At 33.9% G+C, this 72089-nt stretch overlaps 1 protein-coding gene across 1 annotated transcript; it reads left to right on the top strand.

The window, feature by feature from the left end:
* The first annotated feature begins 27418 nt into the window (after positions 1-27418).
* On the top strand, positions 27419-32593 carry LOC142231053 (uncharacterized). The gene has a single exon (XM_075301673.1). It carries the CDS (start codon positions 27419-27421, stop codon positions 32591-32593), a length of 5175 nt encoding a protein of 1724 aa, XP_075157788.1.
* The last annotated feature ends 39496 nt before the right edge of the window (positions 32594-72089 follow it).

Here is a 72089-nt window from a genome sequence, read left to right as displayed (position 1 = left end):
GAAAAAAATCGGTTCAGATTTAGATATAACTGCCACATATATTTATCACCGATCTGGTCACAAATGACGTATTTATCAACGTATTTTCCTAAAATTTCGTACAGCCATGTGTTTTGGAGCTCCCGTAAAATATGCAAAATATCAGCCAAATCGGTTCAGATTTAGATATAGCTCCCATATCTTTCGTCCGGTTTGCGCTTCTATTACCTCAAACACCAGAGTTTTGCCCTAAATTGCTTTAAATTTTGCACAAGGAGTACGTTTAATAGTATCATTAAGTGTGCCAAATTTGGCTAAAATCAGTTCAGATTTAGATATAGCTCCCATATATATCTTTCGTCCGATTTGCTCTTATATGGCCCCAAAAGCCAGTTTTTCCATGATTTGCTTCAAATTTTGCACAAGGAGTACGTTTAATAGTATCGTTAATTGTACCAAATTTAGTTGAAATCGGTTCAGATTTAGATATAGCTCCCATATATATCTTTCATCCGACTTAGGTTAGGTTAGGTGGCAGCCCCATGTATCAGGCTCACTTAGACTAGTCCATTGTGATGGACCCAGCAGCCAGAGTTTTATACCGATTTGCTTGAAATTTTGTACAACCATAACACTTAGTCGTATAGTCAAGTGTGCGAAATTTGATTGAAATCGGTTCAGATTTAGATATAGCTCCCATCATTAGCGTAGCTAGACAATTTTCCTAGGGGGGGGGGGGGGCTGTAGCCCCCCTAGCTAAAAATTTATAGACTGAACTTATAGGTTCAATTATTATTTTATTTCATAAAAAAGAATACAAAAATAGACATCAAAATAATATATAATAAAGCAACTAAAAGTAGTTCCTCACTTTTCCCAGCAAAAAAATTGGGATTTGTTTTAAAGGCACAACTTTAAAAGCACTTCCAAAAATGTCCTCACAAAGAAGTTAATTATATTAACTACACAGGAAGTTTTTTACTGCAGTTTTTTTCATATTTTAATGCGTAATTTTTGTTTTCTTTTTTCAAATAGAGTAAAAAGAGTAAGAATAAATAAAATGGTAAAAATTATTCAAATTTTGCCACAAAAATGTTAAATCCATTATAGAAAAATCGATCATTTTTGAAAATATTCAAACAAGCGTTAGAATGCATTAAACATCATAAAAAAATATAAAAATTATTATATATTAATGTTTCTTGAAGCTAGAGGTCTTTATAAATATTTATATAATTCTAACAAAAGTTCGACCAAAAATCAAATAAAAATTATTTATTTGGAAATATATCACACAACGATATGGATCACACCGTAAGAAGTGATGCAAATTTATTGCAACGGCTGTTGAAACGGTGGACATTCGTTCTATGACGAGTTCATATTACATTCATCGCTTCTCCGCCAATTTTGCAATACTTCCGGACCCAAAAAGAACATTTTCACTTCTTTTTTGGCGACGCTTTTTTGCAGCATTATTAAGATATTAATTTATGAAAGAATAGTTGTAATACCAATTACTATTTTTTAATTAAGATGACTAAACCAGACTAAACAATATAATAAAGGAGCTTTATGTCGAACGAGCTCTGTGGATCGACTAAAATGGAAACAAACAGCTGAATTTATAACCAAAAAACAGCTGTTTCTATGTATTTCAGTCGATCGATAGTTATTCAACTAAACCATAAGTTCAATCACAGCTCTATTTCATAAATATCAGACTTCAAACATTGCCATCGGCAAATGCTACCACAACCCAAGTAATTCGATTGTGCATGGAAGTCTTTAGAGGAACTTTGTGCGGTTGTATATACTTAATTTTTATAAAAACGTAAATAGGTTTTCAAATTCTGGGGTGGGGCTAAATTTTTTCTGGGGGGTCTAAGCCCCCTCCCCAGAGGCCTTCCTACGCTTATGGCTCCCATATATATCTTTCGCCCGATATGGACTTATATGGTCCTAAAAGCCAGAGTTTTGGCCCAATTTGGTTGAAATTTTGCACAGGGAGTAGATTTAGCAGTATAACTTTGCGTGCCAAATTTGGTTGAAATCGATTCAGATTTAGATATAGCTCCCATATATATATATTTCGCCCGATATGGTCTAATATGGTCCTAAGAGCCAGAGTTTTGGCCCAATTTGGTTAAAATATTGCACAGGGAGTAGATTTAGCATTGTAGCTTTGCGTGCCAAATTTGGTTGAAATCGATTCAGATTTTGATATAACTCCCATATATATATATATATATATATATATATATATATATATATATATATATATATATATATATATATATATATATATATATATATATATATATATATATATATATATATATATATATATATATATATATATATATATATATGGGAGTTATATCAAAATCTGAATCGATTTCAACCAAATTTGGCACGCAAAGCTACAATGCTAAATCTACTCCCTGTGCAATATTTTAACCAAATTGGGCCAAAACTCTGGCTCTTAGGACCATATTAGACCATATCGGGCGAAATATATATATGGGAGCTATATCTAAATCTGAATCGATTTCAACCAAATTTGGCACGCAAAGTTATACTGCTAAATCTACTCCCTGTGCAAAATTTCAACCAAATTGGGCCAAAACTCTGGCTTTTAGGACCATATAAGTCCATATCGGGCGAAAGATATATATGGGAGCCATAAGCGTAGGAAGGCCTCTGGGGAGGGGGCTTAGACCCCCCAGAAAAAATTTAGCCCCACCCCAGAATTTGAAAACCTATTTACGTTTTTATAAAAATTAAGTATATACAACCGCACAAAGTTCCTCTAAAGACTTCCATGCACAATCGAATTACTTGGGTTGTGGTAGCATTTGCCGATGGCAATGTTTGAAGTCTGATATTTATGAAATAGAGCTGTGATTGAACTTATGGTTTAGTTGAATAACTATCGATCGACTGAAATACATAGAAACAGCTGTTTTTTGGTTATAAATTCAGCTGTTTGTTTCCATTTTAGTCGATCCACAGAGCTCGTTCGACATAAAGCTCCTTTATTATATTGTTTAGTCTGGTTTAGTCATCTTAATTAAAAAATAGTAATTGGTATTACAACTATTCTTTCATAAATTAATATCTTAATAATGCTGCAAAAAAGCGTCGCCAAAAAAGAAGTGAAAATGTTCTTTTTGGGTCCGGAAGTATTGCAAAATTGGCGGAGAAGCGATGAATGTAATATGAACTCGTCATAGAACGAATGTCCACCGTTTCAACAGCCGTTGCAATAAATTTGCATCACTTCTTACGGTGTGATCCATATCGTTGTGTGATATATTTCCAAATAAATAATTTTTATTTGATTTTTGGTCGAACTTTTGTTAGAATTATATAAATATTTATAAAGACCTCTAGCTTCAAGAAACATTAATATATAATAATTTTTATATTTTTTTATGATGTTTAATGCATTCTAACGCTTGTTTGAATATTTTCAAAAATGATCGATTTTTCTATAATGGATTTAACATTTTTGTGGCAAAATTTGAATAATTTTTACCATTTTATTTATTCTTACTCTTTTTACTCTATTTGAAAAAAGAAAACAAAAATTACGCATTAAAATATGAAAAAAACTGCAGTAAAAAACTTCCTGTGTAGTTAATATAATTAACTTCTTTGTGAGGACATTTTTGGAAGTGCTTTTAAAGTTGTGCCTTTAAAACAAATCCCAATTTTTTTGCTGGGAAAAGTGAGGAACTACTTTTAGTTGCTTTATTATATATTATTTTGATGTCTATTTTTGTATTCTTTTTTATGAAATAAAATAATAATTGAACCTATAAGTTCAGTCTATAAATTTTTAGCTAGGGGGGCTACAGCCCCCCCCCCCCTAGGAAAATTGTCTAGCTACGCTAATGATGGGAGCTATATCTAAATCTGAACCGATTTCAATCAAATTTCGCACACTTGACTATACGACTAAGTGTTATGGTTGTACAAAATTTCAAGCAAATCGGTATAAAACTCTGGCTGCTGGGTCCATCACAATGGACTAGTCTAAGTGAGCCTGATACATGGGGCTGCCACCTAACCTAACCTAAGTCGGATGAAAGATATATATGGGAGCTATATCTAAATCTGAACCGATTTCAACTAAATTTGGTACAATTAACGATACTATTAAACGTACTCCTTGTGCAAAATTTGAAGCAAATCATGGAAAAACTGGCTTTTGGGGCCATATAAGAGCAAATCGGACGAAAGATATATATGGGAGCTATATCTAAATCTGAACTGATTTTAGCCAAATTTGGCACACTTAATGATACTATTAAACGTACTCCTTGTGCAAAATTTAAAGCAATTTAGGGCAAAACTCTGGTGTTTGAGGTAATAGAAGCGCAAACCGGACGAAAGATATGGGAGCTATATCTAAATCTGAACCGATTTGGCTGATATTTTGCATATTTTACGGGAGCTCCAAAACACATGGCTGTACGAAATTTTAGGAAAATACGTTGATAAATACGTCATTTGTGACCAGATCGGTGATAAATATATGTGGCAGTTATATCTAAATCTGAACCGATTTTTTTCAAAATCAATAGCGATCGTTTTTGGCTCAAAGACTATCTCTGTGCCAAATTTGAGGACGATCGGACTTAAACTGCGAATTGTACTTTGCACACAAAATTACATATACAGACAGAGGGACAGACGAACATCGCTAAATCGACTATGAATTTAATTCTAAGACGATCGGTGGCTCTCAGACTTTTCCTTCTGGGCGTTGCATTCAAATGCACAAAGTTATTATACCGTGTACCACAAAATTAAAAAAAAAAGTAAGGAAAGTATAAAGTCGGGCGGGGCCGACTATATTATACCCTGCACGACTTTGTAGATCTAAATTTTCGATACCATATCACATCCGTCAAATGTGTTGGGTGTTATATATAAAGGTTTGTTCCAAATACATACATTTAAATATCCGTCGATTTGGACAGAATTTGATAGACTTTTATAAAATCTATAGACTCAACATTTAAGTTGGCTAATGCACTAGGGTGGAACACAATTTTAGTAAAAAAATATGGGAAACCTTTAAATCTGAAGCAATTTTAAGGAAACTTCGCAAAAGTTTATTTATGATTTATTGCTCGATATATATGTATTAGAAGTTTAGGAAAATTAGAGTCATTCTTACAACTTTTCGACTCTGGCTTCTGGGGCTATATAAGTCCATATCGGGCGAAAAATATATATGGAAGCTATATCTAAATCTGAACCGATTTCAATCAAATTTGGCACACATGACTACATTACAAATTGTACTCCTTGTGCAAAATTTCAAGCTAATCGGGATAAAACTCTGGCTTCTGGGTCCATATAAGTGCATATCAGGCGAAAGATATATATGGGAGCTATATCTAAATCTGAATCGATTTCAACCAAATTTGGCACACTTGGCAATACTACTAATTGTACTCCTAGTGCAAAATTTCAACCAAATTCGGCCAAAAATCTGGCTTCTGGGGCCATATTAGTCCATATCGGGCGAAAGATATACATGGGAGCTATATCTAAATCTGAACCCATTTCAATCAAATTTTGCACACTTGACTATACGACTAAGTGTTATGTTGGCACAAAATTTCAAGCAAATCGGTATAAAACTTTGGTTGCTGGGTCCATATTGGTGCATGTCGTCGAAAGATATATATGGGAGCTATATCTAAATCTGAACCGATTTCTTCCAAAATCAATAGGGTTCTATTCTAACCCATAATTAGGAACATGTGCAAAATTTGAAGGCGATTGGACTTAAATTGCGACCTAGACTTTGATCACAAAAATGTGTTCACAGACAGACGGACGGACGGATGGATGGACGGACGGACGGATGGATGGACGGACAGACGGACAGACGGACATGGTTATATCGACTCAGGGACCCACCCTGAGCATTATTGCCAAAGACATCATGTGTCTATCTCGTTTCCTTCTGGGTGTTACAAACATATGCACTAACTTATAATACCCTGTTCCACAGTGTGGCGCAGGGTATAAAAAGCAAACATTGCCATCGGCAAATGCTACCACAACCCAAGTAATTCGATTGTGCATGGAAGTCTTTAGAGGAACTTTGTGCGGTTGTATATACTTAATTTTTATAAAAACGTAAATAGGTTTTCAAATTCTGGGGTGGGGCTAAATTTTTTCTGGGGGGTCTAAGCCCCCTCCCCAGAGGCCTTCCTACGCTTATGGCTCCCATATATATCTTTCGCCCGATATGGACTTATATGGTCCTAAAAGCCAGAGTTTTGGCCCAATTTGGTTGAAATTTTGCACAGGGAGTAGATTTAGCAGTATAACTTTGCGTGCCAAATTTGGTTGAAATCGATTCAGATTTAGATATAGCTCCCATATATATATTTCGCCCGATATGGTCTAATATGGTCCTAAGAGCCAGAGTTTTGGCCCAATTTGGTTAAAATATTGCACAGGGAGTAGATTTAGCATTGTAGCTTTGCGTGCCAAATTTGGTTGAAATCGATTCAGATTTTGATATAACTCCCATATATATATATATATATATATATATATATATATATATATATATATATATATATATATATATATATATATATATATATATATATATATATATATATATATATATATATATATATATATATATATATATATATATATATATATATATATATATATATATATATATATATATATATATATATATATATATATATATATATATATATATATATATATATATATATATATATATATATATATATATATCTTTCGCCCGATATGGACTAATATGGTCCTAGAAGCCAGAGTTTTGGCCCAATTTGTTTGAAATTTTGTACTAGGAGTAAAATTAGTAGTGCAGTTAAGTGTGCAAAATTTTCTTGAAATCGGTTCAGATTTAGATATAGCTCCCATATATATCTTTCGCCCGATATGGACTAATATGGTTCTAATAGCCAGAGTTTTGGCCCAATTTGGTTGAAATTTTGCACAGGGAGTAGATTTAGCATTGTAGCTATGCGTGCCATATTTGGTTGAAATCGGTTCAGATTTAGATATACCTCCCATATATATGTTTTTCAGATTTATTTCGACAAAAATGGTCAAAATACCAACATTTTCCTTGTAAAATCGCCACTGCTTAGTCGAAAAGTTGTAAAAATGACCCTAATTTTCCTAAACTTCTAATACATGTATATCGAGCGATAAATCATAAATAAACTTTTGTGAAGTTTCCTTAAAATTGCTTCAGATTTAAATGTTTCCCATATTTTTTTTACTAACCCTAGTGCATTAGCCGACTTAAAATTTGAGTCTATAGATTTTGTAGAAGTCTATCAAATTCTTTCCAAATCGAGTGATATTTAAATGTATGTATTTGGGACAAACCCAACACATTTGACGGATGTGATATGGTATCGAAAATTTAGATCTACAAAGTGGTGCAGGGTATAATATAGTCGGCCCCGCCCGACTTTAGACTTTCCTTACTTGTTTTTTTTTTATAAAAATAAAATTTTGACAATTTTTTCAATAGAAAAAAAAGTTTGGACAAATTTTTCTACAGAAATAAAATTTTGACAAAATTTTCTATAGAAATAACATTTTGACAATATTTTCTTTAGAAATAACATTTTCTATAAAAATAAAATTTTGACAAAATTTTTTTTTGAAATAAAATTTTGACAAAATAAGATTTTTGTTTGGTGGTTTCTTGGTACAATTTTCTCAAAATTTTGGTAGATTTTTTTTTGGCTCGAGTGGCAACCGCACCCTTGAGTCGATCTAGCCTTTAATGTCCGTCCGTTCATCCGTCCATGTCTTTGTTTTTTGAAGAATTATTGTCGCAATTATTAACCGATTGTGATGAAATCTAGTTCACAGTGTATGTTTGCCACATGGACGAAAGCTATTGAATATGGGAAACATCGGATCACACTTACATATAGCTCCCATACATATGTATCGCTCGATTTCCCCACATTTGGTCATAGTATCCATAATATATTCAATATATTATCCTTCCGATCTTTCTCAAAGTTGGCTAAATCTAAACTTCTATAGTATAAATTAAGCCTGCAACAAATAATAAAAATGGGTTCTGACTTCGATATAGCCATCATATATATGTATCGACCGATTTTCCCACACTATGTTATAATACTCTTAATTATTAACCAATGTTACTCAGATTTCAAATTGGCATGTTAAGGCCGGTCTTATTCAGACTTTACATATAGCTCTTGAATAAATATATTGCCAAATTTTCACTAATTGAGCGATTTGCACAAGAATTCTGTAGATGCTTCCATTAACATGTACCCTTTAAGACAATTAAATATGAAAATATTTTTTTTGTATCACGAACCTATTTCAATGACACCTCACAAATTGTTTTGTCTACTAATTCAATAGGGGAGGTTAAGAGCATGAAATAGTCGGGCTGGCCGACTTTCTACTGTACTTACTTGTTCTAAATTGAAAGTAAGATTTATTTTTATGTATATAAGATTTATATTATTTATGGGATATGGCAAATTGTAGTTGGAAAATTAATAGTAAAAGAGCTGCCCTGAAAAGAGCTGCAAGGATTTTTATCCGCTTGCTTAGTTTAGAAGACGCATTTTTCTCAAACAAGTAAATACGAAAGTTCGGCCAGGCTCAATCCTATGTACGCGCCATTATGGATTGTGCATAATGTTCCACAAAAGGCTTGGGCTGCGGTAACACTTGCCAATTGTAAGCTATTTTAAATCTTCTTAATATTGTCCTCTAAATTGTATGTTAGTCCATATGGAGTCTATGTTAGATAAAAACAAGTGAGTAAAGTGAAAGTCGGGCGGGGCCGACTATATCATACCCTAAACCACCCCTACTGAATTAGTAAATATTGTTTGTGGGGTATCAATGGTATAGATTTGGGGAAAACCCACATTTAAGAACATTAAGGGATACATGGGAGTTTTATCACAATCTGAAGAGAAATGTTTGATATTAGAAGCTGAACTTACAGAGTTAGTATGCCACTAATATTGAGTCCATTATTAAACAAGTAAGTAAAGTAGAAAGTCGGGCAGGGCCGACTATATCATACCCTAAACCACCATTACAGAATTAGTAATCCGCAGTTGCATATTTAAGAAAATTAAGGGGTACATGTCTATGAGTGCTTTGTGTCAATCTCACTATACCTCATAGTCAACGTTGCCAGGGAAAATGTTCGGTTTACCCTACAAGGACAAAAAAAGTTCCCTAATTTCCTATATATTCCCAAACAATTTTCCCTACTATATTTTTCGTTAAATTTAAAAAAATTTACAAAACAAAAATGGTTCTAAGTACTTTATTATCATAAAACATGAATATGCAACGTATATAACTTAGAATATAAATTTGTATTACGACCACGGTTGCCACAGTTGGTAGAATTCTACCCAAATTAGTAATATTTTTTGTTAAATCTTTATAAAAATAAAATTTTGGAAAAAGTTTCTATAAACAAATTTTTGTGAGAAATTTTTCTAAATTTTTCTAAAATTTTGACAATAAATTCCATAGAAATAAAGTTTTGAGACAAAATTCCACAGAAATAAAATTTTGAGAAAATTTTTTTTAGAAATAATATTTTGAAAAAATTTTCTATAGAAATACAATTTTGACAAAATTTTCTATAGAAATAAAATGTTGACAAAATTTTCTACAGGAATAAAGTTTACCACACAGTGTTAAAGATCAAGCCTTGCCGGCTTCTAATTTCCTCCACTAGAGCCACCAAAATGTAAAAATTATTACAAATTGTGTTGAGTGAAAATGTCCTACATTGTGGCCCTACGTCCCTACAAGACGCTAAATATTAGAAAAACCCTACATATAGGGAATTTCCCCTACTTCTAGCCGTGTTGATATTGCACCTACGGAGTTAGTATGCCACTAATATTGAGCCCATTATTAAAAAAGAGAAAATCGTTAAATTAGTGTGGGTAATAAATACAAATTTGTAAAAATCGAGCACAATTCTTATGTAAAAACTACAAGTACGTATATACACGATCGGTAAGTATATCAAAATTTGAAATTTGAGTAACATTGGTTGATAAATAAGAGTACTATGGCCAAATTTGGGAAACTCGAGCGATGCATATATATGGAAGCTATATCTAAATCTGAACCAATTTGCATAATATTTTGCGGGTTTGATTAATACCACAAAAGGTTACTTTGTGCAAGATTTGAGTAAGATCAGTTAAGAAATGAGGCCTGGATGGTCAAACATAAGGTTATTATGTTTTTCATATTTTCCGATATAAACAAAATGTTTTCGGACACAATTTTTAAACACAATATACGTAAGTGCAAACATGTAATGTTCCAAAACTAACACTAAATGTTTGGGACACATATGTTAATATATTAGAATATATTATTTTTGGGGCATGAATGTTTCATAAAAATAATACATATGTGTGAATGTTAACACATATAAATTTACAAATTACGAGTAAACATATATATGTTGTAATATTTTATTAAGAGAGCGACATAGAGAGAGAGAGAGAGAGTATAGAGAATGAAAAAGACATGGAAACCGGGAGGGTTGACGAAAGATACCAACATAACACAGCGAGAGAATCAAAAGAGAGCCATTTCTGTGAAACCGCTTGTATGTTGTTTCGGCAAACTGTTTTATGAAAAGGCCAAAAATTTAATATGCTTAAGTCTAAATATTATTTAATTTGAATATTAGAATGAGTATTCGGTGTAAAGAGAATAGACATTCGGAACCAAGAGTTTTTTTGCCTTGAGAGCAGCATTTTATGTATGTGTGGACATGTGTTTTGTTTATCATTTTGGCATTATGGGCACAATTTTTTTCGTGGTTCGTTAAAACAAATCGGAAAGTATGAGGAGTAAGTAAAAATATTCAGTCAAAGGAAACCTTCAAATATAAAAGCGGGCATTAAGTTCGAGTTTTGCAGCTAAAACAATTGAAAAAGTTTATTTCTTTTAAAATGAATTGTTAAAGAAAAGTAAAAGGTAAAATATTTTAGAGCGATAATGCCAACTTAATGGCGGCCTTAAAGGTAAAAATTAAATTAAGTACAAAACATAAGTTTTAAATGCATTTAAAATGGTGTTAAATGCTAGTAAAAAACTGTTCACGCCTAAATAAATTTATGTGTATATTATAAAATTATTTATGTATGTCTATACTCGACTCCACGTTGTTCTTTTGTTAGAGTTTTTGAATTCCTTCCAAAATGTTAAATAATTTTTTATCCAAAAGCTCAGTCCATTTCGTTAATATCAAGCACTGTTTCTGACTGTAAATCTTTAATAGGCCACATTTCGAAGTTTCATTATAAAAATTTAATATAATATAAATATAAATGAGTAAATTAAAAAAAAACAAGTATAAACGGCCGTAAGTTCGGCCAGGCCGAATCTTATGTACCCTCCACCATGGATTGCGTAGAAACTTCTACGAAAGACTGTCATCCACAATCGAATTACTTGGATTGTGGTATCTTAAATCGTTTTCTAAATGGTGAGTTATTCCATACGTCGTATATATTAGACAAAAAAGGTATGTGTAGGTAAGTCTACAAATAATTACTTATTAAATATGGGGCTCGCTTATATGGGGGCTATATACAATTATGAACTTGATATGGACCAATTTTTGTGTGATTGGGGATCGATTTATCTAAGGGCTATATATAACTATAGACCGATATGGACCTAGTTAGGCATGGTTGTTAACGGGCATATACTAGCACAATGTACCAAATTTCAACTGACTCGGATGAAATTTGCTCCTCCAAGAGGCTCCAAAACCAAATCTCGGGATCGGTTTATATGGGGGCTATATATGATTATGGACTGATATGGACCACTTTTGGTATGGCTGTTAAATATCATATACTACCACCACGTACAAAATTTCAACCAGATCGGATGAATTTTGCTTCTCCAAAAGGCACCGGAGGTCAAATCTGGGGATCGGTTTATATGGGTGCTATATATAATTATGGACTGATATGAACCAATTCCTGCATGGTTGTTGGATACCATATACTAACATCACGTACCAAATTTCAACCGAATCGGATGAATTTTGCTCTTCCAAGGGGCTCCGGAGTAGTGTTGTAAATTTTGATTACTTTTGACTACTCGTTACTACTCGTTACTTTTGAATTAAGTACTCGTTACTACTCGTTACTTTTATAAAAAAAAAAATTAAAAAAGACATTGTGGGCACTTTTTAATAATATCTTCCTTTTTTTAAATTTAAAAACAGTATAGAAAAGCAAATTACATTATCCAGTTTTATTCTAGTGTTATAAAATGTGGTGTTGTAGATATATGGGTCTCGTTAGAAAAAGATTTTCACCATTCATTCAAATTTTTAGAGCCAATTTCGTATTCACTATTTGGTATTTTTTCGTCAGGGTATGTCTAAATGACATTGTGTATTACTGATGCTTGCAATTTGCCAACTTTTTAAATCCACCATTGACAGTGGATGAAAATATTAAGCGATCATTTTTATCGTGAGACCCAATGTTGAAATTTTCCAAGGGGTTTTGAATAAGCTTGGGTACCTTCTCTGAAAACAATTGGATTGAACCAGCTGAAGTCAACGACATTATTATTCATACTATTCGCATGAGACGTGATCTATGTGATGCTTTCAAATGCAAACGTTTTTAAGAAATCAGATAAATTTTTCACTTTCTTCAAAGGAAGAAGCCATATATTCTTTTCGTGTTATTTTAACTGATAAAACGATTTTCGAAAACTTCAATTAATATTTTCCAAGAAGTCAAGAATTTTACTTCCAAACCGCCAACTTACTTACCGTCAGAAGCAAAAAACTGGCATTGAGTACTCTTTTACTAGTAACGAGTACTCAAAAAATTAGTCAGTAACGAGTACTTGTAATCAAATACTCGTTACTTTCCCAACACTACTCCGGAGGTCAAATCTGGGGATCGGTTTATATGGGGGCTATATATAATTATGGACCGATTTCGACCAATTTTTGCATGGGAGTTTGAGGCCATATATTAACACCACGTACCAAATTTCAACTGAATCAGATGAATTTTGGTCGTCCAAGAGGCTCCGGAGGTCAAATCTGGTGATCGGTTTATATGGGGGCTATATATAATTATGGACCGATGTGGACCAATTTTCGCATGGTTGTTAGAGACCACATACTAACACCATGTACCAAATTTCAGCCGGATCGGATGAAATTTGCTTCTCTTAGAGGACTCGCAAGCCAAATCGGGGGATCGGTTTATATGGGGGCTATATATAATTATGGACCGATGTGGACCAATTTTTGCATGATTGTTAGAGACCACATACTAACACCATGTACCAAATTTCAGCTGGATCGGATGAAATTTGCTTCTCTTAGAGGCCTCGCAAGCCAAATCGGGGGATCGGTTTATATGGGGGCTATATATAATTATGGACCGATGTGGACCAATTTTTGCATGGATGTTAGAGATGATATACTAACACCATGTGCCAAATTTCAGCCGGATCCGATGAAATTTGCCTCTCCTAGAGGCCTCGCAAGCCAAATTTGGGGGTCCGTTTATATGGGGGCTATACGTAAAAGTGGACCGATATGGCCCATTTGCAATACCATCCGACCTACATCAATAACAACTACTTGTGCCAAGTTTCAAGTCGATAGCTTGTTTCGTTCGGAAGTTAGCGTGATTTCAACAGACGGACGGACGGACGGACGGACGGACGGACGGACGGACGGACGGACGGACGGACATGCTCAGATCGACTCAGAATTTCACCACGACCCTGAATATATATACTTTATGGGGTCTTAGAGCAATATTTCGATGTGTTACAAACGGAATGACAAAGTTAATATACCCCCCATCCTATGGTGGAGGGTATAAAAAAAACAAGTATATACGGCCGTAAGTTCGGCCAGGCCGGAGCGTATGTACCCTCCACCATAGATTGCGTAGAAACTTCTACTGAAAACTGTCATTCTTAATCGAATACTTGAGTTGCGGTAACACTTGCCGATGGCAAGGTATCTTAAATCTTCCTAACACCGTAATATATATCACATAATCCATAGTTGGTATACATTAAACTTAAAAAGACCGATTAAATACGTATATAATTAAGTTTAAAGTTTCTATAGAAATAAAATTTTGACAAAATTTTCTAAAGAAATAAAATTTTGACAAATTTTTCTATAGAAATAACATTTTGACAATGTTTTCTATAAAAATAAAATTTTGGTAGATTATTTTTGGCTCGAGTGGCAACCATGATTATGAATCGATATGGACCAATTTTTGTGTGATTGGGGATCGGCTATATATAACTATAGATCGATACGGACCAATTTTGGCATGGTTATTAGAGGCCTTATACTAACACCACGTTGCAAATTTCAACCGGATCGGAAGAATTTTGCTTCTCCAAGAGGCTCCGGAGATCAAATCTAATTAAACGGTTTATATGGGGGATATATATAATTATGGACCGATATGGACCAATTCTTGCGTGTTTGTTAGAGACCACATTCTAACACCATGTTCCAAATTTCAACCGGATCGGATGAATTTTGCTCCTCCAAGAGGCTCCGAAGGACAAATCTGGTGATCGATTTATAGGGGGGCTATATATAATTATAGACCGATATGGACCAATTCTTGCATGGTTGTTAGAGACCATATACTAACACCCCATACCAAATTTCAACCGGATCGGATGAATTTTGCTCCTCTAAGAGGCTCCGGAGGTCAAATCTGGGTATCGGCTTATATAGGGGCTATATATAATTATGGACCGATATGGACCAATTTTGGCATGGTTCTTAGAGACAATATACTAACACCACGTGCCAAATTTCACTCGGATCGGATGACGTTTGCTCCTCTAAGAGGCTCTGGAGGTCAAATCTGGGGATCGATTTATATGGGGGCTATATATAATTATGGGCCGATGTTGACCAATTTTTGTATGGTCATTAGAGAACATATACCAACACCATGTACCAAATTTCAGCCGGATCGGATGAAATTTGCTTCTCTTAGAGGCTCCGCAAGCCAAATCGGGGGATCGGTTTATATAGGGGCTATATGTAATTATATACCGATATCGACCAATTTCTGCATGGTTGTTAGAGACCATATACTAACTCCACGTACCAAATTTCAACCGGATCGGATGAAATTTGCTTCTCTTAGGGCAATCGCAAGCCAAATTTGGGGGTCCGTTTATATGGGGGCTATACGTAAAGGTGGACCGATGTGGACCAATTTTTGCATGGTTGTTAGAGACCATATACTAACACCATGTATCAAATTTCGGCCGAATCCGATGAAATTTGCTTCTCTTAGAGCAATCGCAAGCCAAATTTGGGGGTCCGTTTATATGGGGACTATACGTAAGAGTGGACCGATATGGCCCATTTGCAATACCATCCGACCTACATCAATAACAACTACTTGTGCCAAGTTTCAATTCGATAGCTTGTTTCGTTCGGAAGTTAGCGTGATTTCAACAGACGGACCGACATGCTCAGATCGACTCAGAATTTCACCACGACCCAGAATATATATACTTTATGGGGTCTTAGAGCAATATTTCGATGTGTTACAAACGGAATGACAAAGTTAATATACCCCCATCCTATGGTGGACCATCCGACCTACATCAATAACAACTACTTGTGCCAAGTTTCAATTCGATAGCTTGTTTCGTTCGGAAGTTAGCGTGATTTTAACCGACGGACCGACATGCTCAGATCGACTCAGAACTTCACCACGACCCAGAATATATATACTTTATGGGGTCTTAAAGCAATATTTCGATGTGTTACAAACGGAATGACAAAGTTAATATACCCCCATCCTATGGTGGAGGGTATAAAAATTGGTGTTCGGTCGGAGCTGGGATTGAACCCACGACCCTTTGCATGCAGGGCAGACATGCTAACCACTGCTCCACGTGGCAAACAAATGCTAATTAGAAAATTAGATTTGGCCAACTTTGAGTCAGTTCGGTTGATAAACAAGGGACCGGAATCCTGCGAACAACAAATACATGGACTGACGGACAGACGGACACCAAGCGCTAGATCGACTCAGGAGGTGATTCTGAGTCGATCGGTGTATATTTTATGGGGTGTAAAATCAATATTTCTAGTAGGCACATTTTTTGTCAGATCAAAGTTATTATACCCTGACTACTATGTGGTTTAGGGTATAATAAGGCAGAATAAATACCTATATAAGCCTCTTTGGTTCAATATGGCAAAATTTCAACGGCCGTTAAAGGACATATAGTAACACCACGTACCAACTTTCAGCCGGATGTAACTTGTATACCCACACGTTGAAGCTAATTCCGATCTATGCCAAAACAATTTTCACAGTTTCAACGAATTGAAAAAGTGTTGCGTTCAGTTTTTTTTTTTTTTTAATTTATTGCGCTTTTACGTTCACTACAGGTATATGACGTTTTCATTATTTACAACTTTTCGAAAATTTTGCTACTCGTACAATCTCCGTTGGAGGCTACATATTAATTATATGTAGCCTCCACCCGTTATGGACCATTTTTTTGCAAGATAATTAGAGGGCATACCGAATTCCAACCGGATTGGATGCCATTTAATCCTCCAATTGATATAGATTAACAAAAATTGTGCCTTAATATGGGTGAAGCTATTTTAAGATCTCTCAAGTTACACCACTGGGAAATTCAAAGAGACATATAAATATGCACATACTTACACTCATACAAGATATTTGAATGACTCTTGATATTAATTAATTGCTTCCTTCCTACGTTGATTGCGTCGATGAAGGGAATATATGAAAGTATATGAACTTCATTATTACTGACGAAATTCTATATCGATCTAATACACAGTCGTCTGTGAGAATGAAACTTTCTTTAGTCTGGAATTTAATAATAAATTTCAAGTTCGATTATTTTCATATATTAATGAACACTAATTTATTATATGACTTTAAAATAGGTAATATATCAATACATGAAAATGTATTTTAAAGATCTATTTAATATCATATCAAATTGCAAAATTTAGCAAGTCGGATTGAAAGGACTTAAATCCATTGAGTACACGGACGTAAAGGACTGTTTTCCATATATTTCGGTGTAAAAATTATATATTTGAATCTCAAATCTTTGGCATATTATTTTCACGTGCAAGCATATAATGTTCATAAACTAGTTTAACATGTTTGGGACATACGAGTATATGTTACAACATATCATATTTGGAACATTACATTTTCTTTAATATAAAGGGTGATACGGTCAAAATTTGGTCAATATAAACTTGACGTATTTCTTTCAATTTTGCATTTAAAAAAACCTGAACACCGCTCATTTTGAAGGTGTGTGTGTGTAGAATGTTGCTCCTATTTTGATGTTGGAATTCACTCTTCAGTTGTCAAAATGCCGTCCAAGCAAGAAGAGCAGCGTATCAAAATTTTGCTCGCGCATTGCGAAAATCCGAGCTACTCGCACGCAAAGCTGGCAAAATCGCTAAAAGTTGCCAAATCAACCGTTACAAATGTAATTAAAGTGTTTGGGGAACCTTTTGGGTGTATCGTCTACAACCGTGCATCGAGCCAAAAAACGAGCCGGACTATCGACTTACAAGAAGGTAGTGACTCCAAATCGCGATGACAAACAAAATATGACGGCAAAGCGCGATCCCGGAGGCTGTACACGACGATGCTGACGAAGTTTGACTGAGTGGTAATGGACGACGAAACCTACGTCAAAGCCGACTACAAGCAGCTTCCGGGACAGGAGTTTTATCCGGCAAAAGGAAGGGAAAGGTAGCAGATATTTTCAAGCACATAAAACTGTCAAAGTTCGCAAAGAAATATCTGGTTTGGCAAGCCATCTGTACCTGTGGCTTGAAAAGCAGCATTTTCATAGCTTCCGGGACTGTCAACCAAGAAATTTACGTGAAAGAGTGTTTGAATAAATCTCTGCTGACTTTCCTGAAGAAACACGGTTGTTCCGTACTGTTTTGGCCGGATTTGGCATCTTGCCATTACGGTAAAAAGGCCATGGAGTGGTACGCCGCCAACAACGTGCAGGTGGTTCCCAAGGACAAGAACCCTCCCAACACGCCAGAGCTCCGCCCAATTCAGAAATACTGGGCTATTGTCAAGCGGAACCTAAAGAAGACCAAAAAAACTGCTAAGGACGAGCAGCAGTTCAAGACAAACTTTTCCGAACATATCTAGAATATATGTAAAAAAGAAAAAGTTCGGTCGAAGCAGGGCTCGAACCCACGACCCTTGGCATGCAAGGCGGACGTAGCAACCAATGTTTCACGGTAAATGTTTGTTTCTGTTAAATAAAGTTTGTTTAATCGGCTCGTGGGCGCAGCATAGCTTACCGCATATGGATAATTATGGATAATTATCTATTGATGACAATAACAGCTACGTAGCTCAGTGGATAGTGTGCTGGCTTACAAATTGCATGGTCCGCGATTCGATTCTCCATCCATAAGAAAAGGTAAATTTAAAAAAAAAAAAATGTATAAAATCGAATAATTTCTTCTACATTGTTTGTATTAGATAAATAGGTGCTAAGAAATAAAAAACCTCATGGAAGTGAGAAAAATGTGCGGAAAATGCAATTAACCAGAAAAGATTGTTTTTTGAGTTAGCCTTTATGAAATTGTTTCTACATCCTGGAAAAGAATAAACGTTTATCACAAAAAGTTTATACTTTTCTCCCAAAGCAATTTCCTTACAGCGAAAAGCAAATGAGGAACGAACTTTATTGTTTTGCGTGCATCTACGCCTTAATGTTCTTAAATATGGAAATGCTTATGCTTAGTAATTTCGTAGGGATGGTTTAGGGTATAGGTTAGGTTAGGTTATGTGGCAGCCCGATGTATCAGGCTCACTTAGACTATTCAGTCCATTGTGATACCACATTGGTGAACTTCTCTCTTATCACTGAGTGCTGCCCGATTTCATGTTAAGCTCAATGACAAGGGACCTCCTTTTAATAGCCGAGTCCGAACGGCGTTCCACATTGCAGTGAAACCACTTAGAGAAACTTTGAAACCCTCAGAAATATCACCAGCATTACAGAGGTGGGATAATCCACCGCTGAAAAACTTTTTGGTGTTCGGTCGAAGCAGGAATCGAACCCACGACCTTGTGTATACAAGGCGTGCATGCTAACCATTGCACCACGGTGGCTCCCGCCTGATTTTCTACTTTACCAACATCTTTTATTTTAAATCTGACCTTTTGTGCTTCTTTTTAGAAATTCTCCAGGAAGGCAATACCAATTAGGAAAACCTGTGAAATGAAAGAGTTTTGTAAAACCCTGAGTATGTATCGGCATACCTAAGTCTCAAAAAGGCCACAAGTCAACCCCCTCCTTCATCGATCTTCCGCATCACAAATACCATGTCTGTGTAGTTCGTTCATTCGTTTACTCAGTTGGAGGGCAACCACTAAGGCCACTACTATTGCAATGGTGGCCATGTAAAAGTGTTGTATTAGTCATTAATTTTGATTACGTTAACTAATTAATTGACTTTAGTGTGTAACTATCCTCAACTCTTCGATGCTACGGGCGCATAAGGACAACACCTACAAACGGCCATAATTCGAAACGGTGTTTGCTGGTGGTTGCTTGTCCAAAGAAAATAGACGTTACCTTCTACTTAACGCCGTTTTAGAGACCTTAGATGGTGGTTGTGGTGGTGGTTTCCACCCCGGGTACTAGGGAAATTATTATTGCAAAAGCATTTGCAAAATTCTGGGTTGGCCGCTAGCTGAGTAATTCAATGACTGAGAGGGGGAGCACATTGCTGCTAGTGTATGACATTCGTGTATGTTGTGTATGTGTTTGTGTTGGCATAAGAGTATGGGTAATTGGAAATTATTGGCGTATTGACCTGTAATTTAAAACACCTTCATTTATAATTCAACTTTAGTGCAACTCACTGAAGAGCGATATAAATTCAGTGAATTTGATTACAAAGCAAGCCGTGGTGAGGGGTGGGAAAGGTTGACCGACAACTCATAATTGGTTTGTGGAAGATTATGACTTTGTCTTCATTTATTTATCAATGCAATACCTACTAATTGGTTTTGTTATTATTGATTGGTTTTTCTAGTTATTGCAATTATTATATTTTTACACTTATAGCTTGAACAGAACAAATTTAAAGAACTGAATACCATCGCTCTTCAGAAATTGCACTTATGGTTGCGTAATGAATTAAATATTGAACTGTATATACTAATTTTTATAAGCTGAATATACAGGCTAGCTGCCACGAAGCGTTGTCATACAGTCATAGAAATGATCGTAATGGTTCACGTTGAAACAAGTATATACGGCTGTAAGTTTGGCCAGGCCGAATCTTATGTACCCCCCAGGGATTGCGTAGAAAGTTGTACTAAAGACTGTCATCCACAATCGAATTACTTGGGTTGTGGTAATACTTACACTGAAAAAACAGCATGCCCGGTTCCAAAGATTTTGTCTTTACTTTAACAATTTTGGTATTGATTCCGAGCAAAAGAAGCAAGAATACAAGTAAGTGTGTACTTGCTTCTAGGAACCAAATTTTAATTTTTCGTTTTTTCAGCTTTTTTTCTTCATATTCTTTCAATGTCCTTTAAAAACGAATTAATGACAACTTTATTTTCCAAATTAAGACTCGACTTCCAGTAGAAATTATGGTATGTTTCAAGTAAAAGAGTAACGATTTTTTGCTTTGTAGTCAAGATGCAAAAAGACAACAAATTTAAAGACAATTTCTTTCATTTTAAAGACTTTTTCTGAATTATTAAAGTCAAGTTGACCTTAGGCCAAAATTTTTTTGTTTCACGTTATGATACCCATTTTTAAGTCAAATCACTTAATTATAAGGACAATACGACTTCATTGAAAAATTTATCGGCTTTTCGACAAGGAAAAAAATTATATTAGAGAAATGCATCTTCTATGCTAAGCAAAATTTGCATTCGTATTTTAAGGGAATGAAATCTTTGGCCTCGCGACAATATTTTTTCAGTGTACCGATGGCAAAGTATCTTAAAACTTCTTAACATCGTCTTCCATACGTGGTATGTATTAGACAAAAAAAAATAAATACGTATATAATTCAGGGAATTCGACAAATAAATACGAACCGATATGAACTTTTGCGCGGTAATTAGAGTTCCAGAATTCAAATATGGGGGTCGCTGGTTTACAGAATTTCACCACAACCCCGAATATACATACGTTACGGGGTCTTAGAGCAATATATCGATGTGTTACAAACGGTATGACAAAGTTAATATATCCCCATCCTATGGTGGAAGGTACAAAAATGGAACCAGCTGTGATCAAAATAACAACCAGCGTTCATGTTTTGATAGCTTAATAGTTACGAATTTATTACCAGGTGTGCGCCCATGTTCGATTACCGCATGGGGCAATATTTCTTATATTTTTAGTAAATTTGTCATTCCGTTTGTAAGACAACGAAATATCGATTTCCGACTACATATATCAGCGTGAAATTCTAAGACGATATAACCATGACCGTTTGTCTGTCCACTGCAATCACACTACAGTCTTCAATAATGAAGCTATCGTACTGCGTTAACTCGTATTTTTCTGCAGCCAGATCAAGTTCGAAGATGGGCTATATCGGTCCAGCGATTGATATAGCCCCCATACTAACTAACCGACAACCCGATATGATCGTCTAGACATCTCAATTTTTATATGAGGCCCTTTTGATCCATAAATAGATGTGGGTAGGTTCAGTTTTTGGTGTAGCTTCCATATAGACCGATCTGTGGATTTGACTTCTTGAGCTTCTAGAAATCGCAATTTTTCAAGAAACCCTCTACACTCAAAAAAAAAAAAGTTTATTGGGATCCAAAGATTTTGACCTTCCCTTAATGATTTTGGTATTGATTCCGAGCCAAAGATGCGGCTTCTTTAAAATAAAGAACATTTTTAGCGACCTATCTGGCTTTGAATCTGGTCCTAGATTACAATTAAAATTAGGATACAGATCTCATTTATCAAATTATCATTCTCTTTTCGCGGTTTATTAATAAAGGTACTCAGGTACAAACAAATGCTAGTTTAAAAATCCAAATTATAACGGATACTTCAAAGTAACAAATGTTTTCTTAATTTCAAAGAAACTTTAAATCAAAGACGCTAAATCCTCAAAATAAGTCTTAGCCTATATTTGAAGCGTTTTTATCTTAAATCTAAAAATCCAATGTTTCAGTTAATTTAAGGACAATTTCTTTAAATCAAAAATGTGTTTCTTTACTTTAAGGAAAATTAGCCTTAGTTCAAAGACATGGGACTTTAACGGAGGGACGTAAATTTACAAAATTTGTGTCCTAAATTTAATGAAAAAATTTTTTGAAGCAAAGATTATAAACTTTATTTTAATTAAAATTTCATTATTTTAAAGAAATTTGTCCTTAATATTTTGTAAATTTCGCATCCTAAAATTTAGGTTGCGTAATCTTTAATATCACGTAAATATTTTTTTCAGTGTACGGCGAAGACTTTTGAAAGGAAAGTATGGTCGTACACACATACTTTTTTCAATTTTATTGTTCAAAAACAGAAATTGTTGGAAATAGAATCAAATTTTAGAATCTGTTATTTTGGGTGCATAAGTAAGAGTGCCGAAGAGAGAATGAAGCCGACCAATTTTTGTCGGTGGCGGCAAAATGTTTACCTCCGCCGAGGGCGGCTTGAGGGCTTAGTCGATATAAAATTGTCTATTCGTCTATTGTCTTCTTTATTTGTCTTCTTGAGCGGCTACTAATTTTTATTCAATTTGCCTGAAATTCAAAATCTGGATGTATTTTGGTTCTACACGTCGAATATGGAGCGTATCGGCCCACGTTTTGATATAGCACCCATATAGAATTGACTTCTTGAGCGTCTAGATAACTGAATTTTTATCCGATTTCTCTGATATTTAAAATCTAGAGGTTTTTTGGATCCATAAATAAGTGTGCCGAATATGGTATGTACCGGTCCATGGTTTGGATTATCCCCCAATAGCCCGATCACCTGATTTGATTTCTTGGGCTTTTAAAAACGGCAATGTAGAGGTATTTTAGGTCGACATCATAAGTGCGCCAAAGATGGTGTATACCGGTCCATGTGCTGGTATTTCCCTCATATAGACCGGTCTCCCGATTCGACCTCTTGAGAGTCTACACTCAAAAAAAAAAAAGTTTACTTGGATCCAAAGATTTTGACCTTCCTTTAAGAATTTTGGTATTGATTCCGAGCCAAAGATGCGGGTTCTTTAAAATAAGGAAATTTTTTGCGACCTATCTGGCTTTAAATCTAGGATCTATAAAAGTAAAATTAGGATACATATCTCAATTATCGAATTTTCATTCTATTTTTCCTATATATGAATAAAGCTATTCACGTACAAACAAATGCCAGTTTAAATATCCAAACTATGACGTATACTTCGTAGTAAAAAATATTTTGTTAATTTCAAAAAAGCTTTAAACCAAAGATGCCAAATCCTCCAAATAAGTCTTAGCCTATTGAAGCGTTTTAATCTTCAATCTAAAGATTCAATAATTTCAGTTTATTTAAGGATGATTTCTTTAAATCAAAATTGTGTTTCTTTATTGTAAGGGAAATTTGCCTTAGTTTAAAGCCATGCAACTTTAACAAATTTTCAAAATGTGTGTTCTAAATTTAATTAAAATTTTTTTTTTGAAGCAAAAATTATATACTTTCTTTAATTTAAAATTTAATTATTTTAAAAAAATTTGTACTTAATAGTGTGTAAATTGCGCATCCTAAGATTGAGGTTGTGTAATCTTTAATATCACCTAAATATTTTTTTCAGTGTAGACATCCCAATTTTTATCCGATTTGCCTGAAATTCAAACTCTAAAGGTATTTAGGGTCCACACACAATTAAACCGAATATGGTTATACCCAACATGATCTTCCGATTTGACTTCTTGGACTCCGAAATTTTTATCCGATTTGCCTATAATTCAAAATTTAGGGGAATTTTAGGTCCGCAAATAGGTGTAGCGGAAATGGTGTGGATCAGTCCATGTTTTGTTATATATGTCCATGTTGGTATATATGTTTGCTTGGCTGAGTATCGGTTATCAAATCTACCAGAAATTCCACTTATTTTCAAGTAACCTTACAATGATTTTTCAAAGAAAATAATTATATTATTTTATTTATGTTAATGGGTATTAAAGTTTCCGCCCGGCCGAACTTAAGTCCGCATTCACTTGTTTTATTGTTATTTCTTTTTCCTCATCAGACCATAATTGGATAAAGTCCCCATGTCAATTCTGCATTCTGATGTCGATTTCGACTGTGTCATGGCCTTTATGGAAAATTGATGCAAATTGCCACTGACGCACCCATAACAGGACTGGTACCGGTGCTCCAGTGAGTCGAAATTTTTAAATTTTCATAAAATTTATTGATTTCTATACTCTCCTGATCAGATAATGAAGTCGCCGAGTTGCGTCGCAGATTTTTTCCCAGTCGACGGCGCCGCCGAATATGTCAACTCATCTCGACTTAAATTTAGGCGGCATTTAACGAAAAATATTCATTTAAATTAAAAAAAAAATAATTTACACTTGTTTTCATTTCTGTTAAAATGTTGAACCATTCACTCACAGTAAATTATTCAGCAACAAAGCTCATTTTTGTCTTAATGTATGTATACGTTTAGCTAAAAATGAGCTCTGTCGCTGAATACAGGAAGAGCGCGATGAACTTTCTTTGGAAAGAGCACGCATTTTGATAATAAAATTCAATAATTTGCAAGCGTTGTTTGTTTGTAAGACGATTTATGGTTAAGCTATAGGCCAAATTGAAGATGTTTGACAGTGAAACCCTAATAATCATGCAAATATCGGTCCATAATAAATATATATGGCCTCCAAGCAAAAAAACAAAAAAAGAAGTCGCCAAATTTCAACACCCATTTGAAAAAAAAAATGAGTATGCATCACTTTTTTAGGTGATGGATGTGAAATAAAAATGTTGTGATATTTTGGTAAATAAATAATTTCTAATTTTTTTTTAAATTTTTAATGCATTCTAACGCTTGTCTGAAACGTTTGACCTCTAATACTTTAAAAGAAAACTCACAATTTTTATAGATTGAATTTAGCATTTTTTTGACAACATTTATTTATTTGTACTATTTTGTTAATCTCCGTTTTTAACCTATTTAAAACAAAACAAGTAAGTAAAGTCTAAAGTCGGGCGGGCCGACTATATAATACCCTTCACCACTATGTAGGCCAAAATTTGTGTTACCATCTCAACTAGTTCACATTTGCTGGAAGCTATATAAAGGAGACAATTTTTTTACTTCTACAAAATCTCTAGAATTAAAGTTTAAATCTAACGCTAACGCTATCCAGTTAATTGGAGGAAACTTCCATTGAAAATGGGTCTAAAATGTGTAACAGTCTACCATATTTCCCCAACTCTGGTGTACGTATATATGGGAGCTATATATAATCTGAACAGATTTTGACTAAATTTGACATGTATAGTTAGAATAATAATTCTGCAATCTCTGCAGAATTTCACGTAAATGGGTCATATGAGTGCAAATCGGACGGATGATATATATGGGAGACATATCTAAATCTGAACCGATTTCAACCAAATTTGGCACAATTACCGATACTACTAAACGTACTCCTTGTGCGAAATTTGAAGCAAATCACGGCAAAACCCTGGATTTTGAGGCCATTTAAGTTTAAATCTGACGAAAGATATATAGGGGAGCTATATCTAAATCTGAATCGATTTAGATCATATTTGGCACATACAATAGTATCGTTAAAAGTACCGCTTGGGCAAAATTGGAAGTAAGTCAGGGCAAAACTCTGGCTTTTGAGACCATATATTTAAGTCCAAATCGGGCGAAATATATATGTGAGCTATATCTAAATATGAACCGATTTTAACAACATTTGACACACTTAACTATACTATTAAACGTTTCCCTTGTGCAAAATTTGAAGCAAATCACGGCAAAACTCTGGCTTTTGTGGCCAGATAAGTTCAAATCGGACGAAAGATATATATGGGAGCTATATCTAAATTTGAACCGATTTCAATCAAATTTACCAAGCATTGGTAGTGTTGGGGCAGATCGTATTTTATGTCATTTATATTACTTTAATTTATATATTTATTAATTTATTGTTTTTATTTTATTTATTCTTCACTATTTATTTTATTAGTCGTTTAATTTTTCTTTATTTAAATTTTATTTACATCCCTTTAATGTTTCCCCACCCTAATATTTACTTTCAAATTCATTTCGTTTATTTACTTTACTCTCTTTTAGTTCTATGACCTATATTCGTTTTTCGTTGGTTGTCGATCATTTAATGTTACATTAGTTATTATAGTTTGTTTTGGTTTGATCGATCTCTTCCCACTGCTTATGTTGGTCGTGGGTATAGTTGAAGAAAACAACAACAACAAAGCATAAATATCGTTTATGCTTTCGCTTGTTATTTGATGCATTGGTTGAATGCATGTATGTATGTACATACATACATATCAATAACTGTCATCTTTTGGTTTTTTCGTGGTTCAGTGGGAAGAGATGATCAAGGTTAAAGTTAGTTGTCGATTATTGTTTGTCACCAACGCGTTGCTTGAATAAAGGAAAACAATGTTTAAACTTTTTATATTAAAACAAATAGAATATTAACTCTTGTTGTTCGGCACATTACATTGAAAAATTATAATTGCAATAAAACATGTTATATAAACAGAATTTTTACTCGGTCGTTGTGTTTTATAAGGCAATGTTTGAACGGGTAAAAATATAATACAAAATCTAAGTTGTTCTACGGGCGACATATCAACTTTGTGGTTCTGTGCAAACATTTTGGCGACCGTGACAGGACGGTCAGTGTTTAAAGTTGAAAATAATTTGTTGTGGAAAAAGGTTTTCGTACATTTGAAGTGGTGTGGGGTATTTCATCATTGTTGTGTTATTCGTGCTTTCGTTGCCCCTACTGCTGATGTTAAATCCTGTTAGTTTTGTACCTTTGGACACCAACTTTAATTGCTGCCGTCGTAATTATTTTGAAAGAAATTCAACTCGGAGTTTCTTAGCAGAATCAAAGTGAATTGTTGTTAGGTAACAATTATAAAGCTTGGCTTGGTGATACATAAAATTCCAATTTAGTGGAAATTAGCGCCATATTTATTGGAAAGCGCTAATTGCAAAATTGTTGTTCCTGAAATATAAGAAACGCAATTTTCTCTTTCGTCGTTGACGTTCTCTTAAGTTTGCAAAATGACGAGAGACGATAATGATGCTTCTGAAGAAGCAAGTGGTGCTGATTTGTCTTCTCTTAAACAGCAACGTAGCTCTATGAAGAGGAATATCAGCAACATGCATAAAAAGGTAGAAAAAGATGGTGCAAAAGTAGATTCCACTATTTTAGAGTGTCGTTTGCAAATTTTGGAATCATACTTCAAACAGTTGTGCCACATCCAAACTCAAATAGAAACACTTAGTCCGGCTGACACATCGAGGAGTGATTTGGAAGAACTTTTCATAACAGCAAAGGCAAAAATATTGGGCCTTCTGAACAAAAGTCGTAGTTCTATACCTGGTGATACTACTTTGATGAATGCTTCAATTGCCGGAATTTCAACACAATCTCGTTTGCCTTCGTTGAAATTGCCTCGTTTTGATGGAAAATATGGCGAGTATAAAAGATTTATTTCGACATTTAACAACATGGTCCATGAAAATCAAACTATTACCCCAGTTGATAAATTCAATTATTTATTGAACTGTCTCAGTGGTCCCGCTTTGGCAGTTGTTGAAGCTTTTCAAGTGTCAGAGGAAAACTACCCGAAAGCACTAACACGGCTCCAGGAACGTTATGACAATAAGGTATTGATTTTTTTGGAACATATCAACACTCTTTTCGATATTCCGAAAATGGCAAAAGGTGATAGCTCATCATTGCGGAATATTATTGACACTGTTTCGGCTGTTCGTGGTTCTTTGTTGTCGCTTGGGTCTGAAGCAGATGTTATGAACGCAATTTTAGTACATTTGGTTTTGAATAAAGTGGATGCAGATACGAAACAGAATTATGATGAAAAACAAGAATATAAATCGTTGCCCTCTTGGGATTGTTGCTATGATGTTTTGAGTCTTCGTTGTCAATTTCTCGAAAGTCATGGAAAAAGGACAGAATTTGGTGAAAAAGCAAAACTTGTCAAGCCCAAGCAAAATTTTAATCGCACTGCCCATACTTTCGTCAATTCAAATCCAAATTGTGTATATTGTAATTCAACTGATCATTATCTGCAAACTTGTTCTTCGTTTTCGGCAATAGCAGTTCCCGATCGTTTTAATTTTGTAAAACGCGGTGGCCTGTGCATTAATTGTCTGCGAAAGGGGCATATGGTTTCAAAATGTCCATCAAAATCACGTTGCAGATTTTGTAATTCAACTCACCACTCAGTGTTGCACATTTTTAGTCCAGACAACTCGGGACAGTCAACCATTTCGAATACTACTACAGTGCAACCTTCAACTAGTAATCAAAATCCAGTTTCGCTTGTGGCTCGCTCATGTAAAAGGGCAATCATTCCGACTGCTGTGGTTCTCATCAAAGATTATTGTGGAACTTTTCAACCGGTAAGAGCTTTACTTGATTCCGGCTCCGAACTCAATTTCATTTCAGAAGAAACTGCAAAAAGGCTTCGGCTTAAATTTCGACCATATTCACAAGAAGTTTCGGGAATTGGAGAAGTTAGAACCAGAATTAAATTTACCGTGTCCGCTACAATAAAATCAAGAATTAGTTCGTTCCAGTGGTCCTCAACTTTTGCTGTTACCCCAACAATTGCATCTGTACAGCCCGGTGAGTACATATATACTTCAAATTGGAAAATTCCCACCGATATACCGTTAGCTGACCCATTGTTTTTCAAACCGCAACATATTGACATTCTTTTGAGTGCTGAAGTATTTTTTGATTTATTACTTGATGGTCGAATTTCTCTTGGATATGGTATGCCAAACCTTACCAATACTGTTTTTGGATACATTGTTGGTGGTATCGCAAGTACTGGTCAAGCGAGATCTAATTTTACATGCAATTTGATGGTCAATTCTTTAGAAGTGGATCTTGATAAAACTCTAAAAAAATTTTGGGAAGTAGAAGAATACGAAAAGAATCCCAATATGTTGTCCGAAGAAGAAGCAGCATGTGAAAATCACTTTGTTGAAAATGTTAAATTAGATTTTGATGGAAGAGTTGTGGTCCGCTTGCCATTTAAAGAAAATCCCAAATGTCTCGGCGATTCGTTCGAAGCTGCTCGAAAACGTTTTTTGTCCCTGGAAAGACGTTTAGATCGTGATCTACAATTGAAGTCAATGTATAAAGAATTCATGGATGAGTATTTGTCCCTGGGTCACATGTCGCTCTATAATCAACCGTTATGTGGTACCTATTACATAATACCACATCATTGTGTTTTGAGACCACAAAGTACTACAACAAAAATTAGAGTTGTATTTGATGCATCTTCTCGTAGTTCGTCAAATAAATCATTGAACGATATTTTGATGGTTGGACCAACAATACAACAAGACCTGATCACCACACTATTTTCGTTTCGTTTACACAAGTATGCTTTTACTGCTGATATTTCTAAAATGTATCGACAATTTCGAATAGATGAAAATGATAGAAAATATCAACTCATATTGTGGAGAAATCAAAAAGATGAACATTTAAAGGTATATCAACTGAATACTGTTACCTACGGTTTATCTGCCGCCCCATTTTTGGCGATTCGTAGTTTGTTTTTCATTGCAGATAAATATTCGCACTCGCATCCTTGTGGTTCTGAAGTTTTGCGCAACGATTTATACGTGGATGATGTACTCACCGGCGCTGACGACCTTGCAACGCTGGCTCAAAAGAAAAACGAGCTAGTAAAAATATTAAGTTTCCATGGCCTTGAGTTAGCAAAATGGAACAGCAATAACATCATGTTCGGTTCAAATCAAGATGCAGAAATCACCATTAAAACAAGTGAAGATGAAGTTGCAAAAGCCTTGGGTATGTCTTGGAAACCCAAGGAGGACGTTTTTACTTACCGATTCGAGTTACCAGATGTGATGAATCCTACAAAAAGATCTGTTTTGTCAATTGTATCAAAAATCTATGACTTGCTTGGACTATTGAGCCCCATTGTCATTCGATGCAAAATACTTCTTCAAGAAATGTGGGTGCAAAACATTGGATGGGATGACCCATTAACTGAACATCTTAAATCATTATGGCTCCAAATTAAATCGGATTTAAATTACATACATAAAGTTGAAGTCCCCAGGTATGTTTTAACCTCAAATGATACTCTTGGAGAAATTCACGGATTTGCTGACGCCTCGCAACGAGCATATGGTTGTTGTATTTACTATCGAGTTTGTCTTAAGGGAGAATACAAAACGACCCTTTTAATTGCAAAATCCAAAGTGGCCCCAATTAAGGCACAATCACTACCACGGCTCGAATTGTGCGCAGCAGTATTGCTGAATAACACATGGCTCAAAATACAACCAAAAATTTCAAGTTTTGTCTCATCGATATATTTTTGGACTGATTCCAAAATCGTACTACAATGGCTTAAATTACATTCGTCGACGTTGAATTGTTTTGTGGCAAATCGTATTTCTGAACTACAGGAGAAAACAAGAAATGTTAGCTGGAGACACGTCCCTTCGAAGAGTAACCCTGCTGATGTGGTTTCGCGTGGATGTAGCGCGGAGGAAATTTCTAATACCATTTGGTTTAGTGGCCCTTCGTTTTTGGAAGAAGATATTACAAAATGGCCCGGAACTGAAGAACAATTGAACATCGAAATTCTCGAACGTAGAAAGGCAGCTGTTTTTGTGGCAAATTCATCAGAAGTCAACATCATAGATGACCTTCTCGATAAGCATTCTTCCTATATTAAATTTATTAGAATAATTGCTTATATTTTTCGTATATTCAACAGATGTCCTGCTAAGAAAGATGTGAATATTTCTGATGTAATTCATTTGTCCCCAGATGAATTAGAAGAAGGTTTTTGGAGAATTGTGGCTCACATCCAGATGTGGTGTTTTGGTGCCGATATCAAATCACTGAGTAATGGTGGTCTGGTAAACCCATCGCTTCAAAAACTTTCACCATTTGTACATGAGATGACACTTGGAGCAACCACAGTCAAAATTCTTCGTGTTGGTGGTCGTTTGTCCCAAGCGCCCATTCCTTATGATGCAAGATTTCCAGCACTATTACCAAAAGACCATCGCTTCGTTAAAATGTATATTGAGCATGTTCATCGCTCACATTTACACGCTGGAGCAAAAGTGTTGTTGGGACTATTGCGCCAGAAGATATGGATTGTAAACGCCAGAGATGTTGTACGCAAAGTTGTTCGCAATTGCGTTCATTGTTTTCACTACAAACCGAAAATGATGGAACAGCTGATGGGAAACTTGCCATCAGATCGACTTCGAGCTCAACGACCATTTTTGATTGCTGGTGTTGATTTTTGTGGTCCATTCATGACGTCGTACCGTATCCGAGGAAAAGTGCCTTATAAAACATACATAGCTGTATTTGTGTGTTTCACTTCCAAGGCAGTTCATTTAGAACTAGTTTCGGACCTATCGACAAACAATTTCATCTTGTGTCTGAAAAGATTTGTTGGAAGACGTGGCATACCCCAAAAGTTGTATTGCGACAACGCCACTAATTTCGTTGGAGCACGTAACCAAATCAAAGAATTAAAAGAAAGTCTTTTTCGAGATGATGTGGTCCACGACATGAAATCACTTTGTTGTCAACTTGGTTTCGAATTTTGTTTTATACCTCCCCGTGCCCCACATTTTGGCGGACTGTGGGAAGCAGCCGTCGAATCTACAAAAACGCTACTTATAAAGAACGTTGGCAAAGCATATCTTACTTTCGAAGAGCTACAAACAGTCATAATTGACGTTGAGGCAATTTTAAATTCGCGCCCCATCGCTCCAATATCAAACGATCCCAATGATGGTGAAGCCCTAACGCCTGGTCATCTGCTTATTGGCTCTTCATTGGTTGCAGTTCCCGATAAACATATCGATTCATCCCAATCATCATTATTGTCTCGGTGGCAAAGGGTCTCATTTTTGAAACAACAATTTTGGCAAATGTGGTCCCGAGATTATATGCTATCTTTACAACAAAAGTCAAAGTGGTTCAAAGACAATAACAACATAAAAGAAGGGCAACTAGTTCTAATACATGAAGACAACACTCCGCCACAACAATGGTTACTAGCTCGTGTTACAAAACCTATTCTAGGCCGTGATGGAAAGGTTCGTGTGGTTGAACTGAAAACTAAATCTGGCATTTGTTCTCGGCCAATTCACAAAGTGGCTCCCCTACCAAATAATGAAGAGGTTTGAAACATGGAGGTTTCAACGGCGGGAGAATGTTGGGGCAGATCGTATTTTATGTCATTTATATTACTTTAATTTATATATTTATTAATTTATTGTTTTTATTTTATTTATTCTTCACTATTTATTTTATTAGTCGTTTAATTTTTCTTTATTTAAATTTTATTTACATCCCTTTAATGTTTCCCCACCCTAATATTTACTTTCAAATTCATTTCGTTTATTTACTTTACTCTCTTTTAGTTCTATGACCTATATTCGTTTTTCGTTGGTTGTCGATCATTTAATGTTACATTAGTTATTATAGTTTGTTTTGGTTTGATCGATCTCTTCCCACTGCTTATGTTGGTCGTGGGTATAGTTGAAGAAAACAACAACAACAAAGCATAAATATCGTTTATGCTTTCGCTTGTTATTTGATGCATTGGTTGAATGCATGTATGTATGTACATACATACATATCAATAACTGTCATCTTTTGGTTTTTTCGTGGTTCAGTGGGAAGAGATGATCAAGGTTAAAGTTAGTTGTCGATTATTGTTTGTCACCAACGCGTTGCTTGAATAAAGGAAAACAATGTTTAAACTTTTTATATTAAAACAAATAGAATATTAACTCTTGTTGTTCGGCACATTACATTGAAAAATTATAATTGCAATAAAACATGTTATATAAACAGAATTTTTACTCGGTCGTTGTGTTTTATAAGGCAATGTTTGAACGGGTAAAAATATAATACAAAATCTAAGTTGTTCTACGGGCGACATATCAACTTTGTGGTTCTGTGCAAACAGGTAGAATGTCAATTCTACCCTCTGTGCAAAATTTCACGAAGATCGGTAGTAAACTTTGGCCTCTGTGGTCATGTGAGTCTAAATCGGACGAAAGATATATATGGGAGCTATATCTAAATCTAAACCGATTTGGCTGATATTTCGCAAGATTTTCGAGATCCATAAAATATTTGTATATACGGTATTTCAAGAAAATCGGTTATTAAACACGCTAACTATAACCAAATCGGGGATAAATATATATGGCAGCTATATCTAAATCTGAACCGATTTTTTCCAAAACCAATACCGATTGTCTCTGTCCCAAGAAACGGCCCTATGCCAAATTTGAGGACGATTGGACTTAAATTGCGAGCTGTACTTTGTGCACAAAATTACATATACAGACAGACGGACGGACAGACAGACAGACGGACATCGCTAAATCGACTCAGAATTTAATTCTAAGCCGATCGGTATACTAAAAGATGGGTCTATGACCACTATTTCTTGGCGTTACATACAAATGCACAAACGTATTATACCCTGTACCACAGTAGTGGTGAAGGGTATAAAAAGTTAAAATTACCCTTTAAAATATGAAAAAAACGCTAGCTATAAAAAATAAAAAAAAAAACAAGTATATACGGCCGTAAGTTCGGCCAGGCCGAAGCTTATGTACCCTCCATCATGGATTGCGTAGAAACTTCTTCTAAACACTGCCATCCACAATCGAATTACTTAAGTTGCGGTAACGCTTGCCGATGGCAAGATATCTTAAAACCTCCTAACACCATCTTTTAAATTGTATGTAAGTCCATACGTGGAATATATTAAATCAAAAAAGATCGATCCAATACGTATATAATTCAGTTTGACAAAGTACACATAAAATTTTGACAACATTTTCTACAGAAATAAAATTTTAACAAAATTTTCTATAGAAATACAATTTTCACAAAATTTTCTATAGAAATAAAAATTTTGACAAAATTTTCTATAGAAATAAAATTTTGACAAAAATTTCTACAGAAGTAAAATCTTGGTAGATTATTTTTGGCTCGAGTGGCAACCATGATTATGAACCGAATAAAATTTGAACAAAATTATCTATAGAAATAAAATTTTGACAAAATTTTCTATAGAAATAAAATTTTGACAATGATGAAAATTTTATTATGAACTGAATAAAATTTTAACAAAATTTTCTCTAGAAATAAAATTTTGACACAATTTTCTATAGAAATAAAATTTTGACAAAATTTTCTATAAAAATAAAATTTTGGTAGATTATTTTTGGCTCTAATGGCAACCATGATTATGAACCGATATGGACCAATTTTTGTGTGATTGGACCAATTTTGGTATGGTTGTTAGACCATATACTAACACCACGTTCCTAATTTGAACTGGATCGGATGAATTTTGCTCCTCCAAGAGGCTCCGGAGGTCAAATCTGGAAAACGTTTTATAAGGGGGCTATATATAATTATGCACCGATATGGACCAATTGTGGCACGGTTGTTAAAGATCATATACTAACACCATGTTCCAAATTACAACCAGATTGGATGAAATTTGCTTCTCTTGGAGACTTCGCAAGCCAAATCTGGGGATCGGTTTATATGGGGGCTATATATAATTATGAACCGATGTGCACCAATTTTTGCATTGTTGTTAGAGACCATATACCAACATCATGTACCAAATTTCAGGCGGATCGGATGAAATTTGTTCCTCTTTGAGGCTCCGCAAGCAAAATCTGGGGATCGTATTATATGGGGCTATATATAATTATGGACCGATGTGGACCAATTTTTGCATGATTGTTAGAGACCATATACCAACACCATGTACCAACTTTCAGCCGGATCGGATGAAATATGCTTCTCTTAGAGGCTCCACAAGCCAAATCTGGGGATCGGTTTATATGGGGGCTATATATAATTATGGACCGATATGGACCAATTTTTGCATGGTTGTTAGAGACCATATACCAAAATTATGTACCAAATTTCAGCCGGATCGGATGAAATTTTCTTCCCTTTGAAGCTCGCAAGCCAAATCTGGGGATCGGTTTATATGGGGGCTATATATAATTATGGACCGATATGGACCAATTTTTGCATGATTGTTAGAGACCATATACCAACAACATGGACCAAATTTCAGGCGGATCGGATGAAATTTGCTTCTCTTTTAGGCTCTGCAAACCAAATCTGGGATCGGTTTATATGGGGGCTATATATAATTATGGACCGATATGGACCAATTTTTGCATGGTTGTTAGAGACCATATACCAACACCATGTACCAAATTTCAGCCGGATCGGATGAAATATGCTTCTGGTAGAGGCTCCACAAGCCAAATCTGAGTGTCCCTTTATATGGGGGCTATACGTAAAAGTGGACCGATATGGCCCATTTTCAATACCGTCCGACCTACATCGATAGCAACTACTTGTGCCAAGTTTCAAGTCGATAGCTTGTTTCGTTCGGAAGTTAGCGTGATTTCAACAGACGGACGGACGGACGGACATGCTTAGATCGACTCAGAATTTCACCACGACCCAGAATATATATACTTTATGGGGTATTAGAACAATATTTCGATGTGTTACAAACGGAATGACAAAGTTAATATACCCCCATCCTATGATGGAGGGTATAATAAAGAACATCTTTGGGAGAACATTTTTCGGATTGCTTTTAAAGTTGTGTCTTTAGAAGTACTTCCAAATTCTTTTTGCTGCGTTCCATATAAATCGATCCCAAGATTTGATTTCGGAAGCATCTTGAAAAGAAAATTTCAAATGATCCGTTTTAAATCTGGTTCCTTAAATACCGTGCGAAAATTGGTTCATATTTATACATTTAGGTATACGAATAAATAACTTAAATGTTCCTTATAGTTTAAAATTAATTTATTTCAATGAAAATTTTCCTTAATATTGTGCTAATTTGGGGTTCCTCAATGATGGTTCAATAATATTTAATTTAAAATCAATATTTTTGGGTCAATTTTATTGCATCTCTAATGTACTTATATTGCTGGTAATGACTATTTTTAATTTCTATCCTAGTTCATTGGAGCGATATAATTCATTTTGGGGAATTGATTATGAATAGTGCTTATGTTGAAATATTTATCTTTTCACTTTCTAATTCAGCAAAATAAACACAAAATACGATAATGTATTCATAGAGACTACTCATAAATATTGTAAATAGCAATCAGTTGAAAAGCCTTCGATTTGGTATTAGTTTTGGAAATTTTATTGCAATTTGCAATAATTAAACAATGCTATGAAAATTGCATGCATCTACACACACTAATACAAACACATCGAGGCACACATACAAACACCTTCATGCAGGCATCTTAAAACACCTTTTAATTAAATTTTCCAGCAATTATACCCTTACTGCATTCAAACGTAATGTTTATTTCATTTCTTGTTGGAATGCTACAATTTAATTGAACTCTGAGGGTTCGTATAGAAGTGCATACGTAAGTAGAAATTTCAAACAAATTTAGGAAATTAGTTCACACAAAATATATAAACAATATCCTGAATGCAATTGAATTGAATGTGGATTCCCACAAAATGTAGTTTCTCGTTCGGTTGCACGTTGTTATTTTTTTTTATAGAGCATTTGAAAAATTGTTAGGAGCACCTTAGAACTAAGTTAATAGGGATGAGAAAAAAAGAAATAGAACTTCAAACAATATTCGATCTTCCTAAAATATTCTGGGTATTTTTTTTATCAATCCAGAAAGTCAGCATGGTGCAATAGTTGGCATGTCATGAGATCAATTCCAGTTTCGTCTAAACATCAACAAATTATGTTGGGGTCAGTAAAACTGCTTCTATTTCTGTCTATGTCAAAGACACTCAAAGTGGGAGTCATCACCATTCTACGGAGGTGGGTATACAAATGTTTAAAATAATCCATTAAATTGTCTTTATTATAATGAAATCTGTCCTCTATATAATTTATCTTTGATATTCCAAATATTTTCCCATTAGATCAATTTATACCACTAAAAGTAATGAAATCCACCCTAATGTACATGTGTGTAAACCGTAGCTATTGCTTATATTGAACAATGTATACTTCCACATCGTTTTCAATTAAAATTTCTAGTAACCTATTGGCCAATTCATTCACTCACACTCTCTGTTCATTTGGAACTCAATAACACTTAAGGTATTCTGACCAACCGTGTGCAATTTTTGTAAAAAGGATTTTTTTTTTTGGTTTTTTTTTTCATTATCATTTTCAAGTGTGTGACACAGTGAATGTCGTACAATAGAAAATGTGAAAGTTAATTTTTGGTTTGGATTATATGTGTGTCCCAAAAATATAACAGGGTTAGTACATATTTATTAAACCGATAAAAAAAAATAATTATGGATATGTTGATAGTGATTTGAAAAATATTTCATTTGAAGGGAAAAAATTATACAAGCTTAAGGCTGGCCGATTTGGGCACCACAAGTAAGACCTGTTATATCCACCACCAAACAAATACACACAAAAACCTAATTCTTTCCTCCCAAACGAAATTTAAGACAAACTAATATCGTTTCCCATTTGCTTTTCGCTGTAAGGAATTTTGTTTGGAAGAAAGGTATGTACTTTTTGTGATAAACGTTGATTCCTTTACACATTCTCAAAAAATCGCTTCTGTATCGTATACCCCAAAAACACATTTTGCTTCAAGCATATATATTTTCAGGATCGGGATATTATGTTTTACCTTAGGCATACACTGGTAGAAAAAAAATTAATGAAATTTTCTTGGTGTATATATATAGTTTTAGGGCGACAATTGGTTACTTCCATTCTTTTTCTTGCAGCATACTCTCTAGGTTTCTCTTTCGAATCACATATATGTCTATAGGTTATTTCTCAATTAATATTTGTTTGCTTCCAAACAAAAATTTTAATGTCCTAAACATAATATGTTCTAACATATTAACATATATGTCACAAAAATGTTATGGTTGATTGCACTTAAAAATATTGTGTTAAAAAATTTGAGTTCCAAACATATAATTGTGTAATATTTGGTATTTTTTTTTTACTATTTTTATTGTTTGAATAAATTCATTTTAATAATTATATTTTAAAAGTTCAGTTACATAACACAACTTTTCACCTTAAACATAATTTTTAAATTTTGAATAATTTATGGTATTTAAATAACAAATGAAACGGGGAATATTAATGAAGGAAAAAACCCCGTGATTATTTGATATTTAGACCAATATTTTTTATTTATTTTTAGTGTAGAATTTTTTTTTTTGCCTAAGAGAAATTACCTTTTTTTGTTGTTTATTTCCCTAAAAAGAAATAAATCTGAATCCTTCTAATTTGTATTTTTCAACGCTTTCTTTTAAAGACGTTTTTTACTTGAAACATAGCATAATTTCTACTAGAAGTCGTAATTTCTACTCCACCATGGATTGCGTCTTCTAAATTGCAAGTTAGTCCATACGTGGTATATATTAAATCAAACAAGTATATACGGCCGTAAGTTCGGCCAGGCCGAATCTTATGTACCCTCCACCATGGATTGCGTAGGAACTTCTACTAAAGTCTGTCATCCACAATCGAATTACTTGGTTTGCGATAACACTTGCCGATGGCAAGGTATCGTAAAACTTTTTAACACTGTCTTCTAAATTGTAAGTTAGCCCATACGGGGTATATATTAAACAAAAAAAGGCCGATTAAATACGTATATAATCTAGTTTGACAAAATTTTCTATAGAAATAAAATTTTGACAAAATTTTCTATAGAAATGAAACCTTGACAAAATTTTCTATAGAAATAAAATTTTGACAAAATTTTCTATAGAAATAAAAATTTGACAAAATTTTCTATAGAAATAAAAACTTGACAAAATTTTCTATAGAAATAATATGTTGACAAAATTTTCTATGGAAGTAAAATGTTGACAAAATTTTCTATAGCAATACAATTTTGACAAAAATTTCTATAGAAATAAAATGTTGACAAAATTTTGTATAGAAATGAAATTTTGACAAAATTTTGTATAGAAATAAAATGTTGACAAAATTTTCTACAGAAATAAATTTTTTACAAAATTTTCTACAGAAATAAATTTTTGACAAACATTTCTATAGAAATAAACTTTTGATAAAACTTTCTATAGAAATGAAATTTTAACAAAACTTTCTATAGTAATAAAATTTGACAAAATTTTCTATGGAAATAAAGTTTTGGTAGATTACAAAATTTTCTATAGAAATAAAATTTTGACAAAATTTTCTATGGAAATAAAATTTTGACAAACATTTGTATAGAAATAAACTTTTGACAAAACTTTCTATAGAAATGAAATTTTGACAAAACTTTCTATAGTAATAAAATTTGACAAAATTTTCTATGGAAATAAAGTTTTGGTAGATTGTTTTTGGCGATATGGACCAATTTTTGTGTAATAAGTCATCGGCTATATATAACTAAAGACCGATATGGACCAATTTTTACATGGCTGTTAGAGGCCATATATTGACAAAATATACCAAATTTCAACCGTATCGGATGACTTTTGCTCCTCCAAGAGGCTGCGGAGGTCAAATCTGGGGATCGGTTTATATGGGAGCTATATATAATTATGGACCGATATGGACCAATTTTTGCATGGTTGTTAGAGACCATATACTAACACCACGCACTAAATTTCAATTGGATAGGATGAATTTTGCTCATCCAAGAGGCTCCAGAGTTCAAATGTGGGGATCGGTTTATATGGGAGCTATATATAATTATGGACCGATATGGACCAATTTTTGCATGCTTATTAGAGACCGTATACTAACATCAGGTACCCAATTTCAAACGGATCGGATGAATTTTGCCCCTCCAAGAGGCTCCGGAGGTCAAATCTGGGGATCGGTTTATATGGGGGCTGTATATAATTATGCACCGATATGGACCAATTTTTGCATGGTTGTTAAAAACCGTATACTAAGACCACGTACTAAATTTCAACCGGATCGGATGAATTTTGCTCCTCCAAGAGGCTCCGGTGGTCAAATCTGGGGATCGGTTTATATGGGAGCTATATATAATTATGGACCGATATGGACCAATTTTTGCATGGTTGTGAGAGGCCGTATACTAACATAAGGTACCAAATTTCAACCGGATCGGATGAATTTTGCCCCTCCAAAAATCTCCGGAGTTTAAATCTGGGGATCGGTTTTTATGGGGGCTATATATATTTATGGACCGATATAGACCAATTTTTGCATGGTTGTTAGAGACCGTATACTAAGACCACGTACCAAATTTCAACCGGATCGGATGAATTTTGCTGCTCCGGGAGGCTCCCCAAGCCAAATTTGGGGATCGGTTTATATGGGGGCTATACGTAAACGTGGTCCGATATGGCCCATTTTCAATACCATCCGACCTACATCAATAACAACTACTTGTGCCAAGTTTCAAGTCGATAGCTTGTTTCGTTCGGAAGTTAGCGTGATTTCCACAGACGGACGGACAGCCGGACAGACGGACAGACGGACGGACGGACGGACATGCTTAGATCGACTCAGAATTTCACCACGACCCAGAATATATATACTTTATGGGGTCTTAGAGCAATATTTCGATGTGTTACAAACGGAATGACAAAGTTAATATACCCCCATCCTATGGTGGAGGGTATAAAAAGACCGATTAAATACGTCTACAATTCAGTTTGACAACATTTTCTATAGAAATAAAATTTTCACAAAATTTTCTTCAGAAATAAAATTTTCACAAAATTTTCTATAGAAATACAATTTTGATAAAATTTTTTTTAGAAATAAAGTTTTGACAAAATTTTCTATAGAAATGAAATATTATCAAAATTTTCTATAGAAATAAAATTTTAACAAAATTTTCTATAGAAATAAAATTTTGACAAAATTTTCTATAGAAATGAAATTTTGACCAAATTTTCTATAGAAATAAAATTTTGGTAGATTATTTTTGGCTCGAGTAGCAACCATGATTATAAACCGATATGGACCAATTTTGGTATGTTTATTAGCGGCCATATACTAACACCACGTTCCAAATTTGAACCGGATCGGATGAATTTTGCTCCTCCAAAAGGCTCCGGAGGTCAAATCTGGAGAACGGTTTATATGGGGGCTATATATAATTATGAACCGATATGGACCAATTCTAGCACGGTTGTTAGAGACCATATACTAACATGTTCCAAATTTCAACCGGATCGGATGTATCAAATTTCAATGGGATCAGATGAAATTTTCTCTCTGTGAGGCTCGGCAAGCCAAATCTGGGGATCGGTTTATATGGGGGCTATATATAATTATTGACTGATATGGACCAATTTTGGTATGTTTGTTAGCGGCCATATACTAACACCACGTTCCAAATTTGAACCGGATCGGATGAATTTTGTTCCTCCAAGAGGTTCCGGAGGTCAAATCTGGTGAACGGTTTATATGGGGGCTACATATATAATTATGGACCGATATGGACCAATTCTGACACGGTCGTTAGAGTCCCTATACTAACACCATGTTCTAAATTTCAACCGGATCTTAGAGGCTCCGTAAGCCAAATCTAGGGATCGGTTTATATGGGGGCAATATATAATTATTAACCGATGTGGACCAATTTTAGCATGGTTTTTAGAGATCACATACCAACATCATGCACCAAATTTCAACCGGATCGTATGAAATTTGCTTCTCTTAGAGGCTCCGTAAGCCAAATCTGGGGATCGTTTTATATGGGGGCAATATATAATTATTAACCAATGTGGACCAATTTTAGCATGGTTTTTAGAGATCACATACCAACACCATGTACCAAATTTCAGCCGGATTGGATGAAACTTGCTTCTCTTTGAGGCAAGCCAAATCTGGAGAACGGTTTATATGGAGGCTATATATAATTATGGACCGATGTGGACCAATTTCTGCATGGTTGTTAGAGACCATATACTAACACCATGTACCAAATTTCAGCCGGATCGGATGAAATTTGCTTCTCTTTGAGGCTCCGCAAGCCAAATCTGGGGATCGGTTTATATGGGGACTATATATAATTTTGGAGCGATGTGGACCAAATTTTGCATGGTTGTTAGAGATCATATACCAACACCATGTATACCAAAATTTTTAAAGTAAAGGCAAAATTTTTAAAGTTCAGTGCACTATATAAAGCGATCTCCCTATTTGGTGTTTGGAAGGTATAGAGGTCGCAATTTTCATCCGATTCGACTGAAATATTAGTATTTGTGTTATATACAATGAATCTATGATTCCCGCCCAATAAATCGGGAAAAGAAAAAGTTCTTAAAAAAGTTAAATTGTTGGTCACGGAGAACATTCCTATCGCGAACATATACCAGAAAATTAAACACTGTGCCTGCCAAAAAATTTAAGTTTTTATTAAAAAAACTCTAGCAAGAAGCCTCCCCAATATTCAAATTATGAACCGAGATTCTAGTTAGAGACAGCCCTCCACATTTCCGACAAATTTCAAGAAAATCCGAAAACTTCAAATTTAAAAAAAAAAATCTGACAGAAGGAACCGTTTCCTTCCCTTCGCTCCTAAACGACTAAATATCGAAAAATCCTATATTCATTTCATAACCTCCCATATGTCCCCTATAAATTCCAACTAAATGGACGACGTTTAAATTTGTCAGGTTCTCCTTGCCCACGTTTTACAAATAAAGATGCGGATACTACACTCAACCTTCCCTGAAAATTTCAATTTGCCGTCAAAATATCAAAAAATCAGATGCCCCATATTAATTTCATACCTTCCCTCCACGTTCTCTGCAAATTTCAAGTAAATCGGAGAAATTTAATTTTGTAACTGCTAAGACGAAGTCCCCCTCCCCGACCAAATATTAAACAAGTATATACGGCCGTAAGTTCGGCCAGGCCGAATCTTATGTATCCTCCACCATGGATTGCGTATAAACTTCTACGAAAGACTATCATCCACAATTGAATTAATTGGGTTGTGGTATCTTAAAACTTCTTAACATGGTTTTCTAAATTGTGAGTTAGTCCATACGTGGTATATATATTAGACAAAAAAAGTATGTATTGGTAAGTCTACAAATAATTACGAATCGATATGGACTATTGCACGGTACATAGAGAGCCAGAATTGAAATATGTGTGATTGGGGATCGATTTATGTGAGGGTTATATATAACTATAGACATAAGCGTAGGAAGGCCCCTGGGGAGGGGGCTTAGACCCCCCAGAAAAATTTTAGCCCCCCCCCAGAATTTGAAAACCTATTTACGATTTTCTATTTTTATAAAAAATAAACAATCCCAGCCAAAAAAGTAATGAAAATGATCTTTTTGGATCCGGAAGTGGTGCAAAATTGGGCTTGTCATAGGACGGAAGTCCTCCATTTCAACAGCCGTTGCACTGAATTTGCATCACTTCTTTAGGTGTGATCCGAATTCAATGTTTTGAATGTAAATTAAAAAATTCTGTTATATTTTGTCAAATAAATAATTTTTATAAATTTAATGGATTCTAATGCTTGTTGGAAACGTTTGACCTCAAATATTTTCAAAAATTCACAAGTTTTTCAGATTGGATTTAAAATTTTTTTCGACAAAATTTAAATTATTTGTACCATTTTATGAATTCTTACTTCGTTTGTAAGGCATTTGAAACAAAAAACTTAAATTTCCCATTAAAAGTATGAAAAAAACGCGTTAAAAAAATTGAATTTAAAGAACTTCCTGAGTAGTTAAAATAAAGAACATCTTTGGGAGTACATCTTCTGGAAGTGCTTTTAAAGTTGTGCCTTTGGAAGAACTTCCAAATTTTTTTTTGGTGGGAAATGTGTGGAACTACTTTTAGTTGCTTTATTATAAATTAATTTTCGAGTTATTTTGATGTCTAATTTTTTTATTCATTTTTATGAAATAAAACAATAATTGAAATATAAATAAATGAAATATACATTTTTAGCTAGGGGGGCTATAGCCCCCCCCCCCTAGGAAAATTTTCTAGCTACGCTAATGACTATAGACCGATATGGACCTAGTTAGGCATGATTGTTAACGGCCATATACTAGCACAATGTACTCCAAGAGGCTCCAAAAAAATCTCGGGATCGGTTTATATGGGGGCTATATATGATTCTGGACTGATATGGACCACTTTTGGCATGGTTGTTAAATATCATATACTACCACCACGTACCAAATTGCCACCAGATCGGATGAATTTCGCTTCTCCAAAAGGCACCGGAGGTCAAATCTGGGGATCGGTTTAAATGGGGGGCTATATATAATTAGGGACTGATATGAACCAATTCCTGCATGATTGTTGGATACCATATACTAACATCACGTACCAAATTTCAACCGAATCGGATGAATTTTGGTCTTCCAAGGGGCTCCGGAGGTCAAATCTTGTGATCGGTTTATATGGGGGCTATACATAATTATGGACCGATTTCGACCAATTTTTGCATGGTCATTAGAGACCATATACTAACACCATGTACCAAATTTCAGGCGGATCGGATTTTTGGCTTCTCTTAGAGGCTCCGCAAGTCAAATCGGGGGATCGGTTTATATCGGAGCTATATATTATTATGGACCGATGTGGACCAATTTTTGCATGGTTGTTAGAGATCATGTGGTGACATCATGTACCAAATATCAGTCCGATCGGATGAAATTTGCTTCTCTTAGAGGCTCCGCAAGCCAAATCTGGGGAACGATTTATATGGGGGCTATATACAATTTTGGACCGATGTAGACCAATTTTTCCACGTTTGTTAGAGACCATATACTAAAACTATGTACCAAATTTCAGCCGGATCGGATGAAATTTGCTTCTCTTAGAAGATCTGCAAGCCAAATTTGGGGGTCGGTTTATATATAACAATAACAACCACTTGTGCCAAGTTTCAAGGCGATAGCTTGTTTCGTTCGGAAGTTACCGTGATTTCAACAGACGGACGGACGGACATGCTCAGATCGACTCAGAATTTCACCACGACCCAAAATATATATACTTTATGGGATCTTAGAGCAATATTTCGATGTGTTACAAACGGAATGACAAAGTTACCCCCATCCTATGGTGGAGGGATGAAAATCAGGTACTCTATATTAATTGTTTAACCTCCCCCAACGACCTATGTAAATTTCGGAGAAGTTTATTTTTGTCGCGCAAGGGAGAGGAAAGTAGCGTATCTTGGTCTAGTCGCCACCTGTAACCTTTCCTGAAAATTTCAAGCAAATCAGAGAACTTTGGTCCAATTTTCAAAAAGTCGGGCAAGGGTAGGTCCCATCACACCAGATATCAACAAATTATGGAAAAGAAAATTATTTTATACGTTCCATGGTGGTGATTGTTTAAGATTCGGCCATGCCGAAGTTTTTGTGTTATGTACTTCTTTTTCAATTTTCTTATCTCTCGCCAAAGTTTTTGGGTTTTCTTTTCTTTCGTTTTACACCTGCATTTCTAATAATTAATGGTAAAACTGAGAGTGCATGGACACAAACAAATCCTATTATTTACCACAGTCATTGGATATGTTACCTCTTAATTGTTTCCAATTTATCGAATAATTATTTTTAATTGATTGAGTGGAAAATAACAATGCCATGCTGGAACAATACCATTGGAATTGCTATATGTGCTAATAGATGAAATCGATTCCCTGGTTATGTTTTCCACCCGTATCTGTTCGAATTAAATCATATATGCTCAATAGTTTATATTGAATATTTGTAAACATTTCACATTTTATTTTGTTTTGTGGTTGAGAAACACTTTTTATACTCTAAACCACATAGTGGTTAGGGTATAATAAGTTTGATCTGCCAAAAAATGTGCCTACCAGAAATATTGATTTTAGACCCCATAAAATATATAGCGATCGACTCAGAATCACCTTCTGATTCGATCCAGCGCTTGGTGTCCGTCCGACCGTCTGTCCATGTACTTGTTGTTCACAGGATTCCGGTCGCAATTATTAACCGATTTTGATGAAATTTGGTACAGGGAGTTTTTTGGGCACAAGGACGAACGCTATTGTATTTGGAAGAAATCGGATCAAATTTAGATATAGGTCCCATATATATGTATCGTCCGATTTCAAAAAATGGGGTCACGTTGCGCTTTTTTTCAAACGGATCGTCACCAAATTTGGCAAAGGCAATCTTCTTCACCGCCCTTCAAGTCTGCAAAATTTCATCCAAAGCGGTTCAGATTTAGATATAGCTCTCATATATATGTATCGCCTGATTTTCCCAAATTTGGCCACAAAACCTTAATTTATCAAACGATCAAAGATGGCTAAATGTAATCTTCCATAGCACTAGCTATATGTGCAAAAAATAATCGAAATCGGTTCAGATTTAGGTATAGCTCCCTTATATATGTACCGCCCGATTTTTCTAAATTTGGTCATAAAACCCTTATTTATCAACCGATCTTACTCAAAGTTGGCTAGATCCAGTCCTCTATAGTACTAACTATATGTGCAAAATTTCATCGAAATCGGTTCAGATGTAGATATAGCTCCCATATATGTATCGCCCGATTTTGAAAAATTCGCCCCTAATAACCTTATTTTTGACCATAGAGGCCTCATTTCTTAACTGATCTTAGGTTAGGTTAGGTTAGGTTAGGTTATGTGGCAGCCCGATGTATCAGACTCACTTAGACTATTCAGTCCATTGTGATACCACAGTGGTGAACTTCTCTCTTATCACTGAGTGCTTGCCCGATTCCATGTTAAGCTCAATGTCAAGGGACCTCCTTTTTATAGCCGAGTCCGAACGGCGTTCCACATTCCAGTGGAACCACTTAGAGAAGCTTTGAAACCCTCAGAAATGTCACCAGCATTACTGAGGTGGGATAATCCACCGCTGAAAAACTTTTTGGTGTTCGGTCGAAGCAGGAATCGAACCCACGACCTTGTGTATGCAAGGCGGGCATGCTAACCATTGCACCACGGTGGCTCCCACTGACTGATCTTACTCAAATTTTGCACAAGGTAACCTTTTGTGGTATTAATCAAACCCGCAAAATATTATGCAAATTGGTTCAGATTTATATATAGCTTCCATGTATATATGCATCGCTCTATTTTCCCAAATTTGGCCATAGTACTCTTATTTATTAACCAATGTTACTCAAATTTTAAATTTTGATGTACTAGCCGATCGTATTTATACGTACTGGTTGCTCGATTTTTACAAATTTGGATTTATTACTCACACTAATTGAACGATTTTCTCTTTTTTAATAATAGGCTCAATATTAGTGGCATACTAACTCCGTAGGTGCAATATCAACACAGCCAGTGTTGCTAGAAGTAGGGGAAATTCCCTATATGTAGGGTTTTTCTAATATTTAGCGTCTTGTATGGACGTAGGGCCACAATGTAGGACATTTTCACTCAACACAATTTGTAATAATTTTTACATTTTGGGGGCAAGGCTTGATCTTTAACAATGTGTGGTAACAACACTTACCATTCGTGCCAAAAAAAAATCTAACAAAATTTGAAGATTACCACAAATCTCCCAAACAAATATTTCTATAGAAATTTTTGTCAAAACTTCATTCCTGTAGAAAATTTTGTCAATATTTTATTTCTATAGAAAATTTTGTCAAAATTGTATTTCTATAGAAATTTTTTTCAAAATATTATTTCTATAAAAAATTTTCTCAAAATTTTATTTTTATAGAATTTATTGTCAAAATTTTATTTCTATAGAAAAATTTCTCACAAAAATTTGTTTGTAGAAACTTATTCCAAAATTTTATTTTTATCTATAACAAAATTATTTAACAAAAAAAAAATACTATTTTGGGTGGAATTCTACCAACTGTGGCAAACGTAGTAGTAATACAAATTTATATTCTAAGTTATATATATTCATGTTTTAAGATAATAAAGTACTTAGAACCATTTTTGTTATGTAAAATTTTTTAAATTTAACGAAAAATATTGTAGGGAAAATTGTATGGGAAAGTAGGGAACTTTTTTTTGTCCTTGTAGGGTAAACCGAACATTTTCCCTGGCAACATTGACTATGAGCTATAGTCAGATTGAGACAAAGCACCCATAAACATGTACCCCTTAATTTTCTTAAATCTGCAACTGCGGTTTATCTCTCAGACCTATATCAATGTTACCCCACAAATGTTTATGATTACTAATTCAGTAAGGGTGGTTTAGGGTATGATATAGTCGGCCCCGCCCGACTTTCTACTTTACTTACTTGTTTCACTTACATTTTCCTTTTTTGTGTTCACATAAAACCACGTGCCACTTCTGAATAAATAAATTAACACAAAACACAGTAAATCCGTATTCTCCGTCCATTCCAAGAAACAATCAACTCACGTCTGACGCGCAAAATTAAAATCGTGTGTACTTGCTCAATGTTTTTCTAAAATTCTTTTCGCTGCAAAAAAGTTAAAAAATTAAATGGTCACGAAAAAAATGTAAATGATCTTTATGACCATGAAAATGTTCTAGACATGTCTATACTTCACCTACAAAAATACTTTTTTCCCTGTAAACAAGTCAAAAAATTTAATGGTCAGGTACATGATTTTCCCGACAATTTAATAGTCTCAAATTCTATGATTTAAATAATAGAACATGTTTGTGGTATTTGAGGACCATTCAAATGCTTATTGCAACCATATATTCTTCTCCTCTCGAAAACTATTTTTACAAAAACAAAATACAAGCTTTTTGCGGCAATTACATGCTCTAGATAAGCATTAAACGAATACGGCAACCATGTCCAAACATGGTTTTTCTGTGCGTGCAGAATGAAATACGTTGTGTTAGTACATGGCCTGCAAAAATTGGTCCATATCGTTCCATAATTATATATAGAGGGTGATAGGTCAAAATTTGGTTAATATAAACTTGTCGTATTTCTTTCAATTTTGCATTTAAAAAACCTGAACACCCCTCATTTTGAAGGTGTATGAGTGTAGAATATTGCTCCTATTTTGATTTTGGAATTCACTCTTCAGTTGTCAAAATGCCGTCCAAGCAAGAAGAGCAGCGTATCAAAATTTTGCTCGCGCATCGCGAAAATCCGAGCTACTCGCACGCAAAGCTGGCAAAATCGCTAAAAGTTGCCAAATCAACCGTTACAAATGTAATTAAAGTGTTTGGAGAACGTTTGTCGACAGCCAGGAAGTCTGGATCGGGGGGAAATCGAAAACCGGAAGCCGCTGAGACGACAAAGAGAGTTGCCGTAGTTTCAAGCGAAACCCTAACCTTTCTCTCCGAGATGCCGCAAATAAGCTGGGTGTATCGTCTACAACCGTGCATGGAGCCAAAAAACGAGCTGGACTATCGACTTACAAGAAGGTAGTGACTCCAAATCGCGATGATAAACAAAATACGACGGCCAAAGCGCGATTCCGGAGGCTTACACGACGATGCTGACGAAGTTTGACTGCGTGATAATGGACGACGAAACCTACGTCAAAGCCGACTACAAGCAGCTTCCGGGACAGGAGTTTTATACGGCAAAAGGAAGGGGAAAGGTAGCAGATATTTTCAAGCACATAAAACTGTCAAAGTTCGCAAAGAAATATCTGGTTTGGCAAGCCATCTGTATCTGTGGCTTGAAAAGCAGCATTTTCATAGCTTCCGGGACTGTCAACCAAGAAATTTACGTGAAAGAGTGTTTGAATAAACGTCTGCTGCCTTTCCTGAAGAAACACGGTTGTTCCGTACTGTTTTGGCCGGATTTGGCGTCTTGCCATTACGGTAACAAGGCCATGGAGTGGTACGCCGCCAACAACGTGCAGGTGGTTCCCAAGGACAAGAACCCTCCCAACACGCCAGAGCTCCGCCCAATTGAGAAATACTGGGCTATTGTCAAGCGGAACCTAAAGAAGACCAAACAAGTTATACAGCAGTAAGTTCGGCCCGGCCAAATCTTAAATACCCATTACCATGAACCAAATATTATGGTTTCCTTTGAAATTTCAGGAGGGCTTGAGGACTTGAGGGCACTTCCCGAAAATAAATTTAAAGATTTTACCTATGTGGACAATATAAGATTCTGGATTTATAAGAACCATTTTTGTTTGAGTTTTAGAGGAATCATTAACATCTCTTGTAAATGTGCAAGAATATTATAAAATAACGTCTTGATTTGAAATCTTTAATCTGTAGATTTTCACCCGAGAAGTAAAATCTGGAAATTTTACATTGAGTTTAAAGCAATTTTCATGATCAGTGCGCCCTCAAGAAGTGAAGTCGGTCTATATGGAGGCATTACCAAATGGACCGATAAAAACTTAATCCTATACACGTTTTTGTGAGCCTAAAATACCAGAATATTTACAATTTCAGGCAAATCGGATAAAAACTACGGTTTCTAGAAACCCAAGGAGTTAAATCGGGAGATCGTTCTTATGGAGGGTATACTAAAATATGGACCGATACTCACCGTTTTCAGCTCACCTCTTTATGGCCCGAAAATACCTCTAGATTTCCAATTTCAGGTATATTGGATAAAAACTTCGGATTCTAGAAGCCTAAGAAGCAAAATCGGGATATCGGTCTATATGGGGGCTATACCAAAACATGAAACGATACGGACCATTTTCGGCACACCTGTTGATGGCCCTCAAGTACCTCTAGATTTTCAATTTCAGGCAAATTGGATAAAAACTACGGTTTCTATAAGCCCAAGACCCCAAATCGGGAGGTCGGTTTATATGGGGACCATACCAAAACATGGACCGATATAGCCCATCTTCGAACTTGACCTGCCTGCAGACAAATGACGAATTTGTGCAAAATTTCAGCACGATTGCTTCATTATTGAAGACTGTAGCGTGATTACAACAGACAGACAGCCAGACAGACAGACGGACGGACATCGTTATATCGTCTTAGAATTTCCCCCTGATCAAGAATATATATACTTTATATAGTCGGAAATATTTCGATATTTCGATGTGTTACAAACGGAATGACAAACTTATTATACCCCCGTCACCATTCTATGGTGGTGGGTATAAAAAACTGCTAAGGACGAGCAGCAGTTCAAGGCAAACTGGCTTTCTGCGGCGAAGAAGGTGGACAAGGTGGCTGTACAAAATCTGAGGGCAGGTGTCAAGCGTGAGGTCCGGCAATTCGGATTTGGAAAAGCGAAAGCCTAACTGAATATTTTTCCTGAAATTTATACTAATTGAACTTGAAATAGAAATTTAATTTGATTTTTTAAATAAACGATTTCACCGATTTACACGCGTTTTCCCTTGACCAAATTTTGACCTTTAGCACCCATATAAACCGACCCCCATATTTCACTTCTGGCTCTCAGCAAGTGGTACTACAACACAATTAATTCGAATGCGGATTACCAACCCAAATAATTCGATTATGGTAGAAATTTGTACACAATCCATGGTAGAGGGAACATAAGATTAATCCGGGCCGAACTTAGGGCGTTATATATACTTGTTTTATTATGTTTTTTTTTGAGAATTTTGCCCAACTTACTCGTAAAACTGATTTTATATTTTCATATTATTTGTTTTTTGTTCTTTTGATTTAACAATTACCCTACCATTATCGTAAATTTGTGAAATTGTGTTCCGTTTCATGTGAAATTTTTCACATCATTGCCTGCTAATATGCTCTCAAATAGCCGTTACTGCAAAAAACAAGCAAAATCCAAATTTGATTGCTTCAGCATTGCCAAATTGTTTAATTTAACGCTGGTAATATAAGTTTGTATAGAATGGCACCCCTTTTTGCAAATATCAAATATTTTATATTTACTATTGTTCATATTCAAATGGCTAACGCATATGCCAACAATTTCCTCTATTTCCTATTAAATTGAGCTTTTTTGGCGCCAATACAAGTGCCATTATCATTGCATGGCATAATTCGAATGCAATAAAAGAGCCAAGTTTGTCTTTGCTGATGGTTTTGTTTGAATTTTATATTCGTCCCGGATGGTGGGTGTTTTGGAAGGCAAAGCAAAGACTTAAGTCAATAAACTGCAATCGTGATTTAGGCCGACCTAAGCTCTTTGATTGTGATGAATAGAAGGACACAAGGACTCTGTCTATACTAAGTCATGATGTTGGAAAATATTTTCATTTGTGGGCGATTGCATTGACACATTAAATCGTAAATTATTATAAAAAAATATGTGAATGCTATTTAAGTAAGAATAGAGATGTTCGCTTGAAAATATCAGTAGATCTTCGCTTAATGTACACTGAAAAAAATATTTACGTGATATTAAAGATTACGTAACCTACATTTTAGGATGCGAAATTTACAAAATATTACGGACAAATTTCTTTAAAATAATGAAATTTTAATTAAAATAAAATTTATAAGCTTTGCTTCAAAAAATTTTGTCTTTAAATTTAGGACACAAGTTTTCTAAATTGGCGTCCCTCCGTTAAAGTCGCATGTCTTTGAACTAAGGCTAATTTTCCTTAAAGTAAAGAAACAGAAAATATTTTTTTACTTTGAAGTATACGTTACAATTTGTATTTTTTAGCTGGCATTTGTTTGTACGTGAGCACCCATATTAATAAACCGCGAAAAGAGAATGAAACTTTGATAAATGAGATCTGTATCCTAATTTTAATTTTATTGGTCCTAGATCTAAAGCCAGATAGGTTGCTAAAAACTTTCTTTATTTTAGAGAAGCCGCATTTTTGGCTCGGAATCAATACCACAATCCTTAAGGAAAGGTCAAAATCTTTGAATCCAATAAACTTTTTTTGAGTGTACATAATTGGAGTATATACCCCTTTAGAGATTTGAATTCTTGTACATTCTGATGACATATTTCTCGACAAATCTTCTTGTGCTTATAAAAAGGCAATTTGGTGCATTTTGGAACTCAGAAAGCACTAAATTTGGTGCTAAAAGCACCAAATTGGCATCACTGACTAAATCACATAGAAGTTGGTATTTTTGGTGCTTTTTGACCTTTGGGAGTTGGCATCACTGGGTTTAGAGTATAACTAAGAACAGAATAAACCTAAGAACAGAATAAACCTTCGACATATTTTTCCATAAATTCAATATCTTTCAAAATTGTAACTTTTGTGTTATGTCATACTATCAAAATCCTTTGTGAATAAGTTCTCTCTTTTTGTAAAAGTAGTAACATTCCCTTGTTGTAGTAACATTCCCTCCACTATAGGTATATTAACTTTGTCATTCCATTTGTAACACATCGAAATATTGCTCTAAGACCCCATAAAGTATATATATTCGGGGTCGTGGTGAAATTCTGAGTCGATCTGAGCATGTCCGTCCGTCTGTTGAAATCACGCTAACTTCCGAACGAAAGAAGCTATGTACTTGAAACTTGGCACAAGTAGTTGTTATTGATGTAGGTTGGATGGTATTGCAAATGGGCCATATCGGTCCACTTTTACGTATAGCCCCCATATAAACGGACCCCCAAATTTGGCTTGCGATTGCTCTAAGAGAACCAAATTTCATCCGATCCGGCTGAAATTTGGTACATAGTGTTAGTATATGGTCTCTAACAACCATGCAAATATTGGTCCATATCGGTCCATAATTACATATAGCCCCCATATAAACCGATCCCCAGATTTGGCTTGCGGAGCCTCAAAGAGAAACAAATTTCATCCGAACCGGCTGAAATTTGGTACATGGTGTTGGTATATGGACTCTAACAACCGTGCTAAAATTGGTCCACATCGGTCCATAATTATATTTAGCCCCCATATAAACGGACCCTCAGATTTGACTTGCGGAGCCTCTAAGAGAAACATATTTCATGCGATCCGGCTGAAATTTGGTACATGGTATTGGTATATGGTCTCTAACAAGCATGCAAAAACTGGTCCACATCGGTTCATAATTATATATAGCAGCCACATAAACCGATCCCCAGATTTGGCTTGCGAAGTCTCCAATAGAAGCAAATTTTATCCAGTCCGGTTGTAATTGGAACATGGTGTTAGTATATAATCTTTAATAACCGTGCCAGAATTGGTCCGTATCGGTCCATAATTATATATAGCCCCCATATAAAACGTTCTTCAGATTTGACCTCCGGAGTCTCTTGGAAGAGCAAAATTCATCCGATCCGGTTCAAATTTGTAACGTGGTGTTAGTATATGGCCGCTAACAACCATACCAAAATTGGTCCATATCGGTCTATAGTTATATATAGCCGATCTCCAAACACACAAAAATTGGTCCATATCGGTTCATAATCATGGTTGCCACTCGAGCCAAATATAATCTACCAAAATTTTATTTTTATAGAAAATTTTCTCAAAATTTTATTTCTATAGAAAATTTTGTTAAAATTTTATTTCTGTAGAAAATTTTGTCAAAATTGTATGTCTATTTTGTCTAACTGAATTACATACGTATTTGATTGGTCGTTTTTGATTTAATATATACCACGTAAGGACTTACGTACAATTTAGAAGTTGGTGTTAGGAGGTTTTAAGATACCTTGCCATCGGCAATCGTTACCCCAACTTAAGTAATTCGATTGTGGATGGCAGTGTTTAGAAGAAGTTTCTACGCCATCTATGGTGGAGGGTGCATAAGCTTCGGCCTGGCCTAACTTACGGCCGTATATACTTGTTTTTATACCCTCCACCATAGGATGGGGGTATATTAACTTTGTCATTCCGTTTGTAACACATCGAAATATTGCTCTAAGACCCCATAAAGTATATATATTATGGGTCGTGGTGAAATACTGAGTCGATCTGAGCATGTCCGTCCGTCCGTCCATCTGTTGAAATCACGCTAACTTCCGAACGAAACAAGCTATCGACTTGAAACTTGACACAAGTAGTTGTTATTGATGTAGGTCGGATGGTATTGCAAATGGGCTATATCGGTCCACTTTTACGTATAGCCCCCATATAAACGGACTCCCAAATTTGGCTTGCGATTGCTCTAAGAGAACCAAATTTCATCCGATCCGGCTGAAATTTGGTACATGGTGTTAGTATATGGTCTCTAACAACCATGCTAAAATTGGTCCATATCGGTCCATAATTACATATAGTCCCCATATAAACCGATCCCCAGATTTGGCTTGCGGAGCCTCTAAGGGAACCAAATTTCATCCGATCCGGCTGAATTTTGGTACATGGAGTTGGTATATGTTCTCTAATGACCATGGAAAAATTGGTCCACATCGGCCCATAATTATATATAGCCCCCATATAAACCGATCCCCAGATTTGACCTCCGGAGCCTCTTAGAGGAGCAAAAGTCATCCGATCCGATTGAAATTTGGTCCGTGGTGTTAGTATATTGTCTCTAACAACCATGCCAAAATTTGTCCATATCGGTCCATAATTATATATAGCCCCCATATAAGCCGATCCTCAGATTTTACCTCCGGAGCCTCTTAGAGGAGCAAAATTCGTCCGATCCGGTTGAAATTGGGTACGTGGTGTTAGAATATGGTCTCTAACAACCATGCAAGAATTGGTCCATATCGGTCCATAATTATATAAAGCCCCAATATAAACCGTTCCCCAGATTTGATCTCCGGAGCCTCTTAGAGGAGCAAAATTCATCCGATCCGGTTGAAATTTACAACGTGGTGTTAGTATAAGGTCGATAATAACCATGCCTAAATTGGTCCATATCGGTCTAAAGTTATATATAGGCGATCCCCAATCACACGAAAATTGGTCCTTATCGGTTCATAATCATGGTTGCCGCTCGAGCCAAAAATAATCTACCAAAATTTTATTTTTATAGAAAACATTGTCAAAATGTTATTTCTATAGAAAATTTTGTCAAAATTTTATTTCTATAGAAAATTTTGTCAAAATATTATTTCTATAGAAAATTTTACGTACAATTTAGAAGTTGGTGTTAGGAGGTTTTAAGATACCTTGCCATCGGCAATCGTTACCCCAACTTAAGTAATTCGATTGTGGATGGCAGTGTTTAGAAGAAGTTTCTACGCCATCTATGGTGGAGGGTGCATAAGCTTCGGCCTGGCCTAACTTACGGCCGTATATACTTGTTTTTATACCCTCCACCATAGGATGGGGGTATATTAACTTTGTCATTCCGTTTGTAACACATCGAAATATTGCTCTAAGACCCCATAAAGTATATATATTATGGGTCGTGGTGAAATACTGAGTCGATCTGAGCATGTCCGTCCGTCCGTCCATCTGTTGAAATCACGCTAACTTCCGAACGAAACAAGCTATCGACTTGAAACTTGACACAAGTAGTTGTTATTGATGTAGGTCGGATGGTATTGCAAATGGGCTATATCGGTCCACTTTTACGTATAGCCCCCATATAAACGGACTCCCAAATTTGGCTTGCGATTGCTCTAAGAGAACCAAATTTCATCCGATCCGGCTGAAATTTGGTACATGGTGTTAGTATATGGTCTCTAACAACCATGCTAAAATTGGTCCATATCGGTCCATAATTACATATAGTCCCCATATAAACCGATCCCCAGATTTGGCTTGCGGAGCCTCTAAGGGAACCAAATTTCATCCGATCCGGCTGAATTTTGGTACATGGAGTTGGTATATGTTCTCTAATGACCATGGAAAAATTGGTCCACATCGGCCCATAATTATATATAGCCCCCATATAAACCGATCCCCAGATTTGACCTCCGGAGCCTCTTAGAGGAGCAAAAGTCATCCGATCCGATTGAAATTTGGTCCGTGGTGTTAGTATATTGTCTCTAACAACCATGCCAAAATTTGTCCATATCGGTCCATAATTATATATAGCCCCCATATAAGCCGATCCTCAGATTTTACCTCCGGAGCCTCTTAGAGGAGCAAAATTCGTCCGATCCGGTTGAAATTGGGTACGTGGTGTTAGAATATGGTCTCTAACAACCATGCAAGAATTGGTCCATATCGGTCCATAATTATATAAAGCCCCAATATAAACCGTTCCCCAGATTTGATCTCCGGAGCCTCTTAGAGGAGCAAAATTCATCCGATCCGGTTGAAATTTACAACGTGGTGTTAGTATAAGGTCGATAATAACCATGCCTAAATTGGTCCATATCGGTCTAAAGTTATATATAGGCGATCCCCAATCACACGAAAATTGGTCCTTATCGGTTCATAATCATGGTTGCCGCTCGAGCCAAAAATAATCTACCAAAATTTTATTTTTATAGAAAACATTGTCAAAATGTTATTTCTATAGAAAATTTTGTCAAAATTTTATTTCTATAGAAAATTTTGTCAAAATATTATTTCTATAGAAAATTTTGTCAGAATTTTATTTCTATAGAAAATTTTTCCCAAATTTTACTTCTTTAGAAAATGTTGTCAAAATTTTATTTCTATAGAAACTTTAAACTTAATTATATACGTATTTAATCGGCCTTTTTCAGTTTAATATATACCACGTATGGACTATGTTGTATATATTACGGTGTTAGGAAGTTTTAAGATACCTTGCTATCGGCAATTGTTACCCAAACCCAAGTAATGCGATTGTGGATGACAGTCTTCAGTAGAAGTTTCTACGCAATCCATGGTGGAGGGTATATGAGCTTCGGCCTGGCCGAACTTACGGCCGTATATACTTGTTTTTTTTTATAATTCGGTAGATTTTTGGTAAAATTTTCTTCAAATGTTGGTAGATTATCTTTGGCAATAGTGACAAATGTGGATATAGCCAATATCCTAGTAAAATCCGTAAGTAGCAATAATAGTAAAATGTCTCAAATTTACTTATACCTGTAAATCATGAATGCACTTTTGCCTAGTTCTGTAAAAATTGTTTTAGCTTTCCTAAATTTTTTACTAAAATTGCGTTTCGTCCTAAGGCGTTATCCGATTTAAATTTTAAGTGTACAATGGGTTTGTATATGCCTCCCAAACACATAATTCTTTCCTCCCAAATAAATATCGTTTCCCATTTGCTCTTTGCTGTAAAAAAGTTTGTTGGAAGAAAAGTAGATACTTTTTGTGATAAACGTTGTCTTTTATAGGGTGTGAAAACAATTTCATAAAGACTAACTTAAAATTTTTGTTATTTTTCTGACTAGTTGCATCTTCGCACACATCTTTATCAGTTCCACGAGATTTATTTAGTTCTTATCACCTTTTTCTGTAATACAATCTATGTAGAAGAAATTATTTGGTTTTATAAAATTGTTTAAATTGTACCTTTCACCTATCACTCTATGCACTGGGCTACGTAGCTGTTATTGGCTTCAACAATGCTATAGCGTTAATTGTCGGTGCCAACGAGACGATGAATAGAAACTTTATTTAACAGAAACATACCTTTAGTTGGCAACTTTCGTAATAATACAACTTTTGGAAACGGAAATTATGTGATCTTACATATATTCCAAAAAAGATGTCCGCCATTAGAAATTACTATATTAAATGTTTACTATGAAACTTCAAAATATGTGCTTTTAAAGACTTAATGTCAGAAAAGAACAGTTAACAAAATGGACTATGGTTTTTAAACAAAATTATTTTTTTTTTGTATGACAAAAATAAAAATGTTGTAACACTTTTTTGTTTATAAAAGCTTGAAATTTTTCAAGGCATTCAAAAAACTCAAAAAACAACGTTTTCTATACTGTTTTTTGCATGTAATCGGCCCGCCCGACTTTAGACTTTCTTTACATGTTTCTATTTGCAGGTGTATACTAATACAAATTTTGGAAAATGGAAACCTTTCCCATGCAACGGAAATCACCTGCTGCAGACCATCTCAATATGAGTATTTTTATATTGTGACTTTTAAATGACCTCCTAGTCATAGCGTTTCCACAACAAAAAAATATTAGCAAATAGAAGTAAACTGGTATAATAAAAAGAGCTAAGCTACCATAGGTCTCTGTAGCCTTTGTATAATAATAAGTATCACCTTAGCAAGAAAATACCAGAAGTGAACTTATGAACTGTTTCGAACATTGGTACATTCTACGGGATTCTATTACGCTTTTAATTAAAGAAATTTTTCATTTTGCTTTTTAATTACTTACTCCAATGAAATTGTACGCCATTACAATGTACAAAGTTCAAATATGGAATAATAGCAAGAAAATTTCGATTTCGTGATGCTACAAAAATAGCAAGTAAATGTTTGCAAATAATTGAGGTTTATTGAAAAACCAAACTTTTTTATATCATCACAATTCCTTCAAATTTGTTGGGAGCTATTTAAAGAATTATATTCCTATAAACATATATTTAAATCTGAACCGATGTGAAAAACATTTTGTATACTTATACACAATCTCTAAACTTTAAATCGCCTAGCGGCAGTTTAAGACAAAAAAATTGAATTTTTCCACAAACATTTCTTTTGAAGTGTATCCCGGAATCCCCCATCAATTTTTCCTCTTCCGATGCAGTTCTTTTGGACAAGTCCACAAACGTTTCTGTTAAAGCGCATCCCTGGATCCACTATCGTTTTTTCCCTTCCGATTCAGTCCTTGTGGACAAGTTTTAGAAAGTACGGAATTAGGTCGTATTAAGTGAAAATTAAAGTTTTGGACAATTAAATTTCACAAAAAGAATAGAAAATCAATAAAAAAGGTAAGAAAATAATAAAAAAATGTATCCCCGCTGGGATTTGAAACTGTGCCGTTTGACTTTTTCACATCCATGGAAGTTATTTTGAGAAGGGTTTGCAAATTACGATAATTTTTAATTTTTATACCCTCCACCACATGTCATTCCGTTTGCAACACATCGAAATATTGCTCTAAGACCCCATAAAGTATATATATGCTGGGTCGTGGTGAAATTCTGAGTAGATCTAAGCATGTCCGTCCGTCCGTCTGTTGAAATCACGCTAACTTTCGAACGAAACAAGCTATCGACTTGAAACTTGGGACACGTAGTTGTTATTGATGTAGGTCGGATGGTATTGCAAATGGGTCCCTAATAACCATGCTAAAATTGGTCTATATAGGTCCATAATTATATATAGCCCCCATATAAACCGACGCTCAGATTTGGCTTGCGGAGCCTCTTGGAGGAGCAAAATTCATCCGATCCGGTTGTAATTTGATACATGGTGTTAGTATATGGTCTCTAAGAACCATGCAAAAATTGTTCCATATCGGTCCATAATTATATATAGCCCCCATATAAACCGATCCCCAGATTTGACCTCCGGAGCCTCTTGCAGGAGCACCATTTATCCGATCCGGTTGAAATTTGGTACGTGGTGTTAGTATATGGTCTCTAACCACCATGCAAGAATTGGTCCATATCGGTCCATAATTATATATAGCCCCCATATAAACCGATCCCCAGATTTGTCCTCCGAAGCCTCTTGGAGGAGCAAAATTCATCCGATCCGGTTGAAATTTGGAACATGATGTTAGTATGTGGTCTCATAATTATATATAGCCCCCATATAAACGGACCCTCAGATTTGACTTGCGGAACCTCTAAGAGAAGCATATTTCATCCGATCTGGCTAAACTTTGGTACATGGTGTTGGTATATGGTCTCTAACAACCATGCAAGAATTGGTCGATATCGGTCCATAATTATATATAGCCCCATATAAACCGATCCCCAGATTTGTCCTCCGGAGCCTCTTGCAGGAGCAAAATTCATCCGATCTTGCTGACATTTTGTGCGTGGTGTTGGTATATGGTCTCTTATAACCATGCAAAAATTGGTCCATATCGGTCCATAATTATATATAGCCCCCATATAAACCGATCCCAAGATTTGGTTTGCGGATACTCTAAGAGCAGCAAATTTCATCCTATCCGGCTGAAATTTGGTACACGGTATTAGTCTATGGTCTCTAAGAACCATTCAAAAATTGGTCCATATCGGTCTATAATTATATATAGTCCCCATATAAACCGATCTCCAGATGTGACCCCCGGATCCTCTTGCAGGAGCAAAATTTATACGATGCGGTTGAAATTTGGTACATGGTGTTAGTATGTGGTCTCTAACAACCATGTAAAAATTGGTCCATATTGGTTCATAATCCACTCGAGCCAAAAATAGTCTACCAAAATTTTATTTCTATAGAAAATTTTGTCAAAATTTTATTCCTATAGACAATTTTGTCAAATTTTTTTTCTATAGAAAATTTTGGCAAAATTTTTTTTCTATAGAAAATGTTGTCAAAATTTTAATTCTATTGAAAATTTTGTCAAAATGTTATTTCTATAGAAAATTTTTTCAAAATTTTATTTCTATACAAAATTTTGGCAAATTTTTATTTCTATAGAAAGTTTTGTTAAAATTTTATTTCTATAGAAAATTTTGTCCAAATTTTACTTCTATAGAAAATGTTGTCAAAATTTTATTTTTCAAGATTTTATTTCTGTATAAACTTTTATCAAAATTTTATTTCTATAGGAAATTGTGTCAAACTTGATTATATACGTATTTAATCGGCCTTTTTATACCCTCCACCATAGGATGGGGGTATATTAACTTTGTCATTCCGTTTGTAACACATCGAAATATTGCTCTAAGACCCCATAAAGTATATATATTCTGGGTCGTGGTGAAATTCTGAGTCGATCTAAGCATGTCCGTCCGTCTGTCCGGCTGTCCGTCCGTCTGTGGAAATCACGCTAACTTCCGAACGAAACTAGCTATCGACTTGAAACTTGGCACAAGTAGTTGTTATTGATGTAGGTCAGATGGTATTGAAAATGGGCCATATCGGCCCACGTTTACGTATAGCCCCCATATAAACCGATCCCCAAATTTGGCTTGCGGAGCCTTCCGGAGCAGCAAAATTCATCCGATCCGGTTGAAATTTGGTACGTGGTCTAAGTATACGGTCTCTAACAACCATGCAAAAATTGGTCCATATCGGTCCATAATTATATATAGCCCCCATATAAACCGATCCCCAGATTTGACCTCCGGAGCCTCTTGGAGGGGCAAAATTCATCCGATCCGGTTGAAATTTGGTACCTGATGTTAGTATACGGTCTCTAACAACCATGCAAAAATTGGTCCATATCGGTCCATAATTATATATAGCTCCCATATAAACCGATCCCCAGATTTGACCTCCGGAGCCTCTTGGAGGGGCAAAATTCATCCGATCCGTTTGAAATTGGGTACCTGATGTTAGTATACGGTCTCTAACAAGCATGCAAAAATTGGTCCATATCGGTCTATAATTATATATAGCTCCCATATAAACCGATCCCCAGATTTTAACTCTGGAGCCTCTTGGATGAGCAAAATTCATCCGATCCAATTGAAATTTAGTACGTGGTGTTAGTATATGGTCTCTAACAACCATGCAAAAATTGGTCCATATCGGTCCATAATTATATATAGCTCCCATATAAACCGATCCCCAGATTTGACCTCCGGAGCCTCTTGGAGGAGCAAAAGTCATCCGATGCGGTTGAAATTTGGTACATTTCGTTAGTATATGGCCTCTAACAGCCATGTAAAAATTTTCAAATTTTATTACTATAGAAAGTTTTGTCAAAATTTCATTTCTATAGAAAGTTTTGTAAAAAGTTTATTTCTATAGCAATGTTTGTCAACATTTTATTTCCATAGAAAATTTTGTCAAAATTTTATTTCTATGGAAAATTTTGTAAAAAAATTATTTCTGTAGAAAATTTTGTCAACATTTTATTTCTATAGACAATTTTGTCAACATTTTATTTCTATAGAACATTTTGTCAACATTTTATTTCTATAGAAAATTTTGTCAACATTTTATTTCTATAGAAAATTTTGTCAAGTTTTTATTTCTATAGAAAATTTTGTCAAAATTTTATTTCTATAGAAAATTTTGTCAAACTGAATTATATACGTATATAATCGGCCTTTTTTTTGTTTAATATATACCCCTTATGGACTAACTTACAATTTAGAAGACAGTGTTAAAAAGTTTTACGATACCTTGCCATCGGCAAGTGTTATCGCAACCCAAGTAATTCGATTGTGGGTGACAGCCTTTAGTAGAAGTTCCTACGCAATCCATGGTGGAGGGTACATAAGATTCGGCCTGGCCGAACTTACGGCCGTATATACTTGTTTGGTTTAATATACCACATATAGACTACCTTGCAATTTAGAAGACGGTGTTGGGAAGGTTTAAGATACCTTGCCATCGGCAAGTGATACCGCAACCCAAGTAATTCGATTGTGGAAGACAGTCTTCAGTAGAAGTTTCTACGCAATCCATGGTGGAGGGTACATAAGCTTCGGCCTGGCCGAACTTACGGCCGTATATGCTTTGCTTTTAGTTTTAGTTTTCTTTGTTTTTAGTTCACTTTTACTTTTATACGCATTATGGGAATTTAAAAAAAATGGAATACAATTCAGTTCAGTTGTCGTACGAGTTCATTCTTTTCATAAACAAGTTTATGTTTTTATCATCTGTGCATAAATATTTTTTGTTCTTTTTGTTTTCAGATGTTAATCCCTTGGACGCACTAAGCAGATTGGTAAGCCATTTATACATATTCCTCCCTAACCGTTTTGAAAATGAAATACAATTTCAATTTGTATTATAATTCAAAATAAATATATAAATGAGTTGTTGTCTACTTAATTTCGATGGCTTTATTTGTTCATGATAATATCCCCGATAATATCACTTTCCCCAGTGTATCGGTGATGTATGGCCCATCTGTCTGTATGTTTTATTTGCTTTCGGTCTACAGCTAAGGGCCATCTGCTTAATTGTTGATATTTCCGATTTTATGGCAATAAATTAAACGAAAATTGCACTTCTAAAGTGAAAACGGTGTGATTTACATAAATGTTTGATTTGTCATTCGTAAGCCCATCCCCGCCACTGACCATGGTCACTGGACTGCATCATAATTGAAACCATCGTCGAACCATTAGTCAATGTGTAGTTGCTTTTAATATATTAATTACACATATATTAAGCAAATAATTATTTAAATGATTACGTATTTATTGTGTAAATAGTCTACGTGGTAAAAATGCAAACAATTCAAAAAATTGCTTGGTTTAGAAGTTCGTTAAATGCCTAGATGAATTTTAATTTAAATTGATAACTAACTTAAATGAATCAAATAAACAAATAAAGTGTAAAAAGTATTGGTGGATTTAAAGATTTTGACTTTCACTTAAGAATTTTGGCATATGCACAAATTTTCTATAGAAATAAATTTTTGGTAAAATTTTCCTACTCTCCAAAATGCCTGAGGCACAAAAGTCTAACGGATTGAGATCCGGAGATTTTGGCAGCAATTAGAGCTGCAAAACTATCTATGGTCACACCATTCGATATTTTCGAAAAAAATAATCGATAGTATCGATACTATTGGATTTTTTCCAAAAACTCTTCATTTCATGTTTGAGTTTAATTTAATTATTAAGTTCCAGTGAGATCACGGTATTAACAAATATATAGCATTTTAATTTAAAAAGAAACATTTTTCATTTCAAATCAAACGAAAAATATGTAGTAATTTTTAATGAAATTTTCACCTACAAAGAAAAAACATTGAACCCACTAGTAAGAAAAATTTTGGTTAATTTTAGAATAATTCGATTATCTTTAGAAAATTTTAACTACACGCAAAGAAAAAAAAACGTTTGGAAAACGTGTACCGAAAACGTTTTTCTTTTGTTAGAGTTTTTTGAATTGCTTCGAAAATTTTAAACTTTTATCACCAAAAAAATCGTTTGTTACAAAATTTTTATTTTTTCAATAAAAAAAGTTATTTTTGAAACAACAACACAGTCCATTTCGTTTATATCAAACACTGTTCTTTTCTGACTAAATGTTTGTTTCTGTTAAATAAACTTTATTTATTCGGTTCGTGGGCGCCGCAAGCTATGCTATATAAATATAACTTATATGGATATTTATCTATTGATGACCATAACAGGTACATAGCTCAGTGGTTAGTGTGTTGGCTTACAAAGTGCATGGTCCGCGGTTCGATTCTCCGTCCAGGCGAAAGGTAAAAAAATTGCAAAAATTTATAAAATCGTATAATTTCTTCTACATTGTTGGTATAACAGGAAAAGGTGTTAAGAACTCAAAAACATCGTGGATGTGAGGAAGATGTGAGGGAAAATGCAATTAGCAAGAAAACAATGTTTTTTTTTTTAGTTTGTCTTTATGAAATTGTTTTTACATCCTGGAAAAGAATAAACGTTTATCACAAAAAGTATATACGTTTCTTCCAAATACACTTCCTTACAGCGAAAAGCAAATGAGAAACGAACTTTGTTTGTCTAAAATTTCGTTTGGGAGGAAAGAATTATTTTTTTGCGTGTAAACAGTATTAGAAACGCTGACATCACGCCCATATCACAATAATAAGTAAATAGTTTTCGACAAATTCAAGAAAATTTATTAGACATAATTAATTTTTTTTACTTGTTAAAGAAAATTTTATACTTTGAAGGAAAAAATTGGAGTTCAAAATTGCAAGAATGTCTTTAGTGACATACGAAGTTCTTGATGGGCGCATTATTGGTAAAATTTACAAATTTTAAGAAATTCCGAACTATTTTGAGGGAGACACGATTGTAGTTAATCGTTATACTTCATATGTGTGTAACTTTTTTCTCTGTTTTAGTTACTTAACCTAACGTATGCAAAAAAAATTTTGAAAAATTTTCTATAGAAATAAAATGTTCATTTAACTTTCTCTGAAAATAAAATTTTGATAAAATTTTCTAAAGAAATAAAATTAACAGAATTTTCTGTAGAAATAAACTATTGACAACATTTTCTAAAGAAATAAAATTTTGACAATTTTTTTTTATAGAAATAAAATGTTGATAAAATTTTCTATAGAAATAAAATGTTGACAAAATTTTCTATAGAATAAAATTTTGACAAAATTTTCTATAGAAATATTTTTTTTGCAAAATTTTATATAGAAATAAAATGTTGACAAATTTTCTATAGAAATAAAATGTTGACAACATTTTCTATAGAAATAAAATTTTGACAATATTTTCTATAGAAATATTTTTTTTGCAAAATTTTATATAGAAATAAAATTTTGATAAATTTTCTATAGAAATAAAATTTTTAAAAAATTTTCTAAATAAATAAAATTTTGACAAAATTTTCCATAGAAATAAAAAATTGACAAAAATTTCTGTAGAAATAAAATTTGGATAAAATTTTCTGTAGAAATATAATTTTGTCATATATTGATTGATTTGTTATAGAAATAAAATGTTTACAAAATTTTCTCTAGAAATAAAATGTTGACAAAATTGTCTATAGAAATAAAATTTTGACAAAATTTTGTAAATAAATAAAATTTTGACAAAATTCCCTATAGAGATAAAGTTTTGACAACATTTTCTATAGAAATAAAATTTTGACAAAATATCGCAATATTTTGACTTATAATGTCACCATACCCTTATTTTACAACTAGACAACTGATGTGGATTTTAATTTGATTAAAAGTCCTAATAAGTTTATGAATAACATTTAGGTATATTCAATTATAAAAGAGTTTATATTAAAGAACAAGTGCATTCACAAAATATAACTTGTGTGAGAAATAAATTACTTAATTTTAGCATCAGTTTTACAACAGGCTTTTTTTCTGTGTAGTTTTTCTTGATCAGGAAAAAATTCTAAGACGATCTATCTATGTATGTCTGTCCGTCTGTATAATCGAATCACGCTACAGTATTCAATAATGAACCTATCATGCTAAAATTTTGCACAAAGTAGACTTTTGTCTGCAGGTCATGTTCGAAGATGGGCTAAGAGGCATTTTATGTTCATAAGGATTCATATTTTGATCTAGTCCCCATATAGACCGTTCTCTCCATTTGGGTATTTAAAATTTTGCCCTATAAACTAGGCTTTCGTCCACTTTGCCAGCCACACTATATATGAAGTATTCAAAGTTTACAATTCGTTGACTGTCGAAAAACTAAAACGTTGTCATTCGGACCAACTCTGCTTGATTGACACGTACATAGAAATACAAAATGTATCTTTTTGTTTTTCATCTAACATGTACAGGAATAGTGAATAAACAGGAAAAAAAACATGCCATGGTCTAATATATATTGATTAATTTATTATACACAAATTCGTTTTTCAGATAATGTTGTGTGCAAATTATAATATTTGGTATTCAAAGGTTTTATTTGACAAAATGCAGGCAACATGAAATTAGCAATTGTAAGTTAATTATTCGAATATTTTAGAAACATTCCATTCAAATCGAGTAAACATTAATTAGTTTTTTTTCGAAACCTTTTCAATTAATTGTCATATCAAGTTTTCCTATATAAAATAGTTTAAAACAACTACATATAAAAAGATGAATCTTATGGTGAATCTTATGTTTACTACACCACAGCTTATGTACACTGGTAGAAAAAACCTCCTTATATTAACGAAATGTGTCATTAAAATTGATCCAATTAAAAAACAAATTCGTTGATATAACAATTTTTTTCCTTATTATAACGAATTTTCAGTTAATCAAGAAAAATTTTCGTATTATTAACGAATATTTTCATTTTCTTAATGAAACTGTTTCTCGTATCAATGAACTATTTTCGTTGGCTCAAATTTAATGTAATTTTCTTTTAAAGACAACAAAATTAAAGACTTCTTTAACCAAACAAAAATCCCAAAATTGTAAAAAATCCAAAGATCAACTAAGAAAATTTTAATTTTTAAGTTTTAAAATACATAAAATAGGAATAAACTAGCCGTGTCTTATTACAATTTGGATTTTTGTTTTGTATAAATAACTAAAAGCACTGATTCTCTTCGGGAGGCAGTTAAAAATAAAAGGAAAATTTAGGGCCTGCCACGCAGTAACCGGTATTAATTGGGGAAGGTTACCACTAGAGCCAAAAAAACCTATTTGAAGAAAATTTTACAATCAAACTACCAAACAAAAAAATCGTATTTTGCAAAATTTTGTTTCTGTAGACAATGTTGTCAAAAGAAAATTATGTCAACATTTTATTTCTATAGAACATTTTGTCAACATTATATTTCCGAAGAAATTTTTGTCAAAATTTTATTTCCGGAGAATGTTATATCAATATTTTAGTTCTATAGAAAATTTCAGAGACCGTAACGGTTATAAGTGCTATCAAAAAAGTTATTTTTTAATCGTTATTTTGTGACTAAAAAAATAAAAACTCGAATGAAACTGTTAAAAAGATAGTTTTATTTATCCGTCATAAATAAAACACTTTTTATGAGTTTTATTTTTCCTTCAGAAAATGATACTCTTTTTTGGAGTTTTATTTTTTTCTTCGGAAAATAAAACTCATTTTTAGACGATAAAGGTGAGTACTATGTTCGGGGTTTTCACCAAAACACTAAATTAAAAGTACAAATATATTTAGGAAGACGATTATATTTTGATCAAGTCTTGCAAAATAATGGATGGAAAAGATCCAAGCAATTGATTGTAAATAATTTTATATTTCTAAATTAATTAATTAAAAAAGTAACCGTGAAAACAAGCTGGTTTTCAGCTTGAAAACTGAACATAGTACTCAGCTTAAGTTAATAATTATTTTAGGAACATGACTAGTCATCTTAATTTACCTTTAGCGCAGACGGGATGGAATTCATCCTGCTTGATGCTAAAAAGCTTAATGCGTTATAAATCCTTCTGATTGAAAAATGTCGATGCTGCGCTTAATCTAAGTCTGTCAGAATGGGAAAGCCCTCTTGGAGCAAGCAGAGCGATTATTTTATGAAGCTAGAAATTCGTCGAAGCCGCCAGCTCAGAATTTCTGACAATATTAGAACGGCGTGAAAACTTGCTGCTAAAAAATCCAACACTCCTTGCAAGCTTATATTTGGATCCGCGTCTTCAGCGCATCATAGCGAAGGAGCCTGCAACCCAAGTAAGCGTGGGAAGAGCATTCTCTGCTCCTAAATTGGTAATGAGCGACCTGTGTTTAAATCTTTTCGTTGAATATTTGGAAAAAATATGTTCGTTAAATTAAATAAATAAATGAATACAAACTTTATGTGAGATAAACTCAATAAAACAAGAAATTGTAAAAAAAAGAATATGAGTGTTATTTAAGACGAAAAAAATAAAACTCCTGAAATGAGTTTTATTTTCCGAAGAAAAAAATAAAACTCCAAAAAAGAGTATTATTTTCTGAGGGAAAAAATAAAACTCATAAAAAGAGTTTATTTATGACCTTTTATTTTTACGTTGAAAAATAACCGTTAACTTTGGAGTTGGGAGTGTTTTTTAATATCACCATAGATTCTGAAAGAGCTTTCCGAGATGAATCTATTGGTATATGACAATATCCGTTGACTCTAACATGAAGAGTTTTTGAGTTTAAATTTTCTGGATAACAGTTATTTACGGTCCCTGGAAAATTTTGATAAAATTTTATTTCCATAGAAAAGTTTGTCAAAATTTTATTTCTAAAAAAAAATTTGTCAAAATTTTATTTCTATACAAAATTTTGTCAAAATTTTATTTTCAGAGAATGTTATATCAATATTTTAGTTCTATAGAAAATTTTGACAAAATTTTATTTCAATAGAAAAGTTTGTTAAAATTTTATTTCTAAAGAAAATTTTGTCAACATTTACTTCTATAAAAAATTTTGTCAATATTTTATTTTCAGAGAATGTTATATCAACATTTTAGTTCTATACAAAATTTTGTCAAAATTTTATTTATGTAGAAAATGTTGTCAAAATTATTTTCTATAGAAACTTTTGTCAAAATTTTATTGCTATATAAAATTGTGTTAAACATTTTTTCTAGAAAAAACTTTGTCCAAATTTTATTTCTATAGAAAATTTTGTCAACATTTTATTTCAAAAGAACTTTTTGTCAACATTTTATTTTCAGGGAAAGTTATATCAACATTTTATTTCTATAGAAAATGTTGTTAAAATATTATTTCTATATTTTTATATACTTCTATATTATTTCCAGAGAAAAATTTGTCCAAATCTTAGTTCTAGAGAAAATTTTGTCAAAATTTTATTTCTATAGAAAATTTTGTCCAAATTTGATTTCTTTAGAAAATTTTTCCAAAATTTTATTTATGTAGGAAAATTTGTAAAAATTTTATTTCTAGAGAAATTTTTGTCCAAATTTTATATCTAGAAAAAAATTTCAATATTTCTATAGAAAATTTTGTCAAAATTTTATTTCTATAGAAAATTTTGTCAAAATTTTATTTCTATTGAAAATTTTGTCAAAATTTTATTTCTATGTTATATTATTGTCTATTTCTATATTATTTCTAGAGAAAATTTTATTTCCATAGAAAAGTTTGTCAAAATTTTATTTCTTAAGAAAATTTTGTCAAAATTTTATTTCTATACAAAATTTTATTTTCAGAGAATGTTATATCAACATTTTAGTTCTATAAAAAATTTTGACAAAATTTTATTTCAATAGAAAAGTTTGTCAAAATTTTATTTCTAAAGAAAATTTTGTCAACATTTATTTCTATAAAAAATGTTGTCAAAATTTTATTTTCAGAGAATGTTATACCAATATTTTAGTTCTATAGAAAATTTTGACAAAATTTTATTTCAATAGAAAAGTTTGTCAAAGTTTTATTTCTAAAGAAAATTTTGTCAACATTTATTTCTATAAAAATTTTTGTCCAAATTTTATTTTCAGAGAATGTTATATCAACATTTTAGTTCTATAGAAAATTTTGACAAAATTTTATTTCCATAGAAAAGTTTGTCAAAATTTTACTTCTAAAGAAAATTTTGTCAAAATTTTATTTCTATAAAAAATGTTGTCAAAATTTTATTTTCAGAGAATGTTATATCAATATTTTAGTTCTATAGAAAATTTTGACAAAATTTTATTTCAATCGAAAAGTTTGTCAAAATTTTATTTCTAAAGAAAATTTTGTCAACATTTATTTCTATAAAAAATTTTGTCAAAATTTTATTTTCAGAGAATGTTATATCAACATTTTAGTTCTATACAAAATTTTGTCAAAATTTTATTTATGTAGAAAATGTTGTCAAAATTATTTTCTATAGAAAATTTTGTCAAAATTGTATTCCTATAGAAACTTTTGTCAAAATTATATTTCTATAAAAAATGTTGTCAAAATTTTATTTATATAGAAAATTGTGTTAAAATTTTTTTCTAGAAAAAACTTTGTCCAAATTTTATTTCTATAGAAATTTTTGTCAAAATTTTATTTCTAGAAAAAATTTTGTCAAAATTTTATTTCTATACAAAATTTTGTCAACATTTTATTTCTATAGAAAATTTTGTCAACATTTTATTTCTATAGAAAATTTTGTCAAAATTTTATTTCAAAAGAAATTTTTGTCAACATTTTATTTTTAGGGAAAGTTTTTTTAACATTTTATTTCTATAGAAAATATTGCTAAAATATTATTTCTATATTATTTCCAGAGAAAAATTTGTCCAAATCTTATTTCTAGAGAAAATTTTGTCAAAATTTTATTTCTAGAGAAAATTTTGTCAAAATTGTATTTCTATAGAAAATTTTGTCCAAATTTGATTTCTTTAGAAAATTTTTCCAAAATGTTATTTATGTAGAAAAATTTGTCAAAATTTTATTTCTAGAGAAATTTTTGTCCAAATTTTATATCTAGAAAAAAAATTTTCAATATTTGTATAGAAAATTTTGTCAAAATTTTATTTCTATGTTTTATTATTGTGTATTTCTATTTTATTTCTAGAGAAAAATTTGTCAAAATT

Source organism: Haematobia irritans, chromosome 3 (assembly GCF_050003625.1).
Source record: "Haematobia irritans isolate KBUSLIRL chromosome 3, ASM5000362v1, whole genome shotgun sequence".
Taxonomy (NCBI): Eukaryota; Metazoa; Arthropoda; class Insecta; order Diptera; family Muscidae; genus Haematobia; species Haematobia irritans.
Note: the sequence above shows the minus strand (reverse complement) of the source record. Positions and strands in the feature narration are given on the sequence as shown.

What these genes read in the sequence shown, in the direction of transcription:
- LOC142231053 (XM_075301673.1), top strand. Translation starts at nt 27,419, where the DNA reads ATGACGAGAGACGATAATGATGCTTCTGAAGAAGCAAGTGGTGCTGAT.